The 72,089-nt window shown below is 40.8% G+C and overlaps 2 protein-coding genes and 2 long non-coding RNA genes across 5 annotated transcripts; 1 reads left to right on the top strand and 3 right to left on the bottom strand.

The window, feature by feature from the left end:
* Positions 1–17,703: 17,703 nt before the first annotated feature.
* LOC128026707 (uncharacterized) lies at positions 17,704–53,683 on the top strand. The gene is made up of 4 exons (XR_008186484.1): positions 17,704–17,880; positions 41,391–41,785; positions 42,160–42,486; positions 51,232–53,683. It is a non-coding gene; the product is annotated as an uncharacterized LOC128026707 (long non-coding RNA).
* Positions 53,684–55,168: 1,485 nt separating this feature from the next.
* On the bottom strand, positions 55,169–57,585 carry LOC128026709 (uncharacterized). Of its 2 annotated transcripts, none has more exons than XR_008186486.1 (3): positions 57,337–57,585; positions 56,420–56,536; positions 55,169–55,621 (listed from the first exon to the last, which is right to left on the bottom strand). It is a non-coding gene; the product is annotated as an uncharacterized LOC128026709 (long non-coding RNA). The 2 variants fall into 2 exon arrangements; XR_008186487.1 differs by lacking the exon at positions 57,337–57,585 and adding an exon at positions 57,112–57,173.
* A 3,042-nt stretch (positions 57,586–60,627) lies between these two features.
* On the bottom strand, positions 60,628–62,270 carry LOC128026699 (uncharacterized). The gene is made up of 2 exons (XM_052613965.1): positions 61,864–62,270; positions 60,628–61,738 (listed from the first exon to the last, which is right to left on the bottom strand). Exons 1-2 carry the CDS (start codon positions 62,021–62,023, stop codon positions 60,957–60,959), a joined length of 942 nt encoding a protein of 313 aa, XP_052469925.1. The 5' UTR covers positions 62,024–62,270; the 3' UTR covers positions 60,628–60,956.
* A 3,097-nt stretch (positions 62,271–65,367) lies between these two features.
* Positions 65,368–66,934, bottom strand: LOC128026698 (uncharacterized). The gene is made up of 2 exons (XM_052613964.1): positions 66,530–66,934; positions 65,368–66,404 (listed from the first exon to the last, which is right to left on the bottom strand). Exons 1-2 carry the CDS (start codon positions 66,687–66,689, stop codon positions 65,623–65,625), a joined length of 942 nt encoding a protein of 313 aa, XP_052469924.1. The 5' UTR covers positions 66,690–66,934; the 3' UTR covers positions 65,368–65,622.
* Positions 66,935–72,089: the final 5,155 nt, after the last annotated feature.

The following is a 72,089-nucleotide window of genomic DNA, read 5'->3' as shown; positions in this document are numbered from 1 at the left end:
ATGTGCTCCAGAAACCATGTGGAGTATGTTTAAATGCAAGGAGTAAACAGGGTCTTACCAGAAGAAGCCATGTCATGCAAGCTAAAGAGAGACAACAAGATAAAAATAAAAATGTAATTAATTTTAAAAGTGAGTGAGACAGAGCGGGTAAAGAGAAGACTAGGAGCAGCTTAACCTACACGTGGTTAGCTAAGTTTGAGTCAGACAGACTGACTCAATCAAGTACTTTTGCCTCTTGAAATAAATTATTGACCCATCTTTTGAATTGATATCGCATCAATCGTTTATAAATAATAAATGTTGCATCATTACAATACAATCAACAATAATAACTTATTTACATACCTCAATTCGTATTGCTTCAAAAAATGTCTGCTGCTATCATACAGATATGGTCTGCTGTTTTGATGACTAGGCTCATATACTAATATACAGCCTCCCCCTACTGGACGCATGAGGAACAACGGGCGTAAAACTGCTTGGGGCCTATATCTACCGGCTCCAGGTCTGCAGCCTCCCCCTACTCGATTTTCCGGGGAGTCTCGTGGGCCCGGGCCGTACGTATGACATCCCATTAGAGACGCTAAGGATGCATCTTCTAAATGGTTTTACTGCTCAAGAGATCGCGAACTTATTCGGAGCGAGCGAGAGAACCATCAGACGGAGGATGAAACGGCATCATTTGAGGTAAGACAAAGTTAACTAAGTGGTGATCTCGGGCAGCTTTCACCATGTTGCGCATGTATTTACAATTCTATTTTTAACAGACTGGATAAGTTAACGTACGTTACTTTTCACGGTTATTAACATCGAAAATTCAGTTTTTTTCTCTCTCCATGTAAACCTATATTATTTTCTCTATTTGTAATTTTATGGTCCGGACTGGTTTAAGTGGTTGAGCTGGACCAACACCCAGCCAGGGCTGTTTCCCAAAAACATTGTAAGCCTAAGCAGATAATTCTAAATACATACCTCTTTTTATAATAATCTAAAGCTTTTTCACTACTTTTGTTCAATATAAATGAACATTTTATTAATTTGTTTTAATAATCAGGCAAAATAAAAGGCATCCTTCATTCTGAACATCCTCTTTCAATATTTTTTCCTGATATGGTTGAAGTTACAGCATAGGGGTTACTGATTTACAGAAGCCTATGTAGTTGCAGTGACCAGGGTTAATATCTTCTATCATTTCATCTAGGGTTTCTGATCTGTTTTCAACTATAAGTGATGCAGAACTTGACAGCACCATTGAGGAAATACAGAAAATGTATCCAAACTCAGGGTACAGAATAATTCATGGTCATCTTCAAGCAAGAGGTCTCCATGTTCAAAGTAAGTCCAGCACACTAAGCTTAATATTTTTATCATTCACATTTAAGAGAATAGTATCAGTATTTGGTGTTGAAAAATAAATGTTATTTTCAGCTGGCTATTTTGTCATTTAGTATTTGCTGAGGTATGATTTCTGTTTAGATAATATTTTTACAATTACATGTACATTTAACTTTAATGCTTTTATATACAATTTAAAGCATGTTGAATTTAACTTGTGTTACAGGTCTGCTTAAAATACAAAGTTGATTCTAAATAAAATTTGAATATAGAACTGTTAAGTGAATAAAAAAAAAAAAGAGTAGAAAAAAGATCAGAAGAGTAGATCCTCATGGAACATTGATGCGAGCGATGTCAATGCGAACCATAAGGCCACGTCAGTACACCGTGCCTTTTCCCAATGCTATGTGGCATATTGATGGCAATCATAAACTCATCAGGTACTCGCGTTACAATGAAAACTGTAAGAATCAGAATGTAAGCAATGGTGTTTACTCTGGGTGTAAATGGAGTTCAATTTAATAAGGATTTTTGTTATTCACTTTTTATTTCTCATTCTACATAGAATTTTTAGGGGTACAAAGACTGTAAAATAAATAACTATCACGAACACATCACATCCATTCGCAGGCACTGAAAAACTAAATTGAGCATAAGTGCAGACTTCATAAACAAAAAATGGAAAAATTGTTTGTGACTAAAATCTGCCTTCGCTTAGGCACACATAACTTGCCTCATATTTTTGCAAGATATATTTGTATGATGGGACAAACAAGTCTTAGTAAAAAAAAATGTGTCTACATGCAAGACCAACACCCAGTATCAATTATTTATAATGGTTTATTTTGCTTGTGATGCGACTCACTACTCGCATGCATGAAAATAGTTTTGATGATTCCATCAAATTATGGAGAATGTATATGGGTGGGAGACATATAAGCCTGAAAAAAAGTTTTTATTTTTTACTTCAAATATTAGGCATATAAAATATTGAGTTGTGTTGTACTGACTCTTGCATTTCCCAAAGTATATGTGGTCTTTTAGATTTTGTATTTGAAATTGGATTTATTCACCAATTTGTTGCATTCGTGCCTAAAATTGTCATATGGTGTGACATAAAAGTTATTCTATATAAAATGAAAATGGAATATACTCTGCCTAAGTAACTAATTTCAACATAAATCGTTATCATTACTATCTTAAGATTAAACATTTATTTTGTGCAGATTCATTAGATTTTGTATTGTTTTTCTAAATCATAATGCAAAGTAAGTCATCTCTTCTCAGCCTTTCCAGATATTTTAGATTAATTATGTTTAAACCCAGTTATAAATCTATGAAAATGCTTGTGACTCTTGCTGATACTATTTCTCTTGTGTTACACTGACTTTTTTATGATTTATAATTAAGAAAGTATTTTTACTGGCACAATTCTGAGTGTCACACCAAATTATATAGTGTCACGCTATATGATGAACAGCGCCACTCCACATTTGTCAACGCAAAAAACTGTATTGTATTTACATTCAATTAATTCAATTCAGTTAACATTAATAAGACAAACAAAAAACATACTAACATCGTCTTAAAACTTTTTAAATTATAAGAAACTCAGAAATATGACTAAATCAAAACCATCTAATTTCAACAACATTCAATGTGCATTGTTGTAGTCAAGAACCTGCACCTTTTTGATGCTGAACTTGTTTTTCCAATATTCTTGTTTATTCTGTAGATGGAGATTGGTGATTCATGGTGGAATCGATGGTTTCAGCCGACTAATAGTTTATCTTTCCGTGTCTCCAAATAACCGTGCATCCACTGTGCTCAGCAACTTCATATCTGCTGTTAATCAGTATGGTATCCCATCAAGAGTCTGATCTGACAAACGTGGGGAGAATATAGCAGTTGCTGAGTACATGGTGGCACACAGAGGAGAAAACAGGAATTCTCATATTACAGGAAGGAGTGTACACAACCAGAGGTAAATATTTAATAGGTTAAATGGTATAAAACACCAGACTGAATGATTTCATAATTTGTTTTGTCTCTTATCTTAATTCTTTCCCCAACAGAATTGAGAGGCTTTGGAGAGATGTGTATGAACATGTTTTAAGCATGTTCTATCACATCTACAACATGGAGACAGAGGGAGTACTCAATCCAGATTCTGAGATTGACATTTTTGCTCTTCACTGGAGTTTTTTGCCTCAACTGGAGAGGCATCTTGCCTTCTTTAAAGATGCCTGGAACAACCACCGCATCAGAACTGCTGGGAACCTGTCACCTGTCCAGCTTTGGTTAAGACACAGTGCCAACAATACTGATGACACCATTCAAGTAAGACATATATATTACACACACATGCATCAGATTATGTATGTATATTATGGTGTACGGTGTGTGTGTGTGTGTGTGTGTATATATATATACAGTATTGTTCAAAATAATAGCAGTACAATGTGACTAACCAGAATAATCAAGGTTTTTAGTATATTTTTATTGCTACGTGGCAAACAAGTTACCAGTAGGTTCAGTAGATTCTCAGAAAACAAACAAGACCCAGCATTCATGATATGCACGCTCTTAAGGCTGTGCAATTGGGCAATTAGTTGAAAGGGGTGTGTTCAAAAAAATAGCAGTGTCTACCTTTGACTGTACAAACTCAAAACTATTTTGTACAAACATTTTTTTTTTCTGGGATTTAGCAATCCTGTGAATCACTAAACTAATATTTAGTTGTATGACCACAGTTTTTTAAAACTGCTTGACATCTGTGTGGCATGGAGTCAACCAACTTGTGGCACCTCTCAGCTGTTATTCCACTCCATGATTCTTTAACAACATTCCACAATTCATTCACATTTCTTGGTTTTGCTTCAGAAACAGCATTTTTGATATCACCCCACAAGTTCTCAATTGGATTAAGGTCTGGAGATTGGGCTGGCCACTCCATAACATTAATTTTGTTGGTTTGGAACCAAGACTGTGCCCGTTTACTAGTGTGTTTTGGGTCATTGTCTTGTTGAAACAACCATTTCAAGGGCATGTCCTCTTCAGCATAGGGCAACATGACCTCTTCAAGTATTTTAACATATGCAAACTGATCCATGATCCCTGGTATGCGATAAATAGGCCCAACACCATAGTAGGAGAAACATGCCCATATCATGATGCTTGCACCTCCATGCTTCACTGTCTTCACTGTGTACTGTGGCTTGAATTCAGAGTTTGGGGGTCGTCTCACAAACTGCCTGTGGCCCTTGGACCCAAAAAGAACAATTTTACTCTCATCAGTCCACAAAATGTTCCTCCATTTCTCTTTAGGCCAGTTGATGTGTTCTTTGGCAAATTGTAACCTCTTCTGCACATGCCTTTTTTTTAACAGAGGGACTTTGCGGGGGATTCTTGAAAATAAATTAGCTTCACACAGACGTTTTCTAACTGTCACAGTACTTACAGGTAACTCCAGACTGTCTTTGATCATCCTGGAGGTGATCATTGGCTGAGCCTTTGCCATTCTGGTTATTCTTCTATCCATTTTGATGGTTGTCTTCCGTTTTCTTCCACGTCTCTCTGGTTTTGCTCTCCATTTTAAGGCATTGGAGATCATTTTAGCTGAACAGCCTATCATTTTTTGCACCTCTTTATAGGTTTTCCCCTCTCTAATCAACTTTTTAATCAAAGTACGCTGTTCTTCTGAACAATGTCTTGAACGACCCATTTTCCTCAGCTTTCAAATGCATGTTCAACAAGTGTTGGCTTCATCCTTAAATAGGGGCCACCTGATTCACACCTGTTTCTTCACAAAATTGATGACCTCAGTGATTGAATGCCACACTGCTATTTTTTTGAACACACCCCTTTCAACTAATTCAACTAATTGCCCAATTGCACAGCCTTAAGAGCGTGCATATCATGAATGCTGGGTCTCATTTGTTTTCTGAGAATCTACTGAACCTACTGGTAACTTGTTTGCCACGTAGCAATAAAAAAATATATGAAAAACCTTGATTATTCTGGTTAGTCACATTGTACTGCTATTATTTTGAACAATACTGTATATATATATATATATTATATATATATTCACCCTCATGTTGTTTCAAACCTGTATGAATTTCTTTCTTCTGCTGAACAGGAAGATATTTTGAAGAATGTCGGTAACCAGTGACTTCCATAGTATATATTTTTTTTCCCTACTATGGAAGTAAATGGGACCAGTTAACTGTTTGGTTACTGACATTCTTCAAAATATCTTCCTGTTCAGCAGAAGAAAGAAATTCATACAGGTTTGAAACAACATGAGGGTGAGTTTATGATGACAGAATTTTCATTTTAAAGTGAACTCCCTTTAAACGTGCACAAGTGACTGTTGATTACTGCTGAAAACAGTTGATATTTGAAATCAACATTCTTATTGCTGATTGCCTTTAAACGTGTCTTGTTGCAATGTCTGATTGGTCAGATAATTTTTTTTCCTACTATTTATACAACCAGGACTATGTACAAACATTTTTTTTTCCGGCTCACACAAGAATAGACATCTATCAAAATTGTTTGTTTCTTAGAAATCACATACTACATCTTTTAATTCTTAAGCCATTTTCGTCGTCATAACTACTTTTTTTTCTCTCTGTCCACCAACAATATGACTGATTTTCAATTACCACAGGTGGATGAAAATTATGGGATCGACTGGGATGGACCCCCAAGTCACGATAACGATGGAGTACAAATTCCTGAAGTAGCTCTACCTCGACAACTAACTGAAGAGGAATTGGGTAGTCTGCCGAATCCTAATGTGCCGTTTTCAGAAGCAATTGACACCTACTACAACACAATCACTAAAATTCACCAATTATTGGACATTTTGTAAATTACCGTATTTTATAGCATTCAAGATGTTGGTATAAACTCTCCAGCCAGTTTATTGTACATTGATTCAATAAACCCAACAAAACACTGCATTATTAAATCTGAATAAAATACTTTTATTAGTCTGACATTTCAGAACAAAACAGTAAATTAAGTTAATTTACCACTGTAATAGGACAGAAAATATCATTTATATGTAATATAAAAATTACTCTTTCAAACTAGGGTGCAAAACAGTATTTTTTTTTGTTTAACCGCAAACATGCACCACTAGTTACAGCCAAGAAAAAAAGCAAACCTGTAGTTTTATCTGTGACCTTTAGATAGTGTAACTTGAAGGGTGAACTATAACTTTTACTCTGAAAGTTACTTAAACTGAAATTACATATTAGTACACAGAACGATAATTACACCAAACCAAACCCACCCTCTGTGGATGATACAGCAGCTTTCAGGTCCTTATGGAAACTCTCATAAGTGCTATATTTTGCTGGGAGTTTAATGGTTTCTCTACAAGTAGATGCAGTTGGCATTGCAACATCAGAGGACACCTCTACATGCAGATTCTGAGGAAGAATTCCCCAACCCACCCAGAACTGAATGAGTTTCATCAGCTCTTCTGGTGTACCTGTGTAAAAATAGAAATCTTCAATCATTTGTAATTTTCAGAGTGAATTATTTACTAAAAGTCTGTTCAATAATATAATACAATTATATTACATTGTGTTGTTTCAGAAGACTTATGAATACACCATGGTGTACATACCCTTTTCTGAGTAAAAAAAAAAGAAAAACCTTCAAAAATGGGCAGTGTTTTTTTTTTTTTTACCCAAACTTGTCAATAAGGCTACTTTACGCAAATGTGATTGCATTAGAAGGTAGTTTCTGAATCACAGGCATTTCATATACGAGATGAGGACACATGCTGCCTTCACTGAATTAGAAATTCCCTACTTCCCTGTTCTAAAGTCTTGATTATGAGCTTATTACATAATTTTTGACATGAGAGGGTATTCATGTCAAGTTTTTTAAACTAGGAAACTAGTATTTCCATTAATCCTGGTAGCACGTAAAGGCAGCAATTGCTGCAGTGAGTGATGAGACCCAAACATCTTAATAAAATTTATTTTATTTATCTGTTATACTGGAGAATTTTTTTTAAGGATATTGCCACTTAAGTGTTTGTTGACATTTAAGAGGATGCTGTGCCGACCTTGATTTATTGCAATGTTGAGGTGTTCAGTCTTATTTCGACTTTAGAAAATAAGCATGATCGCTCTCAATACAAATGAATGGTTTGTTTTCCACTGTATGTTTCTTAGGTGTTGGGGACTAATGCATCTTAGAGCCTACATTTAGTACAAATACTATAGTTCCCCCAAAATAAAAAAAATCTGTTTACACACACAGCATCAAGTGGTTCCAAACCTGTATGCATTTCTTTCTTCTGCTGAACACAAAATAAGATATTTTGAAGAATGTTGGTAACTTAACGGTTGATGGGCCCCATTGACTTTCATGGTATTTTTTTCTCCATAATATAGAAGTCAATGGGACAAATCAATAGTTACCCATATTGTTTTAAAATATCTTTTTTTGTGTTCAGCAGGAGAAAGAAATGCATACAGGTCTGGAACAACTTGAGGGTCTTAAGTCTAAGACTTTTACTCAAGGGAAGTTAGAATTTAAGTCGTTCATGTACTTTCACTTAAATGTGGTTTTAAGGTAATCTTTACATATGAAAATGGGTTTGTACAAGTTAAGGTGATAAAAATATTAAGCTTAGTGTGCTGGACTTACTTTGAACATGGAGACCTCTTGCTTGATGACCATGAATTATTCTGTACCCTGAGTTTGGATACATTCTCTGTATTTCCTCAATGGTGCTGTCAAGTTCTGCATCACTTATAGATGAATACAGATCAGAAACCCTAGATGAAATTATAGAAAATATTAACCCTGGTCACTGCAACTACATAGGCTTCTGTAAATCAGTAACCCCTATGGTGTAACTTCAACCATATCAGGAAAAAATATTGAAAGAGGATGTTCAGAATGAAGGATGCCTTTGATTTTGCCTGATTATTAAAACAAATTAATAAAATGTTAATTTATATTGAACAAAAGTAGTGAAAAAGCTTTAGATTATTATAAAAAGAGGTATATATGTAAAATTATCTGCTTAGGCTTACAATGTTTTTGGGAAACAGCCCTGGCTGGGTGTTGGTCCAGCTCAACCACTTAAACCAGTCCGGACCATTAAATTACAAATAGAGAAAATAATATAGGTTTACATGGAGAGAGAAAAAAACAGAATTTTCGATGTTAATAACCGTGGAAAGTAACGTACGTTAACTTATCCAGTCTGTTAAAAATAGAATTGTAAATACATGCGCAACATGGTGAAAGCTGCCCGAGATCACCACTTAGTTAACTTTGTCTTACCTCAAATGGCGTTAATAAAGAGCTTTGTAAAAACTGTATTTGTAGTTTATTTTTCACGTTTGGCTTCTCATTTTAATATTGGCAGTCTTGCCTCGAGACTGTATTGAAAATCAAATGTGAAATCACCAAATGCATTTTATATTTCAATTTGACAGGGATGTCACTGTGAAAATGAAATCATTTAATTTAATTCTCAATTTTGTCACATATTTAGCGTACAGTGTTCTGTAATGAAATCGTTATTCTGGTTTTAATTTTCATTTTAATCATTTAATTTATTTAAATTTGGCAGAAAGTGCCTTCCATAGAAAGGAACATACCTCAAGGAAACAGAAAGAGGATTTTGAATTGCAAATGGAGATTGCTGCAACTATGGCAAAACTGAAAGTGCTTAAAGATTCTAGTGTGCATCGTGTTAAAAGTGATGTGACTCATCGTTCTGATGTAATGAATCCCTATTTTGATAAAGGACAACAGGCAACACAGCCAGTCAGTGCTGATGCAAATTCGTTTACTCCTACAGCTGAGATGCAACAAATTGTTTCATCTATGAGTGGTGATGGCTGTCTAGTTAAGAATGTCTACTAATGATCTTCTGAACGTAAACTTTAGACTAGTTGACAAGCAACAGATGCACAGCCAATGTATAGTTGATTATCAACAGATAATAAACTAGTGATCTTGATAAAAATGAAATGGTTAAATAATGATTTGATGCATTTGAGACCCTTAAAGAAGGATGATATAATGTACTCTTGATCATACGATGACTTGACTGTAGACTTTCAACTGACAGATTGATTTTGAGTAGTTGGTAGACAACTTAGAGGATGCTAACACAATCTACAGAAACTCAGCTGACTACTAGTTAACAACCTGTTGCGAAATAGATACTGGACAGTCAGCATGCACTTTTTGTAAAATCTATAGATTAGAAATTAAAATGTGCCTTATAATCTACAGGCAGTTAGATGAATGTATTACTTGTCTGTTGAAACAGTGTTGTTGAATGTCAACTGATGCACTGTTGACATGCTACTATATGAGTACTGGGGCCTGTTTCACAAAGAAGGTTAAGTGAAAACTCTGAGTATGTTAACCCTTAAATGAGGGAAACTGAAGATTTTCTGTTTCAGAATGGGAGGTTTGTCAAACCTGAGAAAGCATGGTAAGTCAAGCTCGTTTCTGAAAGAGAGCCAACTTATACTCAGAGTCAGTTACCATTACTCTATGAACCTAACCTGTTCGGGAGCAGGTTTTCTTCGATAAACCCAGAATTTCTTTCTGTCTCCTCCCCCTTATTAAACACAAATATAAAAAAATAAAATAAAGATTGATTTTCTATATAAGAAAACGATATAAGATACGTAGTCTTGTTTCCTGGGGGGAATCTAAATTAAGTGTTACGGGTAAGAACGATGGTAGACCAGGGAGGGGTGCAATTGACAGTCTTTAATAAAGAAGATAGTCTCTCTCAGAATAAAGAGAACAAAAATCACGGACTTCTTTCAGCCCAAAACAGAAATGGCCAGACGACAGGGTCTAGGAAAAAAACACAAATCTTCACGAGGGCAGAGGCAGGGACCCCGGGATGTCAACACCCAGTCAATAAACAGAGGAGGTCACCGGCGGTGTGAAAGGCCAGGGGCAGGTGCTGCACAGGTACTCTGCAAACAGGCACAGCCGGATAATACGCAGTCCTATGACAAAATTACTCACAGCAGAAACAACGACAAAAACCATCCACGGACAAGACAGGACAGGACTTGGGAACAGGTGTATCTCACGAAAGGTCATCGAATAATCCGACAATGAGACAGGGCTAGAAAGCGAATAAGAAGCAGAGACAAACAAGGGCAAAAAGGGACAGGTGAGGGAATGAAAGGGGAGACAGCTGAAAGTGATAATGAGCGGAGGAGTGGGTAAAGTGAAAGTGAAGTGACATTCAGCCAAGTATGGTGAACCATACTCAGAATTTGTGCTCTGCATTTAACCCATCCGAAATGCACACACACAGAGCAGTGAACACACACACACTGTGAGCACACACCCGGAGCAGTGGGCAGCCATTTATGCTGCGGCGCCCGGGGAGCAGTTAGGGGTTCGATGCCTTGCTCAAGGGCACCTAAGTCGTGGTATTGAAGGTGGAGAGAGAACTGTACATGCACTCCCCCCACCCACAATTCCGTCCGGCCCGAGACTAGAACCCACAACCCTTCGATTGGGAGTCCAACTCTCTAACCATTAGGCCACGACTTCCCTTAAGTGTGCGTGAAAGAGTGAGTAAGTGATCACAAGAGGGAGACAGAGAGAGGGGAAAAGACCAGGATCATGACAGTACCCCCTCTCTCAACGAGCGCCTCCTGGCGCTCCTGGGGACAACTGGCGGGTCCGGAGGAAATCATCGATGAGTGAAGGATCCAGGACGTCCCGGGAGGGAACCCAACTTCTCTCCTCAGGACCATACCCCTCCCAGTCGACCAGATATTGACGACCGCGTCCCCGACGGCGCATGTCGAGGATGCGGCGAACCCTGTAGACGGGGGTATCATCGACAAGACAAGGGACGCGCACCGGGCGAGAAGGGGGACGGATGACTGGTTTAATGCAAGAGACGTGAAACACGGGGTGGACTCGACGTAGATTAGGCGGGAGGTGAAGTTTAACTGCGACAGGGTTAATGATTCTTACAATGCGAAATGGTCCAATAAAGCGGGGAGACAATTTACGTGATTCGGACCGGAGAGGTAAATCTGAAGTGGACAACCACACTCTCTGGCTGCAAACGTAGCGAGGGCTCTTAACTCTGCGCCTATTGGCCGTAACAGTCATGCGTCTTCTAGCTCGACAGAGAGCAGATCGCACTCTCCTCCAGGTGCGTTTGCATCGGCAAATAAAAGCTTGCACGGACGGAACATTAGACTCAGAGTCTTGGGACGCAAATATCGGAGGTTGATAACCGAGACAGCAATGAAAGGGCGAAAGACCCGTAGCAGAGGAGGGGAGCGAATTATGGGCGTATTCGGCCCAAGAGAGTTGCTGTGACCATGACGCGGGATTCTAATGGGTGAGACTGCGGAGCATACGGGCGACAATTTGATTAGTCCGTTCAGCTTGGCCGTTCGTCTGGGGATGAAACCCGGACGAGAGGCTAACGGATGCCCCAATCAGACGACAAAACTCTTTCCAAAATTGAGAAGAAAATTGGGGGCCTCTATCAGACACAATATCAGTAGGTAACCCATGTAGCTTAAAAACATGGTCAACCATGATCTGGGCGGTCTCCTTGGCAGAAGGGAGTTTAGCGAGGGGAATAAAATGGGCCGACTTAGAAAAACGATCTACCACGGTAAGAATAACGGTGTTCCCCCCAGAGAGAGGAAGACCGGTGATAAAGTCGAGTGCTAAGTGAGACCACAGTCCAGTCGGAACCGGTAACGGACGAAGTAGACCGGCCGGAGGGGAACTGTCAGTCTTAGTCTGGGCGCACGTATCGCAGGAGGCAATAAATCGTCGCACATCCCGTTCTAAAGAAGACCACCAAAAGCGCTGACGGATAAAAGCGATGGTGCCCCGGACGCCGGGATGGGCTGTCAATTTAGAGGTGTGTCCCCATTGAAGGACTGCCCGACGCGCTGACACAGGGACGAAAAGCAGCCCCCTAGGGCAGTTGCGCGGAACTATGACACGAGAAAGGGAACGCTTAACCAGCTTCTCTATTCCCCAGACGGCCGTGCCAACAACATGACCCGGGGGAATAATCTCCTCAGGCTCAGAAGATGCAGAGGAGTCAAAAAGACGGGATAGTGCATCAGGTTTGATGTTCTTGGTACCCGGACGGTACGAGATAGTGAAATCGAAACGGGTAAAGAATAACGCCCAGCGGGCCTGACGAGCATTTAGTCTCTTGGCCTTGCGGATATATTCTAGGTTTCGGTGATCTGTCCAGACGATAAAAGGGACGGGAGCTCCTTCTAGCCACTGTCGCCATTCGCCCAACGCTAGACGGATGGCGAGCAGTTCGCGGTTGCCTACGTCGTAATTGCGCTCAGCAGGAGAAAGACGGTGGGAGAAAAAGGCGCAGGGGTGTATCTTGTCGTCAGCGGAGGAGCGCTGGGATAGCACCACCCCGAAGAACACTTCTCGGCCTTAACGTAAAGTCGATTCTCTAATAGGCGCTGAAGAACACGACGAACATGTTGGACGTGCACCTGGAGAGACGGCGAAAAAATCAGAATGTCATCAAGGTAGACGAATACAAAAACATTGAGCATGTCTCGTAGGACATCACTGACTAAGGCTTGAAAGACCGCGGGAGCGTTATCCAATCCGAAGGGAAGAACCCGGTATTCAAAGTGTCCGAGGTGCGTATTAAACGCGGTCTTCCATTCATCCCCCTCCTTAATACGTACTAAGTGATAGGCGTTACGTAAGTCGAGCTTAGTGAATATCTTAGCTCCCTGCAAGATCTCGAAGGCGGAGGACATCAGGGGCAATGGATAACGATTCTTGACAGTGATATCATTTAAACCCCGATAGTCTATGCAGGGGCGCAGGGAGCCATCTTTCTTCTTAACAAAGAAGAAGCCGGCTCCCGCTGGAGACGAGGAAGGAACGATGGTACCCGCATTCAGTGATTCAGAAAGGTATTTCTCGAGCGCCTCCCTCTCGGGGGCGGATAATGAGTATAGTCTACCACGGGGGGGCGTTGTACCTGGGAGAAGATCTATACTGCAGTCATACGGGCGATGAGGGGGGAGAGAAGCGGCCCGGGAACGACTGAAGACCTCCCGCAAATCGTGATACTCCTCCGGAACCCCAGACAAATCACCTGGCTCCTCCTGAAAAACAGTTACGGGCAAGACAGGGGGCACAGCAGAAGACAGACAATCGACATGACAGGACAATTTCCAAGAAAGAATAGTGCCTTCTGCCCAGTTAATCTGGGGGTTATGAAGAACTATCCACGGGTGGCCTAAAACCACGGGAGAGAAAGGGGAATGAAAAATAAAAAAATAAATAGATTCTCTATGATTTCCTGAAACAGTAAGAGTCAACGGTGAAGTCCTTCTCTGTACCCTAGGAAGGGGACTACCATCTAGGGCAAACAGGGGGGTGGAGTCTTGCAAATCTAAGAGGGGAATACCTTGTCTTAAAGCCCAAGTCTCGTCAATGAAGTTCCTCCGCCCCCTCCGCCCCCGAATCCAGTAATGCTGAGCAGGAAACAGACGATCCCAGCCAGCGGAGGTGAACGGGAAGGGAAGTGCAGGACTTAGATGGAGAGACCCATGATGTAGCGCTCGCCAGCAACCCTCCGCCTACTGACGAGCGCTGGCTTTTACTGGGCACCTGGAGACAAAATGATCAGCGGCAGCGCAGTACATACATAGACGATCCATAATCCTGCGCTGGCGTTCCCGTGTAGATATGTGAAGCCCCCCTAGCTGCATAGGCTCAGGATTAGCAGCAGAGGGCAGTGGCGGACGAGTAGCTGTGGAAGAGGGGAGTAACGAAGCCTCCAATCCGCGAGCCCTCCGTCGCCTCTCGAAGCGTCTTTCAATGCGAAGAGCCAGCTCGACTAGGGAGTCGAAATTGTCAGGAACCTCTCGGACAACGACCTCATCCTTAATCTCAGAGTTGAGGCCCTCGAGAAAGCGGGAGATTAGTGCCGGGCCGTTCCATCCACTAGTAGTGGCCAGAGTACGAAACTCAATTGAAAAGTCTGTGACTGACCTCCTCCCCTGGCGCAAGGTGGATAGGAGACGGGACGCTTCACCACCATGTGCAGACCGGTCGAATACTCGGATCATCTCCTCCTTGAACAGAGAAAACTTAAAGACGCAGTCTACCTCTGCCTCCCAGTTCGCCGCTGCCCACTCTCGAGCCCGTCCATTGAGAAGAGAAATCACATAAGCCACCTTAGATCGATCCCTGGCGTAGGTGGACGGCTGGAGAGAAAAAACAACCTCGCATTGGGTGAGAAAGGCTCGGCATTGTAAAGGCTCACCAGAATAGCACGGAGGGTTGTTTATGAGTGGCTCAGAAGGGTCGCGCTGTCCGGCTGCTGCAGTGGTCTCATGACGGTAGTGGTGGAACTGCTGAGTTAGACCCGAGAGCTGGGCGGTCAGGGATTCTACGGATCATCTCGTGGTGGATAACTCCTCAACATGTTTCCCCAGCAGAGCACCCTGGAGCTCCACCGCACTCTGGAGGGGATTACCACTCGCCTGGTCCATCTTCTGGTCGGATTATTCTGTTACGGGTAAGAACGATGGTAGACCAGGGAGGGGTGCAATTGACAGTCTTTAATAAAGAAGATAGTCTCTCTCAGAATAAAGAGAACAAAAATCACGGACTTCTTTCAGCCCAAAACAGAAATGGCCAGACGACAGGGTCTAGGAAAAAAACACAAATCTTCACGAGGGCAGAGGCAGGGACCCCGGGATGTCAACACCCAGTCAATAAACAGAGGAGGTCGCCGGCGGTGTGAAAGGCCAGGGGCAGGTGCTGCACAGGTACTCTGCAAACAGGCACAGCCGGATAATACACAGTCCTATGACAAAATTACTCACAGCAGAAACAACGACAAAGACCATCCACGGACAAGACAGGACAGGACTTGGGAACAGGTGTATCTCACGAAAGGTCATCGAATAATCCGACAATGAGACAGGGCTAGAAAGCGAATAAGAAGCAGAGACAATCAAGGGCAAAAAGGGACAGTTGAGGGAATGAAAGGGGAGACAGCTGAAAGTGATAATGAGCGGAGGAGTGGGTAAGTGTGCGTGAAAGAGTGAGTAAGTGATCACAAGAGGGAGACAGAGAGAGGGGAAAAGACCAGGATCATGACATTAAGTGCATTTTATTTCAGTAAAATTATATGCCAGTGTGGTAATAAAAATAATCTTAAAACTAAATGGAAAACAAGATTATTTGGAGTGTTTATTTCTAAGAGCAAATCTACTGTAGCTCTGCCCTCCCTCGACACATAAGGTTAAATACGACACACGTGAATAACAGCTTCAGTAGTTTTGCCCATGAGATACCATAAAATGATTAGCTATTAGTTCATTAATCTAACGTTCTGCCAGTTTTCTGAAATGTTTAATGCTAGTTAAATAATCAGTTTAGGGCACAGAAAACTAGCTTGTAACGCGATTGATTGGGTTAGAGGCCAGATTTTGCTGAGCTTGATCTTCTCACTTTTCCCACGTCACGTCACATTAGAATTTATTTTCAATAAAAATGAACAAAATGTTCTAAAAGTGGAAATAAAGTGCCTAACAAGTATTTAATAATGATGCAACTATTTATAATTGTAATAAATATAATAATTTACAATATGTTATTATAGAATCGTGTTAATGTATAACAATACTGAGGTGCAAATGTATCTGCCAGTATAAAGTATAACTAGCATCTAATTATTTTTTACGCTTAGCCTTGTTGCACAGAACTGCTACTTTTACATGGTAAACAGAATATATCATGATTTTCACTGTATGTTTTTTCTGTAAATAGCATCTAGAGCTACTTGCACTTAGCCTTCTGTAAATAAGAAAGTATGTTAGTTCCTCTTAGTGTAAATAGCCACTGCCGTATTTTTCTTACTCTACTGGCAGATCGTTTGTAAAATAAGAAAAATGCACTTAAAATATTATTATTAATATTATTATTTTATATATATTTTTTGCCCATGAGATACCATAAAATGATTAGCTATTAGTTCATTAATCTAACATTCTGCCAGTTTTCTGAAATGTTTAATGCTAGTTAAATAATCATTTTAGTATTAACAATATTAAAATTTTGTATGTACAATATTAGTAAAAGTGTAACATTTCTCCTAAAACAAAATTGAAGACATGGAAGAACTGAAGACAAAGCTGATATCTCAATGAGACATATAAGAGAATCCCCGTTAGTATCCTGATCACAGAGTAACCTCTGTCAGAGCCACAGTCTTGTGTCCAACACATCGAGGTGAATCACAACTGCATCTCTATCATATTATTTTCATCTGTTTTCTTAATTAAGAACACACTGGTGTGTACTGCAAACAGTTTTACTGTTTGCAACACGTTGTTATTCCCCTCGTTATTTAATTATAGCAGCTAATGAAATGGAAGTCTCACCCATAGACTTACTTCTGCATTGAGGAAAAAGGTGGATGGACAGGAAATGTGCCAATAGACGTGTACGCCAAATCTTTCAATTCAAGTTCTGTTGGAGATCTCTGGTAAAAGATATAGATTGAAAACAGTCCTGACTTTACCTGGAAAATACTGTATTTCCAATAAAGCTAAAGAAATACATTTGACATAAAATCTATCGTGTAAACTCTAATATTTCTAAATATCTGGACACAGACAGCTCATGTGCTTTTTGTAATAGTCTGTTTTATGATTGCTCTACATCCAAGTGATTTTGGTCTGACCTTGACTCCTATATATCTTATTCTGCCAATGTTACTTATTCTTTCAGTCTAAAATACATTCTTTTTTTAAATTATATTAATGATATAAATAGACCCCTTAGAGTACATTGTTAATTTCTTTATTTTATATGGCAGATTTCTTTATTTATAAACAAACGTTTGCAAATAATAATCCATCCCATTCCCATTTTAAAACTGAATTAATATCACTCAACAAATGATACCTAAGATTTATAAAATATTATGAAAAAATGTTTAAAGAATATACATGTATTTAAGCTTTTCTTGTATATTAATGTTTGTATGTTATTGTATCAGTAATGGTAGAGTATGCATTCTCTCCTTGACTTGTCATCCTTTGTTTTTCATTGTTTTTTATATAATCCTTTTTTCTCTCTCTCTCTTTGAATTATTATATGTATCTGTATATTGTTCTTGTGTTATTGAGCATTATTATTATTATTATTATTATTATTAATAATAATAATAATAATAATAATATTTAAAACAGACTGGGTAAAAACGAATAATAAATCAAGGCTTCAGCGCACAGACCGCCCACTCCACGATGACGTCATTTCCTAGGCTCGTGGCTCTATGACGTTACATCAGTCGGACGCAGCAGCAGCAGTCTTCTGAGGATCTATATTAGTAACCCTTATATTCGTCTGTTGTGTTGTTTAATATATGTTTTAAATTGAATTTAGCGCTTTTTTGTTATTTACATTTAACCCATCCACGCGTCATCGCTCAGTCTCGGTCAGCTGCGAGTCTTTTGAGGAGAGGTGAGCAGTTCACGTTTATTTATTTATATATATAAACTAGGGCTGAACGATTTTGGAAAATAATCTAATTGCGATTTAATGTGCGATTATTTTTAAAGCTATTTTTATGTTTTGTATTACTCAAGCTAAAACAATCATTTATATGGCCAACACAATATTAGATAGATTAAACAGAAATGTTATTTTCTGTAGGCCAGGCATATATTACGATTAAATTAGGTGATGCATGAATTGACATGAATGACATTTTTTATTAAAATACAATCAGTAGTATATTGACTGATTTGTTTTACTTCCAACCTTGTAAGCATGTAATAATTATGGCAGCATAAAGCACTGACAAATAAGCCTAGTGTAAATATTAATATACAGATCATACAAACTGAAGAAGATTGCAGCAGTATTAAAACAAATCTGTTGCTTTACCACACTACTTTCGGTGATTCAAAGTCACTGTAATAAACAAATGTAAACGTGGAGTGCACTTTTTAAACACTTTAGACCAGAGGATCTCAAACTTTTGTGGTCACGCTAAATAATTTCTTTAAATATTATGAATAATGATTTTTTTTTTTTTAATCTACAGGGAAAAAACACCTGCATCAGTTGAAACCTTGAGAATAGCATAATAATCATAATTATTATTCCCTCTTTTATTAATTCGTTTATTTATTGTGGGTTCCATGCTGTCCGCTAAAGGTGTAATCCACGATGCGATTCGAGAAAAGATGAAATTAGGTTAACTTTATGGTAATGAGTTATGGTGCAGTTCAGCGGCAATGAATCAGAATATGATATTTTAAATCTATATATATATTAATACGAAGAAATTGATAATATAAAAAAACATTACAATTTTGCTTTCTGTTATTCTTTCTATTTAAAGCATATGTTATGATCACTGCACTTATAAAAAGAACATGTTCATGAATCAAGTACTGTATTGCGCTTAATGTAGTTATTAGAAAAGTAAACTATATTTACATATTATGAGTTCTAATGGAGATGGGTGTCATCAAATTTTCTTTCTTATTTATATTTGGAAGAACTTATATTATATCCTTTGTTATATTTCTAAAAGAAATATCTTCTTGTATGTTAATATTGCAAAAGAAAAGCTACTATAACAACAATTAGGACAGTGCGTTTCACAAAGCCGCATTTTAATTGTTACTCTGACACAAATTCCTGTGCCAGCGGTGCAACTAAGAAAGCAGCACTAGTAAGTTGTGATGAAATGTTATTTTTCATATTTAATAGAGGGCTAGATGATCTTAGTTTGTTAATTATGTTGCTGCATTGTTATTGTCTGTTGCTGTTCAAGTTGTTCTAACTTAAAATGTAGGCTGTTGTGTCAGGGAATCAGTCGCAATGAGCTTGTGTTTCATTGTACAGCAGACATAATTAAGTATGTCTGGAGGTTGTGGTGGTATCTATATTTGTGGTAAAACTGCTGTCTAAATCTGCAAACGTTTTCATTTCCTGGATGTCAGATTTTTTACTTGGTGGATATGCGATTTTGTTTTATTCAATATTTTGACATATGTATTTCCTTAGTAGCTTTTAATAAGTTAATTCACTCAGAATGCATTTTTCATTCACTGCTATACTTTTCCATTGTATTTCAATGTAAATGTGCCACCTGACATCTTGAATGTTGCGCTCTTGTCTCAGGTCTTTAGCAGTCTCTCACACCTAATTCTCGTGTGTAATAGTCTACATCATTCTAAAACACAGCGCTCAAGATTTATTTATTTTTGTACAAAATCACGATTCCTCAATGCGTAAGCTGCTACTAATTTGCAATACAACTACGGAGTTCTTACCTGTGTGTTATGATGTTTCTTAGTTGAAGCAACAATCCAAAAACATAAAGAGTAAAGCCGATGTACGATTAATAAAATAGCTGCTAGAAAAGGCAAAATATGCGTTGTTTGCGGAAAACTGAAGTCTGAAGTTAAAAAGTTTTTCTTAAATGTCTGTGGCGATCTGAAGTTGCAAGCTTCATGATTGCATCATTAGAAAAATGGGTTGAATAATAAAGAGTCCAAAAGATGGAATACATTTTTCCTGAGAGATCCTGGATCCTGGAAATTTTCCTGGAATAGCCTCCTAACACGAACGGTGCTTCTTTTAACTTCTAGAAAAAAATCTTTTTTTTTACTACAAACAAAAATATTTTTATTAATACAGGGAACTGCCCATAATGCCTCAGTGCCCCTGATGTATTACGTCATTACAGTGTGCCATGCGTATGTTACTCATCAGTCACTTGTTATCTAGCTTCGAGTGCAACAACACAAAAATTAGCGAAGAAAGCGAAAATACACAGTCATCCTCAAAACCAGTGCCAGAAGAGCTAATCGCGAGATGTTGGTCAGCTTCTTTAGCCTGGAGATGGTTTGGTTTTGACAAAAAGTCACCAATCTGTAGAATTTGTTGCATGCAGATCGCAGTTAAGCAGAGCGCCACAACCAACCTCTTCCATCATCTCTGTACAACGCACAAAACACAGTTTGAAGAGTACGAAAGGCTTTGTGCTGAACAAAACAGCATTGCTGCTACAAACATGGTACAAAAAAAGGAACACATACAACAGACCTTAGCAGAAACATTCACAAAGAAAACACCATATGACAAAAAAAGCGATTACAAACTCTGTAACAAGTTTTATTGCAAGGTCTATGTTGCCAATTCAATCAGTCGAGAAGGATGGGTTTCAACAAATGTTACAGACTTTAGGTCCCAGATATAATCTGCCTTCAAGGAGATATTTCCGTGAAACAGTTCTACCAAAACCGTTCAAGGCAAACACTGTCCCATAAATTGCAGAAGGTCACCTATTATGCCACAACCATCGATCTGTGGTCCAGTAGAACCTCGGAGCCGTACTGCAGAGCAGTGTCTGTGTTATTTACTTTTTTATCCTCATCTTTTATATTAATATAATGTAAAAAATATATATTGTGTTGTGTTCTAATGTTTACATTTTGCAAAACACAACTTTTTTTAAAGAGTTAGTCACTTTGTTGTTAGTCTATTACTAATAGAGTACTGTTTGCAAAGCACAAAGTTAATTACGTACATATATTGTACTGAAAAAGCACTGTTCTTGTATTAAAATAAATATTTAGTACAGTAATTTGGACGGTTCATGTTTAAATCAATAATGTTTCATATCTTTATGTACCATATTTTCCGGACTATAAGTCACACTTTTTTTCATAGTTTGGCTGGTCCTGCGACTTATTTATCAAAATTAATTTGACATGAACCAAGAGAAAACATTACCGTCTACAGCTGCTAGATGGGGTGCTCTATGCTGTTTATTGCTCCTTTAGCCTACCCCTTTAACCTACTCCTCCAAGGCCGTCGAGGCACTTCAGCTGGAGAGGGCTCCCCCTGAATAGCCAACGCGCAGCAGGCTGAACGAGTGGTACCTGCCAGGATGCCCCCTGCCAGCGCTCTGCCCCGTTCTTCCCTGCGGTTCATGACGAGCTGACCAAGTCATGAAGCGTCCCCTACGCGGCCCGCTTAAGCACTTCCTCCTCTGCAGCTCTCATCTCAGTAGACAGCTCTCAGGAGAAGGGCTATGAGCAACTGCCGCCCCTGGACAAGGCCATGGCTGCTCACCTCTGAACCCCCCCACCCCCATGCAGCAGTGGGGTGGAAAAGCAAGAGAGCCCTTACTTCCAAGCCCTGCAGAACAACCTCTTCAGCACTGCACACCATGGCCATATTGCAGGTATTCCAGGCAAAGCTTCTCCATTCCCTTAGAGTCTAGACCTAATGAACCTGCTTTTCGTGACCTCCGCTGCGATCTGTGGCCAACCTGGTTGGCCAGCCTGGTTGTGCTGGAGTGCCACCTCTGGCTCAACCTAACGGAAATTAAGAGGAGCGACAAAGTGGCCTTTGTTGACACCCCAGTCTCTCCATCCGGTCTCTTCGGAAGGTTTCACAGAGCGCTTCACTGCAGCACAGAAGTCATCCCAGGCCATGGGACACTTCCTGCCCAAGTGCTTCAGCTCTGGCTCGAGTTGCCCCAGCGCTGCGAGTTGCCTCCCCAGTTTTACAGCACAGCCTTCTACGAATGCAGCCCCTGCAATACTGGCTGAAACTCCGGGTCCCACCTCATGCTTGGCGGCACGGCCGCTTTCGCAACAGGGTGAACCAGGCCTGTCTAGCAGCTCTGGAGCTTTGGATGAACCTTGTTTGGTTAAGCCATGGAGTACCCCTACAGGCGGTTTCCTGAAAGACGTGCTCTCAGACAGATGCGTCCAACCTGGGTGCTCTGTGCGAGGGCAGACCAGTTTTCGGCTCGTAGTCGCACGAGGAGAGCCATCTCCATATCAGCAGCCTTGAGATGCTGGCAGAAGAACAAGCCTCTCAATCCTTTCAGGCGATCCTGAAGAAAATGTCATGCTCTTGGCAAGAGAAAAAAGCATGCTCTTGGCATGACAGTAGTGTCCTACATAAATCACCAAGGCGGTCTTTCGTCCAGCTGCCTCTGCGCACTAGCAAAGCGCCTCTTTGAATGGGCATTACCCAGGCTATGGTTGCTCAAGGCGATGCATATACCTGGCAAGACGAAACGAATCTGGGAGCACACATGGTTTCACGGAGCAATGTCCACTTAGACGAGTGAATGCTCCATCCCCAGACGGTTCTCAAAATCTGGGAGACTTTCGGGAAGTCAGAGGTTAATTTCTTCACCTCAGAAAGCAACTCTCATTGCCCAACTTATTTTTTGAAAGACATAGATACAACTGGCCCACAACTGGCCCAGCCTCCTTCTTTACGCTTTTCCCCCAATCGCTCTGATCTCTCAGGTCATCAGACAAGTCAGGGAAGACAGGCACAGAGTCCTCCTGGTGGAGTCCTCAAGCTGTATGAAGCAGCCATCACAACATGTCATGCTTCTATCTGTGGGTCGAAGCAGCCACATTGTGTGTTTCCTGAGAGGTACTAGCCATTTGAAGCCCCTGCATCCTCTCACGGTTCCCACTTGGGACCTCCACACGGTCCTTGGAGCACACAAAGGACCTCCCTTTGAGCCGCTGCGGTCAGCTGACCTTCGGCCCCTTACACTCAAAAACATTCTGCTACTTGCTCTAGCATCAGTCAAACTTGTTGGCAACCTGCAGGTCCTCTCAGTGAGTACTCGGTTCCCTGAGATACGGAATGAATACTGCGTATTATGCTTTGCCACGAGGCTGCGGCTTCAGTGTCGTCGCTTCAGTCGTATGACCTGATTTCCTATGGCTATTTGCCTGCTTATATAGCCATTAGCCCCACCCATTTTGGCAGGCTTTGGTGTGCTGCATCGACGCAGCGCTGTCATTGGTTTAAAAAAGTTTGCAGATTAAACCAATTGCAGTGCAGTTGCACTGCGTTATTAAAAAAAGGCTTCAGTATCGACGAAAAAAGGAGCTTTTCCCCATACGCAGTACTCGTTCCGTATCTCAGGGAACCGAGGTTACATTCATAACCAAGTACGTTTTCACTCACTGTTAAGACAGAAAATAGTGATAATTTTAATAAGAAAATTAAGAAATGTCTTATTTTATTTGTTTAACCATACGTTTTTTGTAACTTAAACAAATACATGGACTTACTAGTCTCCTTTAAAACAGAATCAAATTTATTGTCTTGAATGGGTCTCAGTACAGCAACAAGATCTGATTCCTGAAGTCTCCACTCCAAGTGATTTTATTGTTTCCTCAAGAGATTTTGTTGTTGTTGTTGTTGTTTTTGTGATTGGGAGATCTAGTAATACATCATCAATGGCACTGATTATGTTTGAAATGTTCATCTCTGATTCTCCCATTTCTGAAAACTACCAAATAGCAATCATTCATATTCAGAGTCCATATTATTTATCACAAGAAACTGGCCTTTTTTGTATAACCCCTGTAGATTTACTTCTGCTAAGATTTTGGTATTATTCTCTGTAAAACCAAAGCACCTCACTTCATCTTAAACAGAATCACCATACAGTTCTTGGTAAAATGCAGTGCTATTTTTTACTCATGCAGTTAAATCATACATTGACTCTTCTGACAAATAGGCCTGGAACATTTGATGCCTTTCAGAGAGGGTGAAGCACAAGTTTTTAATATTCTTCAAGTTTCTGTGCTTGCTCTCAAAACACATCATCCACAGTCTGATTAAAGAACCAAACTTTAAAATCAGTGCAGTGTAGTGTCGCAAGTAGTGATGCATTGGCTTTAGTCTTTATCCTGTACAGAGAGATAATCTACAAGCAATATATTCTTGCATAAGAATGTCAAGGTATGCAACTACAGCCAATGAAATCCTCTGCACACAAATGATCTCAACAATATCTTTCAGCTAAAGGGTCAACTGCCACACATCATCCATGGGCTCTTTTACCTAGTCACCCATGATCACAGGAAGAAGACTTCCAGAAAAATTCCAGTTCTGAATGGCCTGACAATAAAGCTTTACTCCATTGGAGCTCACTGCACATGGGTTACTCAATGCATCAGATGCATTGTATTTAAACTGCTTAATGTATTTATTCAAAACGAAATAGGTGAACCACTTTTTCTGCTTTATGAAGTACTTCAGGTAAAGGGCTAAATAATAGGAAAGGATACCCTCAAAAATGTCATGGCCTAAACAAGGTGGCAGGCATAGGCTTGCAAACAATGTTTTGTTGTCCCTCAGATTGTAAAATATCTACAGCTTAATTGTAGTTTTCAGGCATGCACTGATGCCCACATGCATTTGGATCCATCTGAAAATCTCTTAGTGTTATCTGGCAATACTTGCAGAAATATTCAGAAGCACTCAAATTTTCAGTTGATCCACCGATACTGTGAAATCCCAAATGGTCACCTGTAATGCACAAAACAGTCCCTTTAACTGTTTCCTCTGTCATAGTTATTCCATTATCTTCCAAGTCATTTAAGTCTGCAATTAGCCTGGAGAAAACGTTATGTTGGAAGTGTTTGAAATATTTCCCTCGACAAAGCATTACAAATGACAAGTGGTCTGTAGTTGTTCTTATATGAGGTGGTAAATTATCCAGAGACCGATATACAGCTAGTTCTTTGTGTTTGCTTTTTGCTGAACCTAATGGATTCACCACCTCAAAAGTATCTTGATATAGAAATAGTTTGAGACATGATGAATCACTCTTTTTGTAAACCTGACCATCACTGACATCACAAATCACATCTGTGCAGGGTAAGCATGTATCCTGTGCAGCACATTTCTGCCATAAGTCATCTCAATGTCTTTCAGAGGAACATAGTAGGCAAACCTCTATGACCTTGTTTCATCTGTTCCTAAGTACAACTTCACAGGTTCTGTGTATCTGAACTTCTCTTTAAAAGCCTATGTTCTTGAAAAATTAGTACTCCATTGGTCATTCGTGACTAATGGGGAATATGTCAGATTCCTTCACAACATCACATATTTTACCAATGTCATCATCGGTTTACTGTAAATCATGTTTCAGGAATGAATATGTCGGTTCCAGTTCATGTATGCTCTGCATCTCTTCAACAAGATTTAGTATAGTTGATGATGTCAGAAGAAACTCCCTAATGTCATTTCAAGTAGAAAAGACTAATGTTTCTGAGAAACAGATAACTGAAATTCACCTTCATCAGTCTCACTAGATCTCTCTGTGGGGCCTGTAACTAAAGGTTCAGTTTTAAAACACTGAGTAACTGTCTCCATATAAAGATCAACTGGGCTGGACTTTCTGGACTGCATTAAAACAGGGTACATGCTAAATTATTTGTAACTTAGCCTATTTAAAACAAATCACAGCTGAAACGGTTTGATTCTACTTAGCAATGTACACTGAACAAAATTATAAATACAACACTTTTTTTTTGTCCCCATTTTTCATGAGCTGAAAAGGCCTATTTCTCTCAAATATTGTTCACAAATATGTCTAAATCTGTGTTAGTGAGCATTTCTCCTTTGCCGGTTTAATCTATCCACCTCACAGGTGTGGCATATCAAGATGCTGATTAGACAGCATGATTATTGCACAGATGTGCCTTAGGCTTGACACAATAAAAAGCCACTCTAAAATGTGCAGTTTTACTGTATTGGGGGGCTTCCAGGAATTAAGTACAGATCCTTGCAACATGGGGCCGTGCATTATCATGCTGCAACATGAGGTGATGGTCGAGGATGAATGGCACAACAATGGGCCTCAGGATCTCGTCATGGTATCTCTGTTCATTCAGAATGCCATCAATAAAATCCACCTGCACTGTAAAAAAGAATTTGTTGAGTCAACTAAAAATATTATGTTACCCCGCTGCGTAAAATATTTTTGTTATCTTGACAAAAAATTTCGTGTTGAAACAACTTCAAATTAAAGTGAAATTAGTCCAGGTAACAAATTTCTTTAAGTTGACTTGACTATTAATTTCTAGTCCAGTCAAGTAAATCATGTTGTGTCAACAGGGATTTTTTTATTTCTTTTTTTTTACTTCGATCAATAATCATAAACAAATGTTACCCCACTGCCTTAAATGTTTAAATAAAGATGACAAAACACTTTATGTAATTTATTTAATGATAGAGACAACACTTTCATTCACATTTAAATTGAACAAGCAATTTGCTGTTAACACATCAACTGCATGATAATTGATAAACAAAACAAAAAATGCAAAATACAAACACACGTCTAAAGATCTGAACCGACACTTGAAAGTGTGATGTATAATAAATAACATTGGCATGGGATTGAGAAACAAATAGTTGCGTTTCAATTCATCAGATCAAAACCCACAGGGATTGTTTTTAATTTCATAACTCAATATGAAAATCAGAAGGTTGAACTCTGCATTTTAACCCTGCACAAGTTCACATGCACTCCCCCCACCATAATGCAACACTGCATGAAAAGAGGTGTATCCGTACTTAGGGCTGGGTACCGAACTTCGATGCCTTTATGGTATCAAACGAAAAACTTCGACTTCGATAAAATTATTTATCTTTCGGTGCCAAAGTTCGGTTCCAAAAGCCAAGCGGCCGGATTTTTTTTTTTTTTGCCAAGCGGCTGTGTCTGTGTGAGCTTGTAGCATATGTGTATGTAAGGACCTAAATTCGCCGTGATTGGCTGTCCACCACCACGTGACGTGACGGGGAGCATTTCTGAAGATACTCGCAGTCACACAACACAACTGTAGTTGTTTTTTCTCAAAACGTTTCCGTTTTACAATGACAAAGAGGTCTAAAGTGTGGCTACACTTTATAAAAGTGGATGCCGAGTCAGTGAAGTGCAACATATGCGATAAGAGTATTGCAACCAAAGCCGGTGTTAATGAAGCATTTGTTTGGATGAGTGTTTTGCCCTCCCTCCCTGTTTAGTTTGGTCTACTCCATTGCGTATCTTGAAACACGCCCTCTTTCACGTCGTCTAAAAAACAGAGAGAGAGACAGATTTATCCGGTTCAGCGAATTTCTCTGAGCAGCAGGACACTGTATACGTTCACTTTAAACATAACCGACTGTGTTTACGAGAATACTTGCAGAGACAATTATTTTGATATAATTGTGTGTGTATGTGTTCATTCAGAAGTTACGATACGCGAAAGATGAATTCATTCTCTGTATGCGCATTGTCTGAAATGCTTCTCGCAGCGCGTGCTTTCAATGAGTGAGCTAAAGCTCCGAACGCGTGCAAATTGTTTAAAACGCTTGAATCAGCAATATTTAGAAACAAGTGCGAGCAGCATTTCAGAAACGTTGCAAATGTTGTGTGACTTGAACTGTAAAGCACATAAAGCTGTCGTTTGAGTTTATAAACTTATATTTCATGCATGATTCGTATGGATCTGCTAACTGAATGCAAAGTGTTAGTTCTAGAAAAATGTCTTGATGAGCATGTGTCGCTCACTCGGAGTCGCTAAATGAACAGCTGCTGTTCTTTTTTCTTCTTTTTTTTTTCAATGGTGGATCAGTTGCCCTATTGGTTAAAATCCCCAAACTGTTTACTTAAATATTAAATTAATAAATGACATCAAAACAGGGGCGTTTGCGTTATGATGTGGTGGGCTGCTGTGGGCCAGAAAGTCTTTTTGGTCCCAGTCCGCCCCTGAATGGCGCACCCCTATCCAAAAAGCACAACCAGTTGTATTAATAATGTTATCCTGAGAGTGAAGTGTTACCAGTATTTGTTTTAATCAAGGTGAGAAATAAAAGTTTTGTGTTTAATGTATTTGTGTTGATGTTGAAATGGATTTTAAAACATATGGTATCGAAAAAAGTATCGTTAGGAACCGGTATCGAAACTGAGGTATCGAAATTGGCACCGGATCGAAAGATTTTGAACAATACCCAGCCCTATCCGTACTAGGAAACTCCTGTGTACACCACTGATTTTCAGAAGTATCTACTACTTCCACTGAGGGTAAACTTCAAATTCCACCAACTTATGCCGCGTTTCCACCGAAATTACCCGGAACATTTTTACCAGGAACTTTTTTTCCCCCAGACCTGTTGGTTTCTACGTTTCCACCGTGGTGTAAAGTACCGGGAAGATTAGGCAAATAGACTGGTGGCGTAGGTCTGCGCCTGTTTCTCAATACAAAGCACCGCTGATTTAGAAAAACAAAAAACAAAAATGTACGTTGATTTTGGACGTGCATCATCGGTAGTTAGTTCAGACTTTGTGCATTCGTCTCGGGAGTGTGATGTCCGCTACGACGCAAGTCCGGTAAATCTATAAACAGCAGCGTACTTGATAACTTCAGTCAGCTCGTCTTGGATGCTGTAATTTTCCTAACTGTATATTTACAATAAAACGAAATAGGATATAAAATACCACTGCCTCCTTTGGTTTTCATTTAAACATAATAACAGCTGCAGAAATGTACTTAGTTCAGGGATATGTATATATACAGCCATTACAATGAAACGAAATATTATATAAATTTGCTTTTTTTATTTTCATTTTAACATATAGATAAATTGAATACAGACCAAAAAAAACCTGTTAGATTTACCTCGCAGCTGAATTATATTTTATGTTTAACCACTAAAGAGACATCAGAGCCAGCGGCACATATCAGAAGGTCTAGCCGAAGTGAGGCTGCTCTCTGCGGATACATGAGGACTGAGCTCCCGCTGATCGAGTGGAGCTCACCGTCTACGAGATCGGAGAAACACATTTTTAAATAGGCGCTCTCTTTATAAATAAACAACAGATTTGAGTTTTAAACAACTACATTCTCGCCTGAAATACTTTAAAAATTACATTTCATGACACAATAACAGTAATATTTTGAAAATGTTGATCCGAATAAATGGTGGTTGAACTCAACCAATGTTGTGTGAACTCAACCAATCAGGATGTTTAGCGCCCAAGTCCCGCCCCCCAAAGTTCCTGAACTTTGAAAAAGTACCACCTCGCCAGCAGGGACTTTCTGAGGGGCATTTTTTTACCCGGAACTTTATTTAGTTCCTGTTTCCTGCGGTGGAAACACACCAAGTACAGGGCCAAAGTCCTTAGTTCCTGGGTAAAGTTCCTGCGGTGGAAACGCGGCATTAGGAAACTCCCATAATAGCCGCATTTCCACTGTCGGGCCAGTGCGAGCCAGGGCTTAAAGCGGGCCGGGCAGGGCTCATAGCCCCAGGCCAGTAGCACGAGGCCAGAATAGCGCAGGGTTTCCACAGAGGAGCTTGAAGCACCGCTGCACGTCACTAAAACACGCCCTTTACACGCCTCTCAGAACAACGTCATGCAACCTCAAAATTTCACCAACAAAGAGAAGTTATCAGAAAACTAAGAAATAAGTCACTGGAACATGCGTGATCACAAAACGAAGATGATAAAAGCGGCCGTTTGTTTGCATGCTTTGTTATATATTCAAATTCAAAAGCATCGATGTTTTAACTATAGAATTAATTTAATTTATCAGGACTCAAAATTAATCACACATAAATACACTTATTTCTATTTTATTTATTTATTTTTAACGCTTATGAAAATAGCCTGCTTATTCAGTCGAGTCTGTTTCTGTGTATTAGCCACAGTATAGCCGTCACATTTAGAATTAATGATAATATCTCTATTTTTATAAAAGCTCCCGAACAAAAAACATTATTAGGCTATATTCTTTTATGATAGGCAACGTGAGAAAAAACTCTCGAGACGAGGCTTGTGACAGATAATATAAGTTACTAAATAAATACATTGTGATAGAGAATAAGAAGCTGACGTCTGATTTCTTCAAGCGGTCATATTTTACCATGTTTACTATGGTAATGTGTTTAGCGTGCATATCTTTTTCATCGCTTATACATATGTCTGCCTTGCATGGTGATTATAATCCACATTGGATCAAGTTATTTCAAAGACTCGCTGCTGACTGAAAGAGAGTTTTGAGCTCGACTTATTAAAAAAAGTGTTTAATGCTGGTGTTAAAGCTGTTATCTTTCTGAAATGATCCGCAGCGCAGACTCTCTATTTTTATAAAAGCTCCCGAACAAAAAACATTATTATATTTTGATGATATGCAACGTGAAGCTAAACTCTTGAAACGAGACGACAGATAAAATGTTACTTAATAAATACACAATTGTGATAGAGAATATGAAGCTGACGTCTGATTTCTCCAAGCGGTCATATTTACCATGTTTAGTGTGTAACGTTAATGTTTAGCGTGCATAGTCTTTTACATCGCTTATAAATATTTCTGCCTTGTTTAATGATTATAATCCACATCGGATCAAGTTATTTCAAACACTTGCTGCTAACTAAGAGTGAGTTTTGAGCTCAACTTATTTTAAAAAGTCTTTAATACTGGTGTTAGAGCTGTTATCTTTCTGAAATGATCCGCGCTGACGCTCTCCAGACACGGAGAAACTCCGCCTTTGTTCATAACCCCTCATCTAGCCCCAGCTGGCCCGCTTTGGCCCAAGGTTTTCGTCGGGCCAAAAAACCTGGCCGTTGGCCCCGAGGAAGCCCCGGCGAGGCACGATCAAGCCCCGGAAGTGACTGTGGAAACGCGACTGGCCCTGGCACGAACTAGCATGCCAGGTCCTAGTGGAAACACGGCTAATGATACCAATTCAGATGTATCTTGCTGAAGGGATATCCCTGTGGTATATGCAGCCATTTGTTGCCATGGCAAGTAATCCCCTGAAGAATGTTGTCAGGAGACATTTTCACACCTCAAGAGCCCTTTCACTTCACACCTTGACACACCTCTGCTGTCCTTATTGGTGTTTTTTCTCAACATTGATTGGTTGTTTAAAAAAAAAAAAAAAAACACCCCAAACCCTGACAACTATTGGGACAGAGACCTGTCAATTTCCTGATACTAGTATTTGATTGGTCACTGTTTTCATTTAGCCCAACCCAAGCCCTCATAGCATAGTGACTTGATTGGTTTTGGCCAGCTATATTAATAAACCATAACCACCCCACCCACTATACAACCCAACCCCCTCAAAAATGGAAAACAGAATGGATTCAGAATTTCTTTTTATTAAAATTAAACCAAAACACTTAAAGCATTAAATATATAAATAAATATATAAATAAAACTATAGGAACTGTACAGGGGAAAAAAGTACTTTTTATAAAATTTAACCAAACACAAGCAATATTATAACAGTTAAAGAAAATAAAACTAAATAAATCTAACCTAATAAGTATACAAAGAATATAAAATAGAAGAGAATAAGTGAAAATGTGCAGTTTGTGGTGCAGTTATTAAAATTGCAAAACCAGTGCGGTTTAGTTAAAGTTGAATGAAGGAAGGTCTATCATGTCCATTTCCATCAGCCTTAACATGCTGATGATGCAAAATAGTGTAGCGCATGTCTTCCTCCCATCTGCGCTGAAGCTGTGAGATGGAGACCTCACAATCCACACTGGCCTTCCATCAACAATGGCATCCTCCTCGTCAGACATCAGCTCTACTGTTACAGTCTGCCAAAGCTCTCTCTCTGCATCGGTTTGAACAACCTTGGACTTGGAATCCAGCAACTGCAAAACACACAATGTGTTAACCACTAAAAACACAGAGAAATGTATCAAACTTAAAGGAATAGTTCACTCAAAAATGAAAATTCTGTCAATGTACTCACTCTCATGTTGTTACGAACCTGTAAATGTCTTTGTTCTGATAACCACAAAAGATGGAATGTTTATAATCCAACCAATCATGAGCCCCATTGACTTTAAAGTAGAAAAAAATACTATGGAAGTGATTGGAGCTCATGATCAGTTTGATTTCAAACATTCCTAAAAATATTTTCTTTTGTGGTTATCAGAAGAAAATCATTTTCAATTTGGGGTGAACTATCCCTTTAAAGACAAGTTGAGGAATTTCTACACTCACCAGTCTTTTCCTTTGTCGGTTTTTAGCTCCTGTTTTAATGACATCTCTTAGCTGGGACTTTTCTGGCTGAGACAAATTGTACTTTCTCCGAAGTGTTTCAAAGTATGTCTTGCAACACGCTGAATAAAATAAAATTCAGATAAATGACAAACTACACTATTGAAATCATAAGATGGACAAAATATAAGACACTAAAATTATGGACATTAAAATTGTTAAACATTTTAAAATTACCTTGTATACACGCAGGGTCTGCATCTGCAAAAGTTTTCAATTCCTCTAGCAGATAAGTCATGACTGCTTGGTTACGAGGCGAACTTATTCTGTGTGGAAAGAGAGAAGGGTCTCATTAAAAACATTTAAAAGGAATATGTAAAACCCCATAAACAGCATGGCCCACAAAGGCCAAATAAACATAGCAGAAAAACAGCAGTCTTAAGCACTATTCGGACGGGACTAGTTTTCTAAACTACGTTTGAGTTTCGATTCTTACCACCTGACGTCTGTGATTTTCATGTACCAATTCGGACGGGACTAACATCTCCGTGTTTATTACAGAGGTGGGAGGGTCTGATTTGTGCATCTGGGCGTCACAGAGATCACGCGCTCTGTATGCGTGCATTTAATTCATTCAGAATGATTGCCTTAGTATTATTACACAATAAATACTAAATGGCTAGTATAGCAAAACCATGTTAATGTGTGGTTCCTTTAGTTTAACTTGTTTTCCTTTTTTTTTTTATTAAATGTAATTAAAACATTATGTAACTGAGTACACAAATGAACTTGAGTAATCTTACCTGATGCTGATATTACAGTAGCCGGTATTAACAGTTTACGCGATCTTGCTCTTGATTTTATTAGTTGTATTATTTTTTTTATCATTATTTATTTGCCGCTAAACAAATATATCAAACATCCGCGCGGTAAGAGCATCTACGGTAATTCACGTTGGCCAAAACACACAAGGAAACGCGTTGTGAAATAAAATATCACCGGCAATCACAGACATTCGCATTCGGACGGGATTAGTTTTCTCAGAGGATCACTGTGTTTGCTGAAAAACGGTAGGTAATTTGCTCTGGAATTATTACAGAGGTTGTGTGAGAAAAACACAGACGTGGCAGATTCGGACGGGATTAAAATTACCAAGTACGTCTGTGAAACACCGATTTCTCTAACGACCCCCTGTAAAACTAGTCCCGTCCGAATAGGGCTTTTCCCAGTTTGTGGATCATATTTATGTAAGTTGTTTTCCTAATTGTGAAGGCGCCTTGCAGCTTCCTGTAACATTGAATGGCATCCCTAAGTGTCATAGGTTCATCTCTAACGTTTATAACAAACCAAACCGTTTGAAAATCGGTAGAAAATGGAGCAAGTTATGGTTATTTAAAAGTCCATACACCATTAAAACACAATACTGCGAGCGAGCTCCCCGTGGTAAGATGGCCGCCAAATGCGGTGCGGGCCAAACATCTAGCCTTTATTATACACATCTTTACTACTATATTGTCCGCTAAAATAAAACTCAACTTACCGCAATGCTCACGTTGTGCGCCCTCTTTATCCTTTTATGTAATGGCTCTCCCCGCGGATTTTTTTGTTCCTCTTGCGGTCTTTGCTCGTCAAACTTTCGCTCAAGAGCACAGAGACGCTGGATAGCATCTTCGAGAAGAACAGTGTTTGCAGCTTGCTTCTCCATCAAACCCTCAAGCTGACGAGACGAAGCGTTCTGACCGGGGATCAGCGGTTTCATTAAATCATTTATGCTCAGTGGGCTTGCCGCGGGTTGCACAGCCCTATTACTCACGGGAGTAGTGAAACTCAGGTTTCTTTTACACGCCATCACAAACAATAGTCAGTTTCACCAAGTCGCAATTCGCAAAAAATGACTTCACACAATGCCGACAATATAAATTGTGTTCGCGCGATTGATACTGTCATGTCATTGGTTGCATTCCCTTACGTCACCGAGGCACACCTGTGGAGCGTATTGCAGGCAGATGTGTACTTAGTACATCAACCGTGCAGTTAAGTCACACTAAAGAGAAGGTTTCGGTTGTAATTCCACTTTGCACTGTGGTAGAGATTTAGACATTTGTATTGTCATTGTTAATGTCTATTTTCATTTTTGTCATTATCTGTAAATGTCAAACTTTACAATTAACCTTTTTCTTGATGTAGCTACTAAAACAATGTTTGTTGTATTCCTCTTAACTAATGTAACCCATAAAGAGTCAGACATATAAAGTATTTTTTACACATTAAAAATATATATATATTGAGAAAATCCCCAGTTGTCCAAATTAAGTCCTTAGCAACAAATATTAGGCTACTAATGATAAATGTATTTGTGATAAATGTAGTGATCATGAAATCATGAAAAGAACATGAAAAGTCAGAGACATAATTTTCACATTTTTAAATGGTAATTGTGTCCATTGAATTTCAGTTAATTTGAATGATGCTAAGTTTCTTATATAGACTAATTAAATTATATTAATAATAAACGTATTTAGCAAACACAGTTTTTATGTTCCACAATACTGTATGTGCTGTCTTTACGAGACATTGCAACCACAAAGATCTAAAGTCAGATTCTAAATTTCATTGCACCACATGATCAGACAGAAGTGTTAACATCAGAAGGATCTTGAAAGTTTCCAAACTCGTCCCCCATCATAATGCTACATACTGAAAATGTGTACATACTGTTTAAGAAAATGAGAGGTGAAACAACATTTGTTTACATGACAACATGCATATTCCAAGTCATGACATGTTAAGTTTAATGTACATTCTAAAATGTAGTGAAAGGCACAAAAGAACCTAAATTTCCTTATAAACAAAAACTTTTAAAGAAAGAGTGCTGTGGAGCCGATGGACACATCATGAACACTGAAAAGTGAAAGTGACATGAAATACATTTGTGCTCTTCATTTAACCCATCCAAAGTTCACACACACAGCAGTGAACACACACCGTGAACACACACCCAGAGCAGTGGGCATCCATTTATGCTGCAGCACCCGGGGAGAAGTTGTGCCTTGCTCAAGGACACCTTATTTGTGGTGTTGAGGGTGGAGAGAGCGCTGGACATTCACTCCCCCACACCTACAGTTCCTGCCGCTGTAGCGAGCACATGGTGGGAGCAGCTGATCTTCACAAGTTTTTGCAGAGCCTCAGTGGTGTATTTAATGCACTGGAGGTAGTGCTGTTCACTGCATACAGACCCATTAGGAGTCCAAATGCCTTGGGGACATGGGAGATGTCAGTGATGACAGGATGTCCAAATGAGACCAATGTTGGTTATTCCTTGGGAAGCACATCACATTGCTGCTCCTCAGTTATATTCAGAATGCCCTGTTCAATTTCTTTCTCAACATCCTTAATGTCACTGGATGGCTGGGAAAAGAAAAAAAAAATATTACATTACTTAATAAATTTATAACAAATGAACACACATATGTACATACACTATTCAAGTTGTGTGTTTTGTTAAAATCACATCTTCCAATAAATGCAAAGTGTAATTCACCTTCAAGTGGAAGATATTTAGAAAAATGTAACCAAAAATGAAAGTCAAAATTAAATGGTGCTCCTCAACGGTTTCGTTTAGAACCATTCAAAATAACTTCCTGTATTAAACTGTTAAAAGCCTGTACACATTTCTTTGTTCTGCTGAACACAAAGAGTTTAAAATCCCATGGGAAGATAAGTGTAAAATACACCCCCAGAACCAACTATGCTAAAAATGGGGGGGAATGGGGGTATTCTACATGATTTCTGAATAAAATAAAATGTGACAAACCAATACAACATATTCAGGTTTTTTTCTTTCTTAATCCAATTCTAAGAGTCTAATCTGTCACACCATTTATACAATGATCAGAAAATATATTGGTGTAAATAGGTATTCCTTTTAAATAATAGTCTGTTGCACTGCATGTTCAGAGCAAAGCATGACTCTTAAAGGGTTGGTTAACCCATGTATGTTTTACTCACCCTCATGGCATCGTAAGTGTGTATGACTTTCTTCTTTCAGACAAATCCAGTCGGATTATATAAAAAAATATTTATGGCAATAGGTGGGTGTTTTTGTCAACAGTCCAAAAGTAGTCAAATAATGTGCATCAATTCATAATAAAAAGTACCTCACATGGCTCTGAGAGGTGAATAAGGTCCTCCTGTAGCGAATCCATGTGTTTTTGTAAAAAAAATATACATATTTAAAATGTTATTCAAAACATATTTAAACACTTTTCTCTCACTTTCGTGAGAGCCATTCCGGGTGGATGAAAATAGGACATAGGGGTCATGCATGCACCGGTGATTAGTGATGAACACGGAAGAGTGGAGAAGAGAAAACAATACGGCAATCAAGAAGTAAAAACACAAAATTAGGCTTGCACGTATGATAGTCAGTGGAAGAGAAAAAAAAAAGTGTTCACAACTTTTTAAATATGGATATTTTTCGTACAAAAAGCGCATAGATTTGCTGCAGGAAGCCTTTATTCACCCCTCAGAGCCATGTGAGACACGTTTTATTGATGGATGGGTGCATTCTATTTGACTATTTTTGGACTGCTGAGGAAAAAAACACCTGTCTATTGCCATTAAATAACTTGGAAGAGCCAGGACAATTTTTAATTCAACTCAGATCAGATTCGTCTGAAAGAAGAAAATCATATACACAGGGTGCCTTGAGAATGAGTAAAACATGGCCTAATTTTAATTTTTTGGTGAAATAATCCTTTAAGCAAAGTTGCTAATGGCCAATATGCTAGCACTGAACATTTTTCAGGACTTAAAACAGTATTCAGCAAAATAATAAAGAATGGCTATGTCCAAAAACAGGGTTTCTCTTGATTTTATGAAGATAAATTCAACACTTTATAAAGACATTTTAAATACCAATTATAGAAAATTCAAGGAATAAAACTGAAGGGAAAATAATGTTAAATTATCATTTCTAAATTTTGAAGCTGTTTTCCAATGCAAATATCTACATTTTCGTAAAGGGTTCACCCAAAAAAGAAAAAAAATTGTCATTTACTAAACCTCAAGTTGTTTTAAACCTGAATTAGTTTATTTCTGTTAGTCCCAGTCCCAGATCGTCTAACACAGTACACAGATCGTCTAACAATGAGTTACAACCCCAGATCACCCAGATTTCTTCTTCTTCTATTACCTGGACCACAGCACTGCAGACTGATGGTGCTCAGATTGGTCATCCACAAGCGTAATCCCAGCAGTCATGTCCTTGATGAATTCCTGCGCAGAGCCTGTGTGCTTTAATAAAAACAAAGGGATGCATTAAACAGGGCCTTACAATTGTAAAGCATATAGACTCCAATAGATGTGCATTTATAAATAAATAAATTTACTTACAACTTTGTCCAAGCTCTACAGTGTGAATGCCATTTCCATTATGTCTGCATAGCATTTTGATGGATAACTGCAAAAGGACTCACTGTGGTCCATCCACAGGATTATTGAATTATGCGCTGAATCTTCAGTCATTCAAAAATATCATAAACATGAAAAATACAAAAACATGTTAAAACACTGTAAAATAATAAACATACATATAAATAAATCTTTACAGAGAAAGTCAAATGTATTGACAAGTTTGTATTAAATGCCAAAGACAAACTATACCATCCAGACGATGCTTTTAAATGACACAACACAGAATTATAACACAATAAAAGGACATTTAACACATTTGTGTCGATCGTTATTGTATCTCTATTTATACAAGATATATGCTATTATTACTTTTATTCTAAAATATATAGATTTGAACGTATGCAATTTACTTATGACCGTATATTCACCATAGACTGTTTAAAAACAGATAGTAACGCAGCATTACACTGGGTTCTAGGTTCTAGTGAGGCACTTGAATGACTAACGTTACTTCAGAAAACTGAAAGAAGAGTTTGCAACGCTACCTTCAGAACTTCATCTGAACCGTAGACTAAGTTTATGTCAGCGATATCAAATGTAACGTTAAGTTACGCGCTCCAGAAGAACTCTGAGGGAGGTGCTCATCTATGCTGCTCATTAGTTTCCCTTATAACATGCAGAAAAGACACAGTTCGAGTAGTAATCTTCTTTTTTCTCCTAATTTTTCATCGATGTATATTCTGACGGATGTCTTACGCTGTCAGGTTTAGAGCAGTTCATTTTTTTTTATTCCCGCCGTTCTTAATCCATACAGTGATCCGTTGAGCTCTAGCGCTCTGTTTGAACGGTTTCTAACGCAGCCCTGGGCTCAAATAATACATACAAACTGTATTTTTATCATTCTCCACATAAGTTCAGCTCTGCTGTCCCGCATGGGAGAATATCTGTTTTAATATTTATATGGAGAATACTGTGGAACCGCCTGTATTTTGAGACAACAAATGTGATTTTACACATTAAGCCAATAAATACGAATATTTTACTTACCAAAGCTGTATTCTAGTAAAATGTCCAAACTTGGAGGAGAAACTGACTAGTATTGCTGACGACCTTCTTCTGTCTTCAACAGCCTTCACGAGAATGACAAGATCTCGTGGTAAGTTATGTTGTGAACATGATATTGCTATTGAATTGAGTCAACACATTTTTTTAAGTTATGAGGACAAATAACCTAGTTCAGTCAACTTTCAAACTAGTTGAGACACTGAAAAATTTAAATTTTTAGTTGAATGAACAAATTCAGTAACTGCAAGTTGTGTCAACATAAAAAAATTCATTGAAACAACTAAACTGCTAAATAATTTTTTACAGTGTGTGTTCATTGTCCATACCATTAGTGATGGGAAGTTCGATTCTTTTCCGCGAACCGGTTCTTTCAGACGGTTTGATTCAATAAACCGGTTGAAAAAAACGGTTCACCGCCTTTGACGCTCGACGTAATGACGTCATTGGTGATGACGTAATGGCGTCACGTCTATCAAACATTAAAATATATAAAGTCAGTAATCATAACTTTAGTCAGTTAACCTCATAATCATGAAAAGTTTACATTTGAATTTTGCAACAACACCCAAATACAGTAACAGCAATAATGTGCATATGAGGATTTAAGTTTTGAAGATATAAAGTAAATAAATTAGGTGTCATCAGCGCAGAAACCCTGATCCACTTACTAAACATAATCCATTGTGATGTATTTGTTATTAAATGAACTTACGTTTCGCCAGATTGCCCTTCATCCAAGCCCTCGAAATACCCGCGCTCATAACATTACTAGTACAGAATCAGAATCAATCACCAAAAGAATCCCTTCGGTTCAGAGACATGCTGTGAGTCAGTTGGCTTCACGCTGAATCGCGCATGCGCAGTATCATCAGTTCATCGGTTCTCAATTCGGACGCGTCCGACAGAAACGATTCTCGGTTGAGTGTACTGATGATCCGAAAACCGATGCAACCGGTTCTTGACTCGAGAACGAGAATCGCTCTAACCGGCACGTGCTGCAGTTCAGTATCATCAGCTGCTCTACTCGTGTTCATGTTCTGTTTACTACAAACTCAATTTGTGAATGTCATCATTAACTATAAATACAGTACAGATATCTCATAAATCATCCCTTATTCCTATTAAACATAAGAGTCTTTAGAGTCTTAATTATTGTCCAACTTCCCTGAAAACCCATTTGGCCTATACATTATATACAATATACAGATTGGAAACATTCATCTAAAAAAAAAAAAAAAAAATCAAAATAAAATATAGTTATTTTTTCACACTTTCCGATGTTTAACAAAATACTTAAAAAATTACATGCATGCGCAGTATCAACAGTTCATCGGTTCTAAATTCGGACGCGTCCGACAGAAACGATTCTCGGTTGAGTGTACTGGTGATCCGAAAACCGAAGCAACCGGTTCTTGACTCGAGAACAAGAACTGCTCCAGCAGTGGGCGTGTTTGTTCATTATCTGATCGGCTCGGTGTTCATCTTCAGTTCGGTCTTCACAGCATTTCATTCAGTGTACTGTTTGAGTAACTGGATTACCCCGGGATATTGGTTTATTCTGACTCAGAGGGAGTGTCAATCACGTTAAAAAGTTAACAGCTTAAGTAATTTGTGGATTAATGCTTATTGGAGACGTGAACCGTTTCAAACGATTCAGTTCGATTTGGTGAACTGGTTCAACCGGTTCACTAAGAAGAACCGGTTAAATTGAACGATTCGTTCACGAATCGGCCATCACTACATACCATAACCCATATTTTCATAGGTTTTTACCTGTTAAATTCTTAAATTCTACCTCTTACTACGTAAAACTAATTACAGTTTTTCCACTGTAAACTCTTCAGTTGTCGCATGTTTTATGAAATAAGGTTTAATACAGTAGCATTTCAACTGTATATTGCTGTTTAATTTACAGACTTTTTTTACAGTGTAGCTGCTTTTTGGTAGTAATGTAGTGGAACTAGCTACTTTTTCAGTAGGGTAGCTTTGGTTCTTTATCCTATGAGTAGTGTGTAGTGTGTATCATATCGAGCTACATAATGTTTTGGACTGTTTGGACACTGTTAGCATGTCTCGTCTTTCATCAGAACCTTCCTTTACATTTCTTTACTAGCATGTTAACATAGGACATATATTGTCACATATTATTCAGGATATGAAAGATAACTGTTCCTTACATGTTCATTATATTGTAATCTTTTGACACAATAATATTTTTATATTTTTCAACATATTTAAAACAATTTATATACTGGTTTCAAATATATGAGAATGTTTTCTTTTTTATGAGAGAAGACCCCGCGCCCCAAGTATGTTTTTGTATGAATGTTTATTAGCGGCCAGTCGAGAGACACATTAGAACAACTCTCAACAATTACAGCACTTTATATAGGAAATGAGCAATGATAGCATGATATGATTACATCATTTTCTCCAGTGTAATTGGTTCTTCTCTTTTACAGGTCTAAAGTGCATCTTGAATGTTTTAATAATTTAGTCTAAGTAACATTATGAGGTGTTTGTGTGTGTGTGTGTGTGTGTGTGTGTTTGACAGAGAGAGATAGAGAGGCATAATGCACATGCTCAGTGCAATCCTGAGAGAGCTTTAATGCAATCCACACCCTGATTCACACAAGATACAAGATTTCCTGTAAGAGTTGAGAATATTTCTGAATCTGCTCACAGGTTCAACCGGATCACTTCAACCTACCATGGAGTTTGAGAACAGCAAAGAAGGATGTAAATGCCAAAAGGATTGCAGTAAATGCCAATGTCATTGTCATACAATAACTATCAGTCCTAAACCTAAACAACTGATTGTGGAGGAGAAGACACCTGAGGCGCCTGAAATGCCTTTGAAAGAGCGCGCCCCCTGGTATTGCTTCCCTTGTGATTCTGGCCACAGTGATTATGGTCCTGGTGATTCTGGCTCCTGTGATTCTGGCTCATGTGATTGTGGATCCTGTGATTGTGGCTCCTGTGATTGTGGCTCCTGTGATTCTGGCTCATGTGATTGTGGATCCTGTGATTGTGGATCCTGTGATTGTGGTTCCTGTGATTGTCAGTGTATGTTCTGACAGGTGAGAAACACTTATTTTATTGTCATTGTCTCTAATCTCTGCTTCTAAAAAACAAGGATATTTTAATCAGCAAAATGGGGTATTTGGATTATTTGAGACAAATCGAAACTAAAACTCTTGATAAATGTGCACTGAACAATGATTAATACTTGTACAATATTTATAAATCTTAATGTTAATTGAACTTTTTATAAATTTGAACACTAAAAAAGATGAATAAATAATGCTGCAATAATATAATGTAAATCATTATATTCTGAGAACAAATTAGACTTTATTGGAAAGTGTTACTAAAAAGTTAAAGTGTCAAGCTTTTATTTAAAATCTTAAATTTACAAAATATTTTAATGGTATTTTTTTGTTTTGTTTTGTAGGCTACGCATACATCCTAGGTCATCTGCCCGGAATGACTTCTGCGTGCTACAGCTCTACAGAAAAGTGGTTATAATGTTTTAAATATGGATATGATTCTTACAAAATGCATGGATTCACTACAGAAGGCCTTTATTAACCCCCCGGAGCCGTGTGAGGCACTTTTTATTATGGATGGATGCACTTTATTGGACTTCTTTTGGACTGTTGAACAGATACTCCCGCCCACTGCCATTATAAAGCTTAGAAGAGGCAGGACAATTTTTAATATAACTCTGATTGGATTTGTCTGAAAGAAGAAAGTCATATACACCTAGGATGGCTTGAGGGTGAGTAAATCATGGGCTAATTATAATTTTTGTGTGAACTATCCCTTTGATTTTTCCTTCGTTGTGAATAATAGAGTAGAATAACAGTAATCTTATTCTACACCTAACATTTTGTTAGAAGAAGATGAAGTATATTTCTACATTGTGACAATTACTACCAGATCCTGCCATAACTGTAAAGTAAGTGAAAGTGAAGTGACATTCAGCCAAGTATGGTGACCCATACTCAGAATTTGTGCTCTGCATTTAACCCATCCGAAATGCACACACACAGAGCAGTGAACACACACACACACACTGTGAGCACACACCCGGAGCAGTGGGCAGCCATTTATGCTGCGGCGCCCGGGGAGCAGTTGGGGGTTCGATGCCTTGCTCAAGAACACCTAAGTCGTGGTATTGAAGATACTAGAAACTCTAAATTAAATTTCATGTTTTATTTTGTATGTAAATAATGTTAGATTAACAATGAAACAAGCTGAAAAATCCTAACATTTTCCAAAGAAAAAAACATATCTTATGATTTTGTGTGCTGGGGTGGCACAGTTAAACTTTTTCATGGTTCTGTTTGTTTCACGGTTTTAGAGTCACGGTTTCGGTACAGATCGGTATGTGCTATGCTTATGGAACAACTATACTTTCTAATTAAAAAAAGAAGAATATTCTATCCAACTACAAGCAACAGCACAAATAAATTGAGTGAAAATTACAAAAAATAAACAGTGATTTTCAGTTGTTGTTTTTTAGGTAGGTCTAGTTTTAAGGTACAAAAAATTTAATAAAGTAATCAAATGTAAAACAAAAATGTTGTGACTTGACCTTGCCCATGAAGAACACTGGTGACTTGACCTTGTCATTGAATTTCACCGGTGACTAGCCCTGACTCTGGAGGGTCAATGGTGACTAGCCCTGACTCTGGAGGGTAAACGGTGACTAGCCCTGGCTCTGGAAGGTCAACGGTGACTAGCCCTGACTCTGGAGGGTCAATGGTGACTAGCCCTGACTCTGGAGGGTAAACGGTGACTAGCCCTGACTCTGGAGGGTAAACGGTGACTAGCCCTGACTCTGGAGGGTCATCGGTGACTAGCCCTGACACTGGAGGGTAAACGGTGACTAGCCCTGACTCTGGAGGGTAAACGGTGACTAGCCCTGACTCTGGAGGGTCATCGGTGACTAGCCCTGACTCTGGAGGGTAAACGGTGACTAGCCCTGACTCTGGAGGGTAAACGGTGACTAGCCCTGACTCTGGAGGGTCATCGGTGACTAGCCCTGACACTGGAGGGTCAATGGTGACTAGCCCTGACTCTGGAGGGTAAACGGTGACTAGCCCTGACTCTGGAGGGTCATCGGTGACTAGCCCTGACTCTGGAGGGTCAATGGTGACTAGCCCTGACTCTGGAGGGTAAACGGTGACTAGCCCTGACTCTGGAGGGTAAACGGTGACTAGCCCTGACTCTGGAGGGTAAACGGTGACTAGCCCTGACTCTGGAGGGTCATCGGTGACTAGCCCTGACTCTGGAAGGTCAATGGTGACTAGCCCTGACTCTGGAAGGTCAATGGTGACTAGCCCTGGCTCTGCAAGGTCAACAGTGACTAGCCCTGACTCTAGAGGGTCCATGAGCACCTGACTGGACTCTGGAGAGTCCACGGTAACCTACCTCGACTCTGGAGGATCCACGAGAACCTGACTCGACTCTGGAAAGTCAACGAGGACCTGACTCAATTCTGGAGGGTCAACAGGAGCCTCACTCGACTCTGGAGGGTCAACTGTGGCTGTCATTCTGTGCAGAGGCACTGGACAAGCAGCCGTCTTGTGCCATGACTCTGGACCGGTGGCCATCTTGGGCAGTGTCGCTGGCTCGGCGGACGTGCGCTTCCTCTCCCTTCTCGGTCCGCCATGGTGAGACGGCGGCTCTGATCTGTCCCACATAAGCCCCGGGTTGAAGGGGGGCCATGGTGGAGAGCGATGCTGAGCCTCCTCTTGACCACTCCCTCCTCGGCGACCTCCCCTGGTCCTGCGAAACACGACCAGGTGGGTTCCCTCAAACTGATTGCTTCTCTCCCGCTCGGTAGCTTGGGAAGAAACATATTCCGACATACCGCTGGATCTCGTGTAGACTGAGTCCTTCTGTCACGATCAGGATACAGGAAAACACAGAGAGATCCACGTGCAGGTCTTTTATTAGGGGTAATCCAAATCGTAAACAGTCCAGGCAGGGGTCAAAACCAGAGTAGCAATCCAACAACATAAACAGACAAAGACACAAGAGCAAGAACAAGACTTCAAAATTGACGTGAACTATACAAGGACTCCGTGCACATACTAAGACAGACAGGGTATAAATACACAGGCAAATGACAAACGCTAATGGGGAATGGGCTGAGTGCAATGATAAATGATTAGTGACAGCTAAGTGCAATGAGAAGACAGAGATTGTGGGGAATGTGTTTCAGAAAGTGACAGACACCATAGGGAAGAAGGACATCTAGTGGTTACCCAGGGAACACAAACCAGACACAGTGACACCGTGCCACCCCTAGTATGTCTTGCCTGTGATAATTTCAATCTACAGGTGCTGGTCATATAATTAGAATATCATAAAAAAATTTCTGTGACAAATTCCATTCAAAAGTGAAACTTGTATATTATATTCATTTATTACACACAGACTGATATTTTTTAAATGTTTATTTCTTTTAATTCTGATGATTATAACTGACAACTAAGGAAAATCCCAAAATCAGTATCTCAGAAAATAAGAATATAACTTAAGACCAATATAAAGAAAGGATTTTTAGAAATCTTGGCCAACTGAAAAGTATGAGCATGTACAGCACTCAATACTTAGTTGGGGCACCTTTTGTCTGAATTACTGCAGCAATGCGGCGTGGCATGGAGTCGATCAGTCTGTGGCACTGCTCAGGTGTTATGAGAGCCCAGGTTGCTCTGATAGTGGCCTTCAGCTCTTATGCATTCTTGGGATCTTCCTCTTCACAATATCCCATAGATTTTCTATGAGGTTAAGGTCACGTGAGTTTCCTGGTAAATTAAGAACAGGGATACCATGGTCCTTAAACCAGGTGCTGGTAGCTTTGGCACTGTGTGCAGGTGCCAAGTCTTGTTGGAAAATGAAATCTGCGTCTCCATAAAGTTGGTCAGCAGCAGGAAGCATGAAGTTCTCTAAAACTTCCTGGTATATGCCTATATGTTGACCTTTGACCTCAGAAAACACAGTGGACCAACACCAGCAGATGACTTGGCACCCCAAACCATCACTGACTGTGGAAACTTTACACTGGACCTCAAGCAACATGGATTGTGTGCCTCTCCTCTCTTCCTCCAGACTCCAGACCCTGATATCCAAAGGAAATGCTAAATTTACTTTCATCAGAGAACATAACTTTGGACCACTCAGCAACAGTCCAGTCCTTTTTTAAGCGAGACGCTTTTGATACTGTCTGTTGTTGAATTCCTTGACACAAGGAGTGCGAAGCTGAAACCCATGTCTTAAATACGTCGGTGTGTAGTGGTTCTTGAAGCACTGACTCCAGCTGCAGTCCACTCTTTGTGAATCTCCCCCACATTTTTGAATGGGTTTTGTTTCACAATCCTCTCCAGGGTGCGGTTATCTCTATTGCTTGTACACTTTTTTTCTACTGCATCTTTTCCTTCCCTTCGCCTCTCTATTAATGTGCTTGGACACAGAGCTCTATGTCTTCCCCGTGATTGTGTAGCCTACATAACTTGACTGAGAGACCATTTAAAGGCCTTTGCAGGTGTTTTGAGTTAATTAGCTGATTAGAGTGTGGCACCAGGTTACTGATCTCACATGACTTCAAGAATCTGCTCCGTCTGTGTCTCCTGTGCTCCCTCCTTGTTGTTTGTGTGCTTTATTTGTTCCCTTGGATCAACCAACCTGTGGATTCACTACTTATCTACTTACCGGTCCCCAAGAGGTGTGTGCTCTCCTCCACCCAGCATCCACAATCTCATCAAAACCTGCAAGGACAGTATTACTTTAGATTATATGTTGAACGTCACCTGGCCAAATGATTAGTTGACATTATCGACAACTTGTTGTCGAGTAGTAGTTTAATGTCATGTGATCGAATGTAAGAGCCTACAATAATGTGGTTTGACCAGTGTGGCGCTGTAGCACGATACTGTAATTCAGCTCTCCAGATGAAATTCAGGAGAAGACAGAAATGCAGCTGATTCCGAGGGTGCTGATCTGCATTCAGAAGATTGTTAATAGACTAATAGTAGTTCAGTCCTCCAGTCCAGTCATGTCAAGTTTATTCATTTAGTACTTTAGTACTATAGATAGCCTTAAATCAAGCAGCTTTACATATTATTAAACATGTAAAACCAGAATCAGTGTCACTTTCAGTTAGAATTACAAATTGATTTTCTGTTATAAAGCAGCTCTCCGGTGCGGAGCTAGCTAATGATAAAGGTTTTTTATTAGTGTAAACCCAATAAGGTATTTTAAGATTATGTTGTGCATATTAGATTATACAAAAAATAAAATATCTTATCACTTAATCTTTATTTTGTTTCTTATCCATATGACCCACAAAAACATATTTAAGGTAATTAAATGATTGTTTTTCTTCCATCTTGATTTGTGTGCCAAACATATTTATTTGTATAAATTAATTGTATAATTAATTACATAATATCACTTCCAAAAGCTGAAGTGATTAACTTTATTTATAATTAGAATATGTATAACTCAATATTTAGATCTATTGCAAAATCTGAATATTCAATACATTTCAATTGATTAATTAGCAAAATAATATATGATTAGTTGATTAATTAACCCAATAATCATTAGATTAATCTATTATCAAAATAATAATTTGTTGCAGCCCTAGAAAACAGGTCTCATCGCTTGAGCTTGTCTGAGAACGTGTTATGTCATTTTCATTTTATCTTTCCTATAATGCCTGATAAAGTAGTGTTTATGATCTGACCACTGCTTTGTTTACAGTTGTTACTGAGGAAACCACTATTTCTGCCACTCCTAAAGCGCCTACTGCTGGTTGTCATACTCTCATTAATTTTCATTGTAACTTACATTTTTAATCTCAGTCGCCTGAGTTACTGCACTACTGTTAATAAACGGTTTAAAATTAACTCTGCCATCCCAAGTCTGTCTATGGAATAATAAAATATAATAATAGATTCAAATAATAGAAATAATAGATTCTGTAAAATAATAGATTCAAGAACAGTTGGACAGCTGAAAGGAATGGAAGAATGGGTACCAACTAGATTGTGGTCTCAGCCTGATACTGGTGAAGGTTTAGTAAAATTTGATATTCCAGTTAGGGTTATAATTAGACCAGAAGTGCAGTTACCAAGAAAACAACATCTATTAAGACAAAAGGCTGTGGATGGCATTAAAAAGACACTTTGATACTGAAGACACTGATTACACTGGGAGAATTGATTGAATGTTGGAAGAGCATCACAGACTAACAGATGCTCAAACAGTAGCCCAACACGTTTAGCTGAGCACTGATGCAAGCAGAAGGACTTCATCATTTCCTAAGCAGCACATGTGCTAAATTTACAATCCTCACTACTGAGTAGGGGTGGGAATCTTTAGTCACCCCATGATCCTATTCCTATCCCCCCCCCCCATTAAATAATTAGTTTACCAACTTCACACTTAATCCTATATTTACATATCCTTACATAATTAAGTTCTTTTAAAAATCATTAAAAATTGAAAAAAATAAATACATTTAAACCGTTGTATGTTAAGAATTTTAAACTAATATAACTTCAAAATATAACTAACATAAATTATAATATTAATTTGTCTGTTTAATCATGTCTAAAAATGTAATAATTGTGTCTACTCAAGCTCTTTTAATGGAATATAATATTTACAGACTAACCAAATGTTAATAAAACAATAGGCCAATACCTGTAGAACCACGGAGGCGGACTGGCCATCATGAGCACCGGGACATTTCCCGGTGGCCTGACGGTCATTCTGGCCTGCCGCTGTGCAGTCGATCAGCCTGACGTGCAATAGGCTGGTATGCAACAGCTAATTAATTGACGGTTTTATGAATCTACAAATCAGGCGATCACGGATTGAAAATGACACCACCACACGACCAAACATCAGTGAAGCACTGCCTAATTGGCTATATCCAGAGGCAGGCTTTATCTTAGAAAATCTCGCAAAAAATGGAGCAGTAAACGCAAAGAATGAGCAGAGACGGAACGTATAAGAAGGAGAAAAGCCCTGTCCACAGACTCAGCAAGTAAGGGAGCAGGTCGGTCAGAATTGCATTTATATTTACCAGGGATGGGACGGTTCACAGAAAAAACCGAACCATTCAGTTCACCCCACACCGTTCGTCACGCGCTGGGACCGCTGTTCAACTTAAATCTGACAAAGCATCTGTAATATGGTTAACTATAAATAACACGTAAAACAAACGGGGTTCAGCTAATATATGTTTCTCTTGATGGAAGCGCATTCTGGATTCCCAGACATTGCAACAGCGATGAGAAAAATAAAACAAATAACAAAACTGGACAAATCATTAACTCTTGTCACTGACAGTGACAGTCTTTATATTAATTGAACAGCAACAAGAAAGAAATCACTCACTGCTCTTGATTAAAAAGCTTTTTTAACTTTAATAAAGAATAATCTTTAAGTTAAAAGCTAATGCAAGACCTACCTAAAAAAGCCCTGAAAATCTGTTTATTTTTTGTATCTTTACTCTGTTGTATTTATTTGTGCTGTTTCTTGTAGTTAGAATATTCTTAATGATATGATAAAATATATATTTTTTGAAACTGTAGTTTTTCCATAAACATAGCACATACAGTACAACACTACCGAAACCGTGACTCTAAAACCATGAAACAAACCGAACTGTGAAAAAGTTGAACTGTTCCACCCTAATATTTACATAATCATTTGGCAGACGCTTTCATTCAAAGCGACTTACAATAGATAAAATCTATTTTAAAAAAAAAAGAAATATATATATATATATATATATATATATATATATATATATATATATATATATATACACATATATATACATATATTATAAATGTATATGATGATAGATGTTTTAAAAGAGCATCTTAATGACAAACTAGCACACTGTTTTACATAATGGGGATACAGTATTTTTTTTAGTGCAAAAATTGACCAGAAATTGATTTTTCATTTCTAGCCTACAATATGTAGCCTAGTGTACAATGCTTATTTATTTTGAAGGTGACGAAGGAAGCAACAGTAGCAGTAACTAGTGCTGCTCGTGCTCCTGCTTTGAACAAGAAGGGCTGGACAGTTCAGCTTTTGAGTCAGAGCAGGAACCTTCAGTTAAAGTTTAAGCAAAACTAAACATGCTGGCTATACTCTTAGAAAAATATATATGTGCTTTTATGATTTATAAGGTCATCAGTAGTAGGACTTTGATCATTGGGACATACAATTGATGGCTGCTTAATTAATATACATTATTGAAAGTGCTTATTTCATATTGCAGAGAAACTCAATGTGCAGAGTGAAAGAGAGGGGGATTAAGGGAAAGATGTTAGAGACAGTGAATGCCTTGATACTTCATTTGATTATTTTGCCTGTCCATAGTCTAAGGATTTTTATTTATTTTTTAAGTATAACCCAATTCAAACAACTAAATGAACCAAAGAGTTTATCAGTCTGGTGGACACATGAATTGGGTGGTGACTGCAGCAACAGAGGTGGCCTGGGGTGGAGTCAAATTCCCAGCCTGATTTACTGTCCCAGTCTGCCACTGGTTGTGTCTGTCACTTTAATAGTATGGTTCACATAAAAATGAAATTATTCATAATTTACTCAGGCTGTTCTAAACCTGCATGAAGCTCTTTCTTCTGTTGATCACAAAAGATACTTTGAAAAATGTGTCTCAACTAAAGTAAGGTAAAAAAACAAAACATCAGTCATTGGGGACCAGAAACTGTTTGGTTACCAATGTTATTTCTATGTATCTCCTTTCCTTCAGTAGACTTAGTCCAGCTGTTATTATTAAAATAAAAGTAGGGGATGTGGATCATTTGCTAGACTCAACAATGAACTGAAACTGGGACTGGACTTGGCAGAGGGGTTACTGCTTTAACCAACTCAGTGTAAATGCATAATTAGATCATTGATGATGCTGAACAATGAAGAGAGAGAGAGAGAGAGAGGCTTTAGGCTCAGATTTCAAGACAAAGCTGATGAGCTCGTATGTTACTGAGCTCTCTAAAGGGCCACACAGTGATCAAGATCAGAAATATGAATGACAGCTGTGTTGCTGGTCACTCCATCTTGGTTAATAGCTCTTATTTTAGGGCTAGATCTAAATTAATAATTCCAAAATTATCATGAGATCACAAATGTTGTCATTACCAGGAGTTACGTGATGCCAATATTTTTGGCCATGGATTCAAAACTATAAGATCTAGATCTTCAGTCATTTAATAGAGCAGCTCATTTTCCACAATATTATTAAGAATAAATTAAGTATGCCAAGGCCTACCAAGTCATCTGATGGATATGGAGGAATGTTTTTATTTTATTTTTATTATTATTAAAAAATATATATATATATTAGCCAAATAACAAATTTTGGGGCTTGGGGAGTTACTATCTATACTAGAGTCCTACATGACATACTACAATGTGAATAATAATATGTTTGTTGTTTTTGTGTTGCTCTGCTGTCTTTCCTCAGATCAGTGCTGGCCAGTGCAGCAGTCAAACAGATGATCAGTGTGTCTGAGAGAGACACACATGTTCCCAGCAGGCCCTGGACTGGATGAACCGCACACATTTCCTCAAAAACCCTGTGAGGAGTGCCTCTTATTTTCACTCTCTATTTCACATGTTACTGTATCTTTCAATAGTAAGGGAGTCAGTATACTTATTGTATTTTGGTGTAAATTACTACTTATTATCTACTACTGTGTAAGCAGATGTATCTTAAAATATATGATGAAGTATCTATTCTTAACACCGGAAGACTAGAGACTGTGCTGCTGAAGCTGAGAAGACTGGATGGACAAGCAGCTCAGTGTTCATTATCTACTGGAATGCACAGACTTTTACACTGCTTCTGAGAAACTGGCTACAGTACTAGTTAGTGTGACCAATATTGGTCCATTAAGATGGAAAATAGGAAGAGATCTGCTAACCGACACACCTTTAGCTCTGTGTGGAAGCTGTAATCTGTATATACACCCATTCACATCCTTCTCTTCACTCTCTGACGCATAAGTCTCCAAACTCATCCTTTCTATTCAATCTACTACTTGTCCGCTAGATCCTATTCCATCTCATCTCCTTCAAGCCATTTCTCCTGCAGTTGTACCTACACTCGCTCACATCATTAACATATCCCTCCACACTGGTGTTTTTCCTTCATCATTTAGACAGGCTTGTATAACTCCACTACTTAAGAAACCCACCCTCAACCCATCTCTTTTAGAGAACTACAGACCAGTTCCCCTTCTTCCTTTCATTGCAAAAACACTTGAACAAGCTGTGTTCAACCAAGTCTCTGTCTTTCTCACACACAACAACCTCCTTGACATCAACCAATCTGGCTTTAAAAGTGGACATTCAACTCAGACTGCCTTCCTCTCAGTTGCTGAAGCCCTAAGACTTGCAAGAGTGGAATACAAATCTTCAATACTTATCTTGCTTGATTGCAATATCTAACTTCTGGGGTGCCTCAGGGCTCAGTTCTTGGACCACTTATCTTCTCTGTCTACATGGCATCATAAGGTCCTGTCATTCAGAAACATGGCTTTTCATACCACTGCTATGCTGATGACACTCAACTCTACCTCTCATTCCATCGTGATGATCTGACAGTAACTGCTCGCATCTCAGCTTGTCTAACAGACATTTCTTACTGGATGAAGGAACATAACCTTCAACTCAACCTTGCCAAGACAGAACTTCTTGTGGTTCCAGCAAACCCATCGTTTCATCACAATTTTACCATCATATTAGGCACATCAACCATAACTCCTATAAAAAACAACCAGAACCTTGGAGTTATGATTGATTTTCTCAGACCACATTGCTAAAACTGTCCGATCCTGCACATTTGCTTTATTCAACATCAAGAAGATCAAGCTCTTTCTTTCAGAACATGCTGCAAAACTCTGTGTTCAAGCTCTTGTTCTGTCCAGGCTGGAAAATTGTAATGCCCTCTTGGCAGGTCTTCCAGCCAATTCTATCAAACCTTTACAATTAATCCAGAATGCAGCAGCAAGATACATTTTTTATGAGCTGAAAAGAGTACATGTCACACCTCTGTTTATCAATCTGCACTGGCTACCAATAGCTGCTCGCATAAAATTCAAGGCATTAATGATTGCCTCCAAAACCACCACTAGCTCTGCACCCATTTACCTAAATCCATTACTTCAGACTTATGTGCCCTATAGAAGATTGTGTTCTGCAAGTGAACGTTGCATGATTGTGCCATCCCGAAGAAGCACAAAGTCACTTTTAAATTTTAAATAAAATATTCTCTTCTGGTGGAATGACCTCCCCAACTAAATCCAAGCATCTGAGTCCTTAGCCATCTTCAAGAATCGGCTTAAAACTCATCTCTTTATTTGACCCTCTAACTTTAGCACTCACTATTCTTATTCTATTCTTTAAAAAAAAAGTCTAACTAGCTTTCTACTATTTTTGTATTCAATCTGTTTTCTTTTTATTTATTATACAAAAAAAAAAAAAATATATATATATATATATATATAACTTTTAACACTAACTTGCACAATTCTTTCTCTATTCTATGTTTTAATTTTATTTATTATATTATTTAAAAGCCCTTGCTACGTGTACTGCGTTTTAGGCTAACTGAGACTTTTGTATTTTTTGATTGCTTCTATTGTCCTCGCTTTGGATAAAAGCATCTGCTAATGAGCAAAACGTAAATGTATATCAACTATATCATTAACATAATTTTGTAACCATAACTGTTATTAAAGCATTAAACGCTAGTCTTGATTCATCATTAAAATTGAAGTGCTGCCTGCAATAATACATTAGTCACTCAATAGCTATGCTCTCCCACTAATACAGAGTTTGCTGTTCATCCTCCCTTATGTATCTTATTAATTGTGTATCTGATCAATAAAGTTTGAAGAAAGAGCAGATGTGAAGCAGACTGTGTCTCGTTCTTCTTCTCTTGTTGGTTTGCATGAAGAGGATCTGAAGCAGAACAGAAGAGTAAAGTTTGTGGGAAAAGATGAACTGAAGATGATTTTTCTTACTCTAATCATAGCCCATATACTATATTATAGACATTTCTAAACTATCCCTCAGATGTGATTACACAGCGTTTGATCCGAGTTCCACAATCTCTGTCTGGTTGGCTCATTATTTAAAGGAAAGCTGAAATGTTTAGGAAGTATTTCAGTGATGAATTGTGTTTCCAATTTTTCCGGCAACAAAACAATCATGTACCTTTACTGCTTCTTCTTGTTTCAGAACAAACTCAGGCCCTGTTTGATTAATAAACCTTTTATTTTGAAATTTACCACAAATGACATTGTTCAAACATTTGGGATCAGTAATTATATTTTTTTCTTCTGCTCATCAAGACTGCATTCAACACATTAAAAAACTGTGTTATTGTGAAATACTTACAAATTAATGTTTTTCTATTTTATTTTAATATACTAGAAAATATAATTATTAAAAAACCTTTCTGATATTGCATAACTATTTTTCGCCAAAACATTGGAGGAATTGGTGATCCTCTGCCCATCTTGACTTCTGAGAGACACTGCCACTCTGAGAGGCTCTTTTTATACCCAATCATGTTGCCAATTGACATAATAAGTTACAAATGGGTCCTCCAGCTGCTCCTTATATGTACATTTAACTTTTCCGGTCTCTTATTGCTACCTGTCCCAACTTCTGGAATGTGTAGCTCTCATGAAATCCAAAATGAGCCAATATTTCACTCTAAAAATGGCTGGGTTAAAAATAACCCAATTGGCAACCCAGCGCTGGGTAAATATTGGACAGAACACATGCTGGGTTATTTAGAAAACCCAATTTAGAGTCATTTTTACCATTTGTGGGTTAAAAATTATTTCTGAATGACCTGTCTAACCGTTTACATTTTGCCATGTTTAGCTATTTAAATACACAGTGAAATGACACTGACAATTAACATTCTTTAAATTTAAATGTAAAATCATTTAAAGATGTCCTTAAATTTATATCAAGTATATAAAGACTCCTATGTAGGTAGATGTGCACTGCTTAGGGTAGTTCAACATATAGTTCACCCAAAAATGAAAATTCTGTCATTTATTATTCAACTTCATGTCGTTACAAACCCGTAAGACCTTCCTTCATCTTCAGAACACAAGTTAAGATATTTTCGATGATATTCGAGAGCTTTCAGACCAGGGTGAATAATTATTGACAATTTTCATTTTTGGGTGAACTATTGTCAAACACTTAAGCTCTGAAGCAAAGATCTACACCTGAGAGCAGTGTAGCCTGCTATAGAGCCTGTCAACGGAAGGACAAGGAATTGCAAAATTATATTTTCAATTGCGTTTTCCACATGTGACAAATTGTAACAAAATCCAAACACAATTGCAAATCTTGAACAAAAACACTTTCAAAAACACTGAACAAAAACTACCTTTTCAGTTTTCAGTTAAAGTCAGTTCATCATTCATTCAGTGATGTATCGTCCCTCTGTGCAAACAAGTCGATGATATTGCTTGATATTAATTGTCCCCAACTAAGGAAAACCAAGGAACCGAAACTCCATCGGTGACAGAATGGAGAAAAAAACCTTGGGAGAAACCAGGCTCAGTTGGGGACCAGTTCTCCTCTGACCAGACGAAACCAATAGTTCAATTCCAGGCTGCAGCAAAGTCAGATTGTGCAGAAGAATCATCTGTTTCCTGTGGTCTTGTCCTGGTGGTCCTCTGAGACAAGGTCTTTACAGGGGATCTGTATCTGGGCTCTAGTTGTCCTGGTCTCCGCTGTCTTTCAGGGCAGTAGAGGCCCTTTCTAGGTGCTGATCCACCATCTGCTCTGGATACGTAGTGGATACGAGTGGCTACGGTGGCCTCGGAATAAGAGAGAAGCAGACTAATGTTAGCATAGATGCAACATAAGAACAAGTACATGAGGTGTTACTAATTACCATGTCTGTTTTTTCACTGTGTTGCACGTTACCTGCCAAATTTAAATGGAATTGCAATTACTTTAGCAATTTACTTTAGCCTCACATGGAAAACTGTCAATTTTTGCCAGAGGTGGGACCATACTATGGAGAGTGTTTGTATTGGGAGGTGATGTCACTCAAAGACAATTGTGCCAAATGCTTTCAACAATGGAGGTTAAGGCACTACTAAAGGCAGCTGCCACTCCGAGAGATGAGTGTTAAAGAACAGACAGTGCAACCCAGATCTCCCTATATTTTTGGCACCTCACACAATAAATAATTCTGTCATTTTTACCCCAAATGCAGCTACTATCCCCTGCTAACAGTTAGAACCACATGGTACTATTGGTCAATATTCACCATTAACGAAATGCTTTTCACCTGAGGAATAAAATATAGGTTAGGATGCAAATAGGTAAATAAGAGTAGAACTCCAATGTTGTTTTGCTGACGTGCATCAGAGTGCATACAGTGAGAGATTTGGGGTAAAAACTACAGAATATATCCCAATAAAAAACACGCCCCATAGTATAGTCCCACGCTTGACACAAATTGACAGCTTTCTTTGTAAAGCATTTGAAATTCAAATGCTTTTCAATTGGGTTTGGACTATGTCACAATGTATGCGTCCACATGTGGAAAAATGCAATTAAATATACAATTTGCAATTCCTTTTGAAAATAGTGCAGAATATCCTTACCTGTCCATTGATTATGATCAATGCCTGAGAGATCTGCTGGCATTTTTAAATCGCCACGACAATTGGATGGGGTTTTGTGGACTCTGCTCGGTTAAAGAATTCCATGTTTGTTCCAACCTTTAAAATAAAGTAAAACAAATAAAAAATAATACACATTGTTTTAATAACAGTGATACAGTTCAATTAACTGTGTGAAGTTAATCATGAAATTTACCCATCATGATTATTTGTTAAATTCACCTATGAGTTGGTCTACAGAAGCAGAATATGCTCTAGTGATTGGCTGAAAGGTGGGATGTTCCAGTCATTTTAAATCACAGTTTTATGTTAATATGCTGGCTATATCAAACACACACAGTCACTGACACAGATAAGGGAGATCACACTGAATGCGCGCACACAGACATTTCTATGACAAGTCACGCAGGTACTAGGTTACTCCGCAGCTTTAAAACAGTCCATATATAAACACTTATAGGTGTAACAAAGTGATAAGGACAAGTCAAAAACACTATCTGGAAAATTGGTATATGATGTTTACGCTGCTAAATTAGATACATTCTGAACACAAAGTTAGCTTTAACTATAGCACGAAATACAAATATATGTGCGTTTAAGTTACGTGAGGGTTAACGTTAGTTGATTATAACAGACATGCAATTATGTATAATGTATAATAAACACGAACGTACCGTTAGACGCCTCAATAAGACTGCACTCGACGAGTTTTTCTCTCACAAATGTATCCATGTGCACATTCTTAATTATAATTTCTATGTAAAAAGACTTTATACAAAGTTAGCTTTAACTATAGCATGAAATACAAATATATGTGTGTTTAAGTTACGTGAGGGTTAACGTTAGTTGATTATAACAGACATGCAATTATGTAAAATGTATAATAAACACGAACGTACCGTTAGACGCCTCAATAAGACTGCACTCGACGAGTTTTTCTCTCACAAATGTATCCATGTGCACATTCTTAATTATAATTTGTATGTAAAAAGACTTTATAAACCACAAAAGCATCAAATCACTTCACTAACGCGGCCTACGTCAATCGCTGTGTGTGCGCGCAGTTTGAAATGCCCTGAGACGTTGATTCTTTTCCGGGAATCACTTTGTTCGAGGATTACTGAACCCGTTTATTTGAACTGGATCGTCGGTTCTTTTAGACCTGCAGTCCAACTATATTGTACGTAATTTCTATGATTTACATGTCGATATGGACAACTGCAGGCGTTTACATTAGAGCAGAAAGTCGTATTCACTTTTTGAACTCATTTGACTCACTTCAATGTTAAATTCGCTTTTCAGTGTCAGAAACGACTTTTTCCTCTATTTTCACAGGTATTCGCATATTTCAGCCATCCGTCACTGTCTGAAACTTAATAAAACTGTATTAATCTGTCGTCTCAGATACCTTAACACGATTATGCGAGTCACGTAACGTAGGTTGGCCATTTGAGGTAAACAGTTCATCATTTAACGTAAATAATGTTGGCCTGTAGACGTTTAACAGTATTGTTGCCGCAAAAAAAGTTATAATTCTGCCAATTTAAAGTAATTATTAATAAAAACATTAAATAAACTTACCTTAAAACAGTTGAAAGCCGCGGCTTTGCCCCGTTGTTCTTCCAAAATGACAATTAGGGAGCGATTTAAACATCTTCAAGGCGCGTTAAATAACCCAGCACTGGCCTGAAACAACCCAGCGACGCAACCCAGCAGGTTTAACCCAACACCTGGTAAATTGAAACTACCCAAAAGTGTTTAAAAATAGATAAAATAACCAAACAGACTCAACCCAGCATTTTGGGTGAAAAAATAACCCAGCCGTTTTTAGAGTGTTGGCATGACATTTCAAACATGTCTCACTTTCAACATTTGATATGTTATCTATTTTCTATTCTGAATAAAATATAAATTTTTTGAGATTTGTAAATTATTCCATTCTTTTTTTGCTCACAATTTGTACAGTGTCCCAACTTTGTTGAAATCGGGTTTGTAGACTTTAGTGTAGGGTGACCACTCTTTTTTTAATTGATGATGGCGGTGCCTCAGAGTCTCTTTCTCCATTTTTCGAATTGGAAACCGTGCATCTAAAAGTTCCTTCCCAGTGTGTCTGGTATGCACGTGCGTGCACTGTCATGACAACAACGAAAAAGTTGACAACAACCTAGTCAGCAGTTCAACTGAGGGGTGGGTGTGGCAACAGTAGCGTGCTGAACTGTGAAGTAATGTTCGTTTGGCTGCCTGGGGCTCGAGGATATAGAGCAGTGGTCACCAACCTTTTCGAGCTTAAGATCACATCCAAAGTCCAAATGTAAACCAAGATAGGGTACCTACCAAAACAGCCATTTTGACATGATTTTTGTGTGAATTTGTCCATTTAAACACAATACTTCAGAGAGAGCTTATATTTGCGCGCTTCGGATGAGCGCATGCACAAATCTTCTCACAGCGCGCGCAAACTCACTTCCTCTGGCTCTTAAATGTTTAAACTGACAAAGCTTAAATGAGTTTAGTTTAAACACAGATATCAGCACCAAGGTGATGATGGAATAAATTACTGCTCATATACAGCATTCGCGTTGAACAAGAGTGAATGATTTGTCCAGGGTTTTTTTTTTCTCTCATGTTTTTGTAATGTCTGGGAAGCCTTAATGCGCATGCATCAACAGAAACATTTATTAGCTGAACCCTGTTTTTTTATGTGCCATTTATAGCAAGCCATATTACAGATGCTTTGTCAGTTTTAAGTTGACGCGCGTGCCGAACCGTGTGTGGTGAACCGAACGGTTTGGTTTTTTTCAGCGAACCGTACCATCTCTATTACCTCAATAATTAATCAATTACAGGCCTAAAACAATCATGCCCGAGCAGAGGGATATTAGTACATCTCGTCACACCGGCACCCGCGTCTAAATCAGTTGTATGATCTGGTTTTCAGTCTAAAACAGTTGCATCAAGTATAAATGTCTCATCTGTTTCGAGAGGTGCACGGGCAGTCAGCGGAGGCTCGCACCTCCCAACTCACACCGGAGGCTCGCACCATTATTGCTCAGATTTCGAAGAATCTTTGTGATCGACGGGTTGGTGATTCCAGATATAGATGAGTGACCAACTTTTTTGAGCAAGCATTGATTATGCGTGACACAGTCTCAATTTGGGTTTGTGTGGGTCGGGCAGTGCTCATGGAGGAAGGGTCCAGGTAAGGGGCGGAGTCCGGCATCACTCTCATTGGCCACGGCGCTGGTAGGGGATGGACAGCCCAGCATCCTGGCCCGTCGGGCTTGTAAACGGGTGCGGTTCCCATACCGATGGCGGGTATGGCAGCTCATGTCTTCAGTGGCATAGGAGTCCCTCAACGCACCCTTCCTGGACCCACGAGGACACCAGCGTGCATGCATGGGGAAGAGACCGGGAGATGGGGAGAGAGGCGCGTTGGGCTTTTAAACAGCGGCGGTGATGAGGCTCCATTTCCTTCAGGTGTCCCCCATCACACGCCGCCAGCCCTGACTCGTCCAGCGCCCCTCCTCTCACACGGGAGCCTGGTGAAGGGCGGCGATTTAGGACGGGGTGCCGGTGACAATCAGGGAGGAGGCAGCTGACTCGTCACAATATATATATATATATATATATATATATATATATATATATATATATATATATAAATAAATGCCTACATATCATAATGGATATTCATCACATGTATCAGAATTAGGCTATCTATTTGCTCGCACAGGAGCAGCTCCGTTTCATCTCGAAGACGTGTTCTGTCTTTGCGCTTGTCAACTTTTGCCATATAAATAGCAAATACGTCATGGCAAGGGATTGGAAGATGAGACTCTGATTGGTTTATTGAATGTTACGCTCATAAAACAACCATTGCTCATTAAGAGAATAGGCACAACCCGTTTAGACCATGTGCCGGGTGTTAAAATAGCAACAGTGGATTTGGACACACCCTGAGTGCACCTGCGACGTGCGCTTTCCACTTTGCATTTAGATCAATAAAATAGAGCCCTTAATTTTTAAAGTGCACTTCAAAAATAATAATCTAATTCTTACAGTATCTCTCAGTTTGATTCCCCTTTAACTGCTTCTATGTAACTATGCTAAACAAACTGTAAATATTATTTTATTTCTTTCAGACTAAACACATTAAGTGACCACATTTCTCAAACTCCTCTAACACTGTCACATCCACACAAGGAGAGGAGAAGACGGGTAAGTACTTTCGTGAAGCTTTATTAACATAGGATTTCAACAGAGCAGGTAAGTGTGGTCACAGACGGTGAATCTTCAAGCACTGATCAATAGGTGAGTTCAAGCACAAAGCTAGGCCTGACAACAAAGAGTCACTTCCCTTAATCGCTGTAACTGAATCTCCACAGAGTCACAATACGGTCCACAAGAAGCAGGCAGAAGATCCACAAAGAGCGTCCATGTAAGCTTGATTCCAGCCGGTGAGTGAATGAGTGAGGTGAGTATTTAAAGGTGTGGTGATTGCTGGTGCAGGTGCAGGTAATCAGTATTCAGGTGACGGTTCACGTGAGCGGTGCATGGGAGATTGAGTGGATGGTGACTGGCAATGGTGACTGGGGCTAAGGGAACGAGCTGAGGGTGTGACACTACCCCCCGCCCCACGGGTGACTCCAGGCATCCTAGAGCGGCGACGGGGACGACCACGACCTCTGGGAGCCGGGCGGTCCGGGTGTTGTCGGTGGAAATCTTCGAGGAGAGCCGGATCCAGGATGTCATTGCGTGGTATCCACGACCTCTCCTCGGGACCGAACCCCTCCCAATCTATGAGGTATTCCAGGTGGCCGTTCCGCCGCCGGGAGTCGAGGATCTCTTGGACCTGGTAGATGTTGTCTCCGAGGATTTCGGGTTGGTCTGGAGGGGGAGGCGGTTCTGGTTCTGTGGAGGAAGGAGAAACTGGATCAGTGTGACGTTTTAGCAGTGAGACGTGAAACGTGGGTGAGATCCGGTAGTGTGGTGGTAGGTCCAGGCGGTAGGTGACGGGATTTATCTGAGAATGGATGGTGAACGGCCCTATGTAGCGGGGACTCAGCTTTTTGCAGGGCAGTCGGAGGCGGATATCCCGAGTGGAGAGCCAAACCTTGTCTCCAGGTAGATAGACGGGATTAGGCGATCTGCGTCGGTTAGCGGTCTCTGTATGTCTCCGAACTGCCCGCTGGAGATGGACGTGAGCTGAGTCCCACACCCTCTCGCTCTCCTGGAACCAGTGATCTACCGCGGGCACTTCAGAGACTTCTCCTGACCAGGGAAACAGCGGTGGTTGATAGCCTAAAACACATTGAAAAGGGGTTAAGCCTGTAGTGGTTTGGCGAAGGGAGTTTTGGGCATACTCAGCCCACGGCAGATACTGGCTCCAGGTATCCTGGTGTTGGGAGCAGTAAGTACGGAGGTACCGTGAGATCTCTTGAATCTTCCGCTCGGTCTGGCCGTTGGTCTGAGGGTGATATCCAGAAGATAAACTGACGGATGTTCCGAGGAGTTGGAAGAACGCTCGCCAGACCCTGGAGACAAACTGAGGTCCTCTGTCCGAGACAATGTCCTCTGGAGTGCCATAATTCCGGAACACGTTGGTGAAGAGGGCTTCGGCGGTCTCGAACGCTGTGGGAAGACCCTTTAATGGGATTAGTTTGCAGAATTTAGAAAAACGATCAACAACAACTAGAATGGTAGTGTACCCCCCTGAGGGGGGAAGGTCAGTGGCGAAATCCACCCCTAGATGGGTCCAGGGTCGGCGAGGAATGGGTAGTGGTTGTAATTTACCCACGGGAAGTTGACGAGGTGTGGTGGTAACGGCGCAGACCGAGCATCCGAGGAACGTCACGAACCATGTTAGGCCACCAGTACTTCTGCTGGATGAGCGAGAGGGTTCGCCTGCTGCCAGGGTGTCCTGAGCCAGGTGACGTGTGCGTACTTTCCAGTAGGGGGAGTCGCTGGTTGGTGGGCACGTACATTAGACCCGTGGGTACCTCCGGAGGTGCAGGCTCCTCGAGGGTGGCGGCTCGAATTTCCTCGTCGATCTGCCAGAGGATAGGCGCGAGGAAAACGGAGGGTGGTAGAATTGAATCAGGCTTGTTGGTGTCTGGATCTGGTGAGTACATACGGGACAGAGCATCTGCTTTAGTGTTCTTGTGACCGGGTTGATACGTGATCTGGAAATTAAAGCGAGCAAAGAAGAGTGACCACCGAGCCTGACGAGCATTGAGTCTTTTGGCATTCTGCAGATATTGGAGATTTTTGTGGTCGGTGACAACAGTGAATGGGAACTGAGCTCCTTCTAGCCAGTGCCGCCACTCCTCAAGGGCGAGTTTAATGGCCAACAACTCACGGTCTCCGATTCCATAATTGCATTCGGCAGGAGAGAGTTTCTTAGAGAAGTACGCACACGGATGGAGTGAGCAAGGTTCACCAGACCTTTGAGACAACACGGCTCCAATGCCGTGATTGGCCGCATCAACCTCTACGACGAACGGCTTGGACGGGTCAGGATGTCGAAGAATGGGTGCCGAGGTGAAGAGGTGTTTAAGATGGCTGAAGGCCTCTCGAGCTTGGGGTGTCCAGCGCAGCCGGCGTTGACCTCCTTTTAGAAGGGATGTTAGAGGAGCCGAGTGCAGGCTGTAGTTCTTGATAAAGCGCCGATAGAAATTGGCAAAGCCAAGGAAACGTTGGAGTTCTTTCACCGTTGTGGGCTCCGCCCAGTTGGCCACAGCATCTACCTTGGCTGACTCCATCTGAACTCCCTCCGCAGAGATCACGTATCCGAGGAAGGAGACGGTAGTGCAGTGAAACTCACACTTCTCAGCTTTTAGGTAGAGGTGGTGGTCTCGGAGTCGTTGTAAGACGTGGCGGACATGGGTTTGGTGTTCTTCTATGTTCCGGGAGTAGATCAGGATATCGTCTATGTAGACTATGACGAATTGGTGGAGATAATCACGGAATATTTCATTCATGAAACTCTGGAAGATGGATGGACTGTTAGCAAGCCCATAGGGCATAACCTGATATTCGTAGTGCCCGGCAGGGGTGATGAAGGCAGTCTTCCACTCGTCTCCCTCTCGGATACGGATCAGATTGTAGGCACTGCGGAGGTCGAGTTTGGTGAACACCTTGGCTTCCCGCAGTTCCTCCAGAGCCGCCGGAACGAGTGGTAACGGGTAGGCGAACTTGACGGTGGCGTCATTTAGCACTCGGTAGTCGATGCATGGTCGAAGTCCGCCATCCTTTTTGGGGACGAAGAAGAAACTGGATGCAGCTGGAGATGTGGACGGCCTGATGAACCCCTGATCGAGAGCCTCCTGGATGTATTCCTCCATTGCCACCTGCTCAGGACGGGAGAGTGGATATATTTTCCCATGTGGTAGCTTGGCACCTGGCAGCAGGTCGATACAACAGTCCCAGGGCCGGTGTGGTGGTAATCGGGTGGCTTGTTCCTTGCTGAACACATCGGAGTAGGAGGAGTAAAGGGCAGGTCTACCCATGGAGGTGGAGTGCAATTGAAGGTGCGGCGGCGCAGACTGTGAATTCTGGACTGGTGGATGGTGAATGTGACTCTGGCATCTCGGGTCCCATGCCTGGATCTCCCCTGTGCTCCAGTTGATTTGTGGGTTATGTTGGGCCAGCCACGGCCTACCCAGGACGACGTCAACAGTAGCGCGAGGAAGTACGAGGAGGGCCAGTTGTTCCCGATGTCCGTGGGGCAGAACGAGCTCCAGCTCGTGTGTCCTTTTAGTTATTTTGCCACCGCCCAATGGTGATCCTTGGATGGTAGTGATACGGTAAGTGGTCTCGTTCTGGACGATGGGTATACGGTGCTTGGTTACGAAGTGAGATGAGACGAAGTTGCTTGCGGCTCCGGAATCCACCAGGACATGGATGGAAAGATTGCGTGAGTTAATTGTGATCTGGGCTCTGATATGAGGTATGTGAGATACAGATGGGGTAATGGAAACTGTACTCACCATTGGGCGAGGCGGACGGACCGGGCAGGCGTGGATCAGGTGAGTGGCCTCGCCACAGTATAAACATAGCCGCTGCTGAATGCGGCGTCTCCGTTCAGAGGCATCTAGGCGGTAGGAGTCGGTGTTCATGGGTTCCTCCTGGTCTCGTTGGGGCGAGGGCGTTCTGGCTGATGGAGAGATGGTATATGAGGCCGGGGAGGCACAGGCCGAGAGGTGTTGAGCAACATTTATAGTTTTTCTGATGAACGTCTCGAGATTGACATTATCGTCGTAAATGACCATTTGCTTTCTGATCTGGGGCTTTAAACCTTTACGGTATGCAGCTAGCAGGGCAGTTTGGTTCCAACCACTGGTGGCGGCTAATGTCCGGAAACGGAGAGTGTAGTCATGTATTTCCGTGGCTCCCTGGCGGAGATTTAAGAGTTCATCATGGGTTGAAAGATGAGTTAGAGCCACCCCGAACACTTCCTGGAGGTGGGTGACGAAGGCGTCGAATGAGGATAGAACCGGACTCTGGGAGTTCCAAAGGGCCTCTGCCCATTGTAGCGCTCGTCCGGTGAGGAGAGAGATCATAAAGGCGACTTTGGTGGCCTCATTGGGGAATTTACTGGTATTTGCGTTGATGAACAGTGAGCACTGCAGAATAAACCCACTGCAGCCACTCGGTTCACCCGCATAGCACGCGGGACGTGCAAGGGGCGTGCTGTTGGTGGTGGTAGCACTAGTTTCGGTGGGTGGTGAAACTGACTGTAATACTTGGCGGAGAGCAGTCACCATTTCGGTGAACGGGTCCGAAGCCGCTCCCTGAGCAGCAGCGTTAACATCCATGGGAGATATGAAGTTCTGTTTTCGGGGCTGGAATCCTGTCACATCCACACAAGGAGAGGAGAAGACGGGTAAGTACTTTCGTGAAGCTTTATTAACATAGGATTTCAACAGAGCAGGTAAGTGTGGTCACAGACGGTGAATCTTCAAGCACTGATCAATAGGTGAGTTCAAGCACAAAGCTAGGCCTGACAACAAAGAGTCACTTCCCTTAATCGCTGTAACTGAATCTCCACAGAGTCACAATACGGTCCACAAGAAGCAGGCAGAAGATCCACAAAGAGCGTCCATGTAAGCTTGATTCCAGCCGGTGAGTGAATGAGTGAGGTGAGTATTTAAAGGTGTGGTGATTGCTGGTGCAGGTGCAGGTAATCAGTATTCAGGTGACGGTTCACGTGAGCGGTGCATGGGAGATTGAGTGGATGGTGACTGGCAATGGTGACTGGGGCTAAGGGAACGAGCTGAGGGTGTGACACTACCCCCCGCCCCACGGGTGACTCCAGGCATCCTAGAGCGGCGACGGGGACGACCACGACCTCTGGGAGCCGGGCGGTCCGGGTGTTGTCGGTGGAAATCTTCGAGGAGAGCCGGATCCAGGATGTCATTGCGTGGTATCCACGACCTCTCCTCGGGACCGAACCCCTCCCAATCTATGAGGTATTCCAGGTGGCCGTTCCGCCGCCGGGAGTCGAGGATCTCTTGGACCTGGTAGATGTTGTCTCCGAGGATTTCGGGTTGGTCTGGAGGGGGAGGCGGTTCTGGTTCTGTGGAGGAAGGAGAAACTGGATCAGTGTGACGTTTTAGCAGTGAGACGTGAAACGTGGGTGAGATCCGGTAGTGTGGTGGTAGGTCCAGGCGGTAGGTGACGGGATTTATCTGAGAATGGATGGTGAACGGCCCTATGTAGCGGGGACTCAGCTTTTTGCAGGGCAGTCGGAGGCGGATATCCCGAGTGGAGAGCCAAACCTTGTCTCCAGGTAGATAGACGGGATTAGGCGATCTGCGTCGGTTAGCGGTCTCTGTATGTCTCCGAACTGCCCGCTGGAGATGGACGTGAGCTGAGTCCCACACCCTCTCGCTCTCCTGGAACCAGTGATCTACCGCGGGCACTTCAGAGACTTCTCCTGACCAGGGAAACAGCGGTGGTTGATAGCCTAAAACACATTGAAAAGGGGTTAAGCCTGTAGTGGTTTGGCGAAGGGAGTTTTGGGCATACTCAGCCCACGGCAGATACTGGCTCCAGGTATCCTGGTGTTGGGAGCAGTAAGTACGGAGGTACCGTGAGATCTCTTGAATCTTCCGCTCGGTCTGGCCGTTGGTCTGAGGGTGATATCCAGAAGATAAACTGACGGATGTTCCGAGGAGTTGGAAGAACGCTCGCCAGACCCTGGAGACAAACTGAGGTCCTCTGTCCGAGACAATGTCCTCTGGAGTGCCATAATTCCGGAACACGTTGGTGAAGAGGGCTTCGGCGGTCTCGAACGCTGTGGGAAGACCCTTTAATGGGATTAGTTTGCAGAATTTAGAAAAACGATCAACAACAACTAGAATGGTAGTGTACCCCCCTGAGGGGGGAAGGTCAGTGGCGAAATCCACCCCTAGATGGGTCCAGGGTCGGCGAGGAATGGGTAGTGGTTGTAATTTACCCACGGGAAGTTGACGAGGTGTGGTGGTAACGGCGCAGACCGAGCATCCGAGGAACGTCACGAACCATGTTAGGCCACCAGTACTTCTGCTGGATGAGCGAGAGGGTTCGCCTGCTGCCAGGGTGTCCTGAGCCAGGTGACGTGTGCGTACTTTCCAGTAGGGGGAGTCGCTGGTTGGTGGGCACGTACATTAGACCCGTGGGTACCTCCGGAGGTGCAGGCTCCTCGAGGGTGGCGGCTCGAATTTCCTCGTCGATCTGCCAGAGGATAGGCGCGAGGAAAACGGAGGGTGGTAGAATTGAATCAGGCTTGTTGGTGTCTGGATCTGGTGAGTACATACGGGACAGAGCATCTGCTTTAGTGTTCTTGTGACCGGGTTGATACGTGATCTGGAAATTAAAGCGAGCAAAGAAGAGTGACCACCGAGCCTGACGAGCATTGAGTCTTTTGGCATTCTGCAGATATTGGAGATTTTTGTGGTCGGTGACAACAGTGAATGGGAACTGAGCTCCTTCTAGCCAGTGCCGCCACTCCTCAAGGGCGAGTTTAATGGCCAACAACTCACGGTCTCCGATTCCATAATTGCATTCGGCAGGAGAGAGTTTCTTAGAGAAGTACGCACACGGATGGAGTGAGCAAGGTTCACCAGACCTTTGAGACAACACGGCTCCAATGCCGTGATTGGCCGCATCAACCTCTACGACGAACGGCTTGGACGGGTCAGGATGTCGAAGAATGGGTGCCGAGGTGAAGAGGTGTTTAAGATGGCTGAAGGCCTCTCGAGCTTGGGGTGTCCAGCGCAGCCGGCGTTGACCTCCTTTTAGAAGGGATGTTAGAGGAGCCGAGTGCAGGCTGTAGTTCTTGATAAAGCGCCGATAGAAATTGGCAAAGCCAAGGAAACGTTGGAGTTCTTTCACCGTTGTGGGCTCCGCCCAGTTGGCCACAGCATCTACCTTGGCTGACTCCATCTGAACTCCCTCCGCAGAGATCACGTATCCGAGGAAGGAGACGGTAGTGCAGTGAAACTCACACTTCTCAGCTTTTAGGTAGAGGTGGTGGTCTCGGAGTCGTTGTAAGACGTGGCGGACATGGGTTTGGTGTTCTTCTATGTTCCGGGAGTAGATCAGGATATCGTCTATGTAGACTATGACGAATTGGTGGAGATAATCACGGAATATTTCATTCATGAAACTCTGGAAGATGGATGGACTGTTAGCAAGCCCATAGGGCATAACCTGATATTCGTAGTGCCCGGCAGGGGTGATGAAGGCAGTCTTCCACTCGTCTCCCTCTCGGATACGGATCAGATTGTAGGCACTGCGGAGGTCGAGTTTGGTGAACACCTTGGCTTCCCGCAGTTCCTCCAGAGCCGCCGGAACGAGTGGTAACGGGTAGGCGAACTTGACGGTGGCGTCATTTAGCACTCGGTAGTCGATGCATGGTCGAAGTCCGCCATCCTTTTTGGGGACGAAGAAGAAACTGGATGCAGCTGGAGATGTGGACGGCCTGATGAACCCCTGATCGAGAGCCTCCTGGATGTATTCCTCCATTGCCACCTGCTCAGGACGGGAGAGTGGATATATTTTCCCATGTGGTAGCTTGGCACCTGGCAGCAGGTCGATACAACAGTCCCAGGGCCGGTGTGGTGGTAATCGGGTGGCTTGTTCCTTGCTGAACACATCGGAGTAGGAGGAGTAAAGGGCAGGTCTACCCATGGAGGTGGAGTGCAATTGAAGGTGCGGCGGCGCAGACTGTGAATTCTGGACTGGTGGATGGTGAATGTGACTCTGGCATCTCGGGTCCCATGCCTGGATCTCCCCTGTGCTCCAGTTGATTTGTGGGTTATGTTGGGCCAGCCACGGCCTACCCAGGACGACGTCAACAGTAGCGCGAGGAAGTACGAGGAGGGCCAGTTGTTCCCGATGTCCGTGGGGCAGAACGAGCTCCAGCTCGTGTGTCCTTTTAGTTATTTTGCCACCGCCCAATGGTGATCCTTGGATGGTAGTGATACGGTAAGTGGTCTCGTTCTGGACGATGGGTATACGGTGCTTGGTTACGAAGTGAGATGAGACGAAGTTGCTTGCGGCTCCGGAATCCACCAGGACATGGATGGAAAGATTGCGTGAGTTAATTGTGATCTGGGCTCTGATATGAGGTATGTGAGATACAGATGGGGTAATGGAAACTGTACTCACCATTGGGCGAGGCGGACGGACCGGGCAGGCGTGGATCAGGTGAGTGGCCTCGCCACAGTATAAACATAGCCGCTGCTGAATGCGGCGTCTCCGTTCAGAGGCATCTAGGCGGTAGGAGTCGGTGTTCATGGGTTCCTCCTGGTCTCGTTGGGGCGAGGGCGTTCTGGCTGATGGAGAGATGGTATATGAGGCCGGGGAGGCACAGGCCGAGAGGTGTTGAGCAACATTTATAGTTTTTCTGATGAACGTCTCGAGATTGACATTATCGTCGTAAATGACCATTTGCTTTCTGATCTGGGGCTTTAAACCTTTACGGTATGCAGCTAGCAGGGCAGTTTGGTTCCAACCACTGGTGGCGGCTAATGTCCGGAAACGGAGAGTGTAGTCATGTATTTCCGTGGCTCCCTGGCGGAGATTTAAGAGTTCATCATGGGTTGAAAGATGAGTTAGAGCCACCCCGAACACTTCCTGGAGGTGGGTGACGAAGGCGTCGAATGAGGATAGAACCGGACTCTGGGAGTTCCAAAGGGCCTCTGCCCATTGTAGCGCTCGTCCGGTGAGGAGAGAGATCATAAAGGCGACTTTGGTGGCCTCATTGGGGAATTTACTGGTATTTGCGTTGATGAACAGTGAGCACTGCAGAATAAACCCACTGCAGCCACTCGGTTCACCCGCATAGCACGCGGGACGTGCAAGGGGCGTGCTGTTGGTGGTGGTAGCACTAGTTTCGGTGGGTGGTGAAACTGACTGTAATACTTGGCGGAGAGCAGTCACCATTTCGGTGAACGGGTCCGAAGCCGCTCCCTGAGCAGCAGCGTTAACATCCATGGGAGATATGAAGTTCTGTTTTCGGGGCTGGAATCCTGTCACATCCACACAAGGAGAGGAGAAGACGGGTAAGTACTTTCGTGAAGCTTTATTAACATAGGATTTCAACAGAGCAGGTAAGTGTGGTCACAGACGGTGAATCTTCAAGCACTGATCAATAGGTGAGTTCAAGCACAAAGCTAGGCCTGACAACAAAGAGTCACTTCCCTTAATCGCTGTAACTGAATCTCCACAGAGTCACAATACGGTCCACAAGAAGCAGGCAGAAGATCCACAAAGAGCGTCCATGTAAGCTTGATTCCAGCCGGTGAGTGAATGAGTGAGGTGAGTATTTAAAGGTGTGGTGATTGCTGGTGCAGGTGCAGGTAATCAGTATTCAGGTGACGGTTCACGTGAGCGGTGCATGGGAGATTGAGTGGATGGTGACTGGCAATGGTGACTGGGGCTAAGGGAACGAGCTGAGGGTGTGACAAACACTTTTGTCATTCATGCTCCACAACCTGCAAAACATTATATATATTCAGCACATTTTTCAGTAGCTAACACACTGCTTTCAAAACTGATTAAAGCACATTCAAATCAATACAATGGTAAACTCTGTCCATTTCTGCAGGAATTATATTGAATTATAAAATCTTAGTAAAATATTTAGGATTAGATATTTAATATCTTCAAAGATAAACTGTGATGCTACTTTTTGTTAGTGTTTTTTTATATCAGTGTGTTAATAATGAAATGTATGTTTTCTGAATGAGAATTGTTGCCAGTGTTATTGTCACGATCATTAGATGGAGTGTCCATGAACTTCGGTAGAGGGCACTCCACTCAGGACCATTCCACCCATCAACCACCAGATGTCATCATATCATCACTTGGACACTAGCACCTCTCATACTGTTGCACCACACCTGAACTACATTCCCCATGAATCACTTCATCACAATCACCTTGCTACACCTGCACCTCATTCATCAGCCAATTTCCTTGCCACACTGGTTAAAGTAATGATTATGAATGTGTCTAAATTAGCAAGGAGACATTTAATTGTTTAGTAATAAACTGGGGCATGTTCAAGTTCAAAACGGTGCGCAACGTTTTGCTACGGTTTCCGTGTTGAACGTCATGTTTCCTGGAAACGGCGTGCACCGGTGTGCAACGGGGTTTGAGATGCGTTTTCTATTGTTTGGTGGGTGTGTCAGAACTGCAGTCCAATCAGCAGCAACGTGTATATAAAGCTCGCGGTATTAAAGTGAACTTGCACAATGGCTTCAAGGAAAATAATGGGTTGCACTTTATTTTACAGTACGTGTACTTCCATGTACTTATAGTGTACTTACAGTGTACTTATCTAAAAAGGTTCTGGTAATACAAGGTAACTACATGGGGTAGGGTTAGGTTTAGGGGTAGGTTCAGGGTTAGTACCTAGTTATTACATAGTTATTGTAATTACTATAATAAGTACATAGTATGTACATGGGGAACAGGACTGTAAAATAAAGTGCTACCAAATAATGTGCAAATGTGTTCGTTGCAGCTCGGTATGCGCAACAACTGAGGATATTAGAAGACATGTTTGTCGTAAGTTTTATTGTAAAAATATAGGATATCAACATAATGATGTAGTTGTTTATATTTTTAGCTTCATTGCAAGTGTATGACATTTGGTATAGAAATAAGAATCAGAATCAGAATCAGAATGAGCTTTATTGCCAGGTATGTTTACACATACGAGGAATTTGTTTTCGTGACAAAAGCTCCGCAGTACAACAGAATGACAGCGACAGAACATAAAACACATAATAAAAGAATAAAAAATACAAATAAGTAGATAGTAAATGACAATATACAAATGACAATTGTAGGCAGGTATATTACAAAATGAAGTTATGTATGTACATATATATTGTGTGCAAAATTTAAGTGTATACTATGTGTGTTAGATAAATAAAGTGTGTGTGTATATAAATATAAAGTGTAGTGTGTTCGCCGTTATTATCAGCTGTTCATAAGATGGATTGCCTGAGGGAAGAAACTGGTCCTGTGTCTGGTCGTTCTAGTGCTCAGTGCTCTGTAGCGTCGACCAGATGGCAACAGTTCAAAGAGGGAGTGTGCTGGATGTGAGGGGTCCAGAGTGATTTTGACAGCCCTTTTTCTCACTCTGGATAAGTAC

Source organism: Carassius gibelio, chromosome A13, assembly GCF_023724105.1.
Source record: "Carassius gibelio isolate Cgi1373 ecotype wild population from Czech Republic chromosome A13, carGib1.2-hapl.c, whole genome shotgun sequence".
Classification (NCBI taxonomy): domain Eukaryota; kingdom Metazoa; phylum Chordata; class Actinopteri; order Cypriniformes; family Cyprinidae; genus Carassius; species Carassius gibelio.
Note: the sequence above shows the minus strand (reverse complement) of the source record. Positions and strands in the feature narration are given on the sequence as shown.

Coding starts and splice junctions, on each gene's coding strand:
- LOC128026699 (XM_052613965.1), bottom strand. CDS start 62,023: ATGGCACTCCAGAGGACATTGTCTCGGACAGAGGACCTCAGTTTGTCT. Junction 61,739..61,863: donor AAGATTCAAGAGATCTCACG/GTACCTCCGTAC, acceptor AATGTGTTTTAG/GCTATCAACCACCGCTGTTT.
- LOC128026698 (XM_052613964.1), bottom strand. CDS start 66,689: ATGGCACTCCAGAGGACATTGTCTCGGACAGAGGACCTCAGTTTGTCT. Junction 66,405..66,529: donor AAGATTCAAGAGATCTCACG/GTACCTCCGTAC, acceptor AATGTGTTTTAG/GCTATCAACCACCGCTGTTT.